This window comes from Sabethes cyaneus, chromosome 1, assembly GCF_943734655.1.
Source record: "Sabethes cyaneus chromosome 1, idSabCyanKW18_F2, whole genome shotgun sequence".
In the NCBI taxonomy this organism is placed as follows: Eukaryota; Metazoa; Arthropoda; class Insecta; order Diptera; family Culicidae; genus Sabethes; species Sabethes cyaneus.
Genome location: NC_071353.1, coordinates 68,320,495 through 68,392,583, shown reverse-complemented (window position 1 = coordinate 68,392,583; position 72,089 = coordinate 68,320,495). Strand labels below are relative to the sequence as shown.

The window sequence follows — 72,089 nt, the reverse complement described above, 5'->3', positions numbered from 1 at the left end:
ACATAATGATTTTGACTCTTGCCAAAAATCGTCAAAAATAACAAAAAATACTGGTTTTTGTTAAGAAATTTCACCAGGAGTAAGTGTAAAAAAGATCCCAAAGTCTTCTAGAAGTTGAAAAACGTGGAACAAACACGCCGTTACTCTGCAAAATGATGTTTTGCTTAAGCGGTGCATTCTGCACCACCTTACCCTATGTTGTGACTTCGTCATAATTGCCTATTCCCGTTCTATCCAACACAAATTATTAAAAATATCAGCTTTTTTTATGACACACAATGCAAGACTAGTTATTCCCTAATATTTTAGTTGGTTGACTATCATACGCGATCAATCAAAGTGAGCCGAGATCTATTTATATGCTTTTTTCATTAAAGAATTCCTACCAGGCAAATTTTCTACGTGTTTTCGCGCGGCGAAGAAGAAAATGTCGATTAATCGTTTCAATTTCCGTCATTCATAAATGAAAATAACTCACGCAACTCATTGTCGTTATTCTGCAGCCGAGAAAACATGCATGACCAGTAGAAATTTTTGCAGCATACCATTTATCTGCCGTCCTACACAAATACATTCGCGCTAATTTATTTATTTATTTATTTATTTAGCTTATTGTATTCATCCAACATAATGTCTTAATGAATAAAAATATATAAAAAATAGCACAGTACAATTATCACATTGCGAAGGAGTCAGATGCAGTTATTCTGCGTGAGAAGGTGCTGGTGCTTTCTCCAAACTCGAACAAGTCTTCAACAGAGGCAAAAGCGCGCAACATCGAAGACATGGGTTCATTGTACCCGAACGCAGTACGATGAAACCTTGGTTGAAGCAACGGTCCATTCCTCAGGGACCGCGATGGAACTCGGAAATCCAGTAACGACAGCAATCGTGGACAATCGACATCGTTGTTTAGAAGCTTGGCAACAAAAGTTACCTGTTGAATTTTCCGGCGTCTAGTTAAAGTGTCAATGTTGATCAGTTTACAGCGATCACGGTAAGGTGGGAGATTCATAGGGTCACGCCAAGGCAAGTTGTGTAGAGCAACGCGGATGAATCGTTTTTGGATTCTTTCAATTCTTAGATCCCATGTCAGTTGATGAGGGAGCTAAACTAGAGCTGCGTTTTCCAGAATAGGTCGTACTAGTGAACAATACAAAGCCTTGAGACTGTAAGGGTCGTTAAAATCTTTGGCTATTTTCGTTATAAATCCTAATTGTCTATTAGCTTTGGCGATGATAGCTGACCGATGATTGGTAAAGGTGAGTTTTTTGTCCATCAGAACTCCCAAGTCATTGATTTCTTCGACCCTGTTGAGCTTAACGCCTTCAATGTGATAGTCGAAAACTATTGGCTGTACGGTACGGTGAAATGTTATGACGGAACACTTTGGTACACTGACAGTTAGTTTATTGCGTTTGCACCAATCAACGAAAATATTTAGTAATCTTTGTAGATGATTGCAGTCTTCGAAACATCTCACCACAGTATACAGCTTTAGATCGTCAGCGTAAATAAGTTTACAGCCACCGTCGAGCAATAATGCAACATCGTTGAAATAAATAGTGAACAGCAGTGGTCCCAAGTTACTCCCCTGGGGTACCCCGCTTTGGTTACCAAATGGCGATGAAGTACATGCACCTATTTTTACACGTAGCGTTCTGTCGCTAAGGTATGAGTTGAGCCATTCAATCAAGCAATCGGAGGTTCCAAGACGACGTAGCTTGTGCAAAAGAATGCGATGATCTATTCTGTCAAAAGCTGCTTTGAGGTCAGTAAATTTCATAAACATTGTTGTGATTTTTAGTTCGGACGTTGAAAAATTTTGAAGGACGGATTTTAAAACGGTACGACAAATTTCAGAAATAAAGTCAGCTGCGTGTTTTTAATAAAATGCTTTAATAATCGCTTTTTAGTGATTTCAAAGTGCACGGATCGGAAGATAAGTGTTTTTGAGTCAAATCAGCACAAGGATTTTTGGAGTATTCATTAAATCCATCCAAGAAATGATGAAAATTAGAGTGGCTTTACTTACTACGACAGGAATTAAAAATAAACCCTATATAGGACATTTGTAGAACTAGTTATTATCTACAATTTTGCTGTATCTTTTGTAGTTAGTAACTAAGTGAACGTTCATTTATCAACTTTATCAAATTTTGTTCGGTTGAGACGGTACTATCAAATGAATCAAAATTGAGTCGAAGTGAGCGGACCATCGAGCGGACTGGTCTCGAAGAATCATGAACGTTAAAGCAACTTTCAGATGATAGCATTGTTTCCATTACAGGATCCACGGCTAATGATTTACAAGGTACTTTGAACCATTGGTTCAGTTGGGCATTAAAGCTGAGTATCGGATTCGCTCCAGAAAAATCAAAGTTGGTCGTTTTTTAGGAACTATGATCCAGCACAGCTTCAGCTCCTACTAGTGAGTAAAAGGATCGCTCAGTTACTGATGGTCTACAAATATCTCGGTATCTGGTTCGATTCTAAATGCACTTGGGCATGCCACTTTAGGTATCTGATCCAAAACTGCCAACAGAGGATAAATTTTCTTCGTACAGTTACAGGAACTTAATGGAGAGCTAACCCAGGAGACCTTATAAGGCTATACCAAACAATATTATTGTCTGTTCTTGAATAAGGGTAGTTTTGCTTCCGGTCCACCGCTAACACGCATAGAATAGGGCGGGGCATAAGTGCGATGTTTGAAGTTGTCATCAATTTTCGTGAGATATAAAGAAGGACAGCAACAAAATATATTTTATAGTGATGCAGTAACTCAATGTCTTCACGTTCAACTATAAATCATGAGTAATTCCATGCAAAATGACGAAAAATTAATATTGTTTTTAATTTGTTATTTTTGATTTAGCTGAAACTTTGCATAGATATTCTCCTTAAAAAAGATGTCATTTTACCGTATCAATGATTTTTTAAAGATCTCGACTGTTTATCAAAAGGGCCTAACCAAAAATGGTACTAATGAATTAAATATTTTATATAGGAAAAATGGTTGGTTTATTCGAAATGTTGTCATCAGCAAAGTTGTAGATAATGAAATTGTCCTTCTAAAAAATTATGTGCACTGTGCAAAAATTGCAAAAGCAATTTTTTTTGTTGACAAAAAAAGAAAATAAAACTAGAAAGTTAAATATCTCAAAAAACGCATTTTTCAAAAATTTTATTTTTTGATGTATTAAAGGTAGTAATATCTACTACTGTTTCTAAAAGCTTCATGATGGACAAATTAAAAGCGATTAAGTTACAATATTTTGAAAATTTCAAGTTTTTTTTATTTTCACCAAAAATAATTTTTACAGTGTACCGTGGACCCCCGTTCGTTTAACCATTTTTAATCTGAACACTTTTTAATTTGAACCCCGTTGGTTTGCACGACGTGCAAATTAAAAATGGTTCAAACGTCATTCTCAACATGACATCATTTGTTTATGTAGACAATGCACATAAACACGATTTGTTTGTACCTACCTAGCGTGTTTAATCGGTTTCACATTTCGTTTTCCTAACGATTAAGATAGAAATCCACCAAAACAATAACAAAGAGCAGGGCGGCCAGTTCACACAGGTTTCAGCATATTTCGGGTTACCAGTTGTTCAAATTAAAAAGTAACCCCGTTAGTTTGCATGAGGAATCGTTCAAACGAACGGGGGTCCACTGTATAACTTTTTATAAAGATGCGCATTGTAATACTGTATAACATTGCTGAAGATGTCGTATCAATTCCATAAGCCGTTTTTGTAATAAATCATGAAAAAGATGGTGGGTGGTATTGTACGCCCACCGCGATTTATCGTTTGTCCATTAACCAATAAATTTGATTTTTAGTAGATGACTAGCTGCTTATATAAGTTACTAATCATATGCCAAAATCCAAAGTTATTGGTTAATGGACAACTGAGAAATGGGGTGGGCGTACAGCACCGCTTATCGTCTATAGCAGTCACGGTGTAAGCATTATGTAGTCAAATCAGATCTCCTCATTAGATTCGCGGGCCGGAATGACTTCTGACATTAATAAATTTACCCTATAGTTCCAGTCCACCATCCACCAAATCAGTCCGCAGGCCGCTGGGACCATATTTAAGAGTCGCGTGCGGCCCGCGGCCCCAGTTTGGCCATCACTGGTCTATAGGCACAGTTTGAAAATTGGGCACATATTTCCACTCCCACTTTAAGTTAAACATAATGCCTTATAAGTGTTGGTTCTCACACTCAACCCAGCTAACTCATTTTTACTTCTCTCAGGGTCGGCAACCGACCTTCGAAGGATTTGCGCAACCCGACTGCTTACCGAGAACGAAGCCACCAAACAAAAGCGTCAATGAAGGTTTTATAGGGAAATTTGAAAGAAAAAAAATGGAAAATTCAAGTCAAATTCATGCAGTTTTATTTCTCCATTCCATCGATGCAGCTCCTGACGTCACACGTTGGAACCCATTGATGACCGACGAACGGAAGGAGAGGAGACGAACGTACCTGAAGAGATGACCGTGATGATTGATAGATAAGAGACTGTAGACTCACTGGAGGTATTGACCGGATTCTTACGACGCACCGTACAGTGCCAATTGTAGACGGAGTAGTTAACCGCAACGTCCACGTGCTCAATACTCCATAAGTTTGGTTGAGTGGTATGTGGTTTCCGGTTATTCCACTAAAATTGACACTACGAAGCACTGGACTTTGTTGCCGAACGACGCTGGTATTAAAGGGCACTCAGCTAACCATTATACCGGGATCTTCTCGGGGTTCACGAAAAAGAAACTCCGGGGTACTCGAGGGTTCCACAAGTTCGTGGAACCACAAGTCAGAGTTCAACAATAATGGCACTGAGTGGTAGAACCCATACTATCCGATGCCTTCGGGCTTTTGAGGATGCTAAGTGCACGAAAGATCTGTGAAATTCTGCGTATTCTGCAGGAATTGATAGCGATTGGATATTTCGAAACATGATCACTGAATGTCACATCGCGTATTTGCCCATCGTGTCGTCGACGTGTCCACAGATAATTTTAGGCGGTTTCTATTTCTTGAAATGTCGTCTAACAGAGTGTTGCCGGAAGCTTACCAACACTTACTGAGATATTACCAGAGGTATCAAGTTTTGAAAGTCTTACAACTGTACCATCAGTGACACCAATTCAATCAATAGACACGTTGACGGTCAACATCGAAACATTCCACCCAGGCATCGAAGGATTCCAGAAAACCGTGAAGTCAATCAAGCCACAAGCCTTGCGAAGAGGAGTGGATTTGAATACTGCTGTAATGCTCCGATTACAACTTGGTTTGATCCATGGAATCCGCCAGCTTGGATAAAAGATTGCGGTACACAACTTCCTAAGCGTTACTTCATATGATCCTCCCTTACCCTTATCTTCCGCTCTTTCCCCTTCACGACTGATCTCAATCTGTTAGATCCTATTGACTCTTTCACTACTTTCTTCTACCGTTCCCTTCGTCAATTGTATAATCCAGTGTTATAAAAACTTGCGGTTACAAAAAAGTGGCAGTTTCCCGACGTGCAGTGGGTAGTTTTGTACACCAACCGCGATTTCTCAGTGGAATTTTGGCGTCTGAAGTTTTTGGAGTGTCTTAGTAGAATACGAAACCTAAAATTAAAAAAGAAGAAAACTTATCCAATTTAATTCTACTATGTATATTTTATTCACGACACGTATTATTAGTAACTAATATAAGCTAGTCATTTACTGAAAATCAACTTTATTGGTTAATGTACAAACGATAAATCGCGGTGTGCGTACAGCACCACCCACCGCCTTTTCCATGATTTATTACTAAAACGGCTTATGGAATTGATACATCTTCAGCAATGTTATACAGTATTACAATGCGCATCTTTGTAAAAAGTTATACACTGTTAAAAATTATTTTTGGTGAAAATAAAAAAAAACTTGAAATTTTCAAAATATTGTAATTTGATCGCTTTTAATTTGCTCATCATGAAACTTTTAGAAACAGTAGTAGATATTACTACCTTTAATACAAAAAAAAATAAAATTTTTAAAAAATGAAGTTTTTTAGATATTTAACTTTCTGTTTTTCGTCAACAAAAACAAAATTTTACAGTGCACATATTTTTTTAGAAAGGCAATTTTATTATCTACAACTTTGTCGAAGACACCGTTTCGATTAAACCAACCATTTTTCCAATATAAAATTTTTAGTTCATTAGTACCATTTTTGGTTAGGCCCTTTTGATAAAGTAGTCGAGATCTTAAAAAAATAACTGATATTATAAATTGACATATTTTTTTAAGGAGAAAATCTATGCAAAGTTTCAGCTAAATCAAAAATAACAAATTAAAACAATTTTAATTTTTGGTAATTTTGCATGGAATTATTTATTTAGGGTAAGCGCACCAGTAGTGGAGCATTTAGTAATAAAATTTTGAATTTTTGGTTAAAATACAGTGATATCAGAACAAATATACATGCACACGCGCACGATATGATTGAAACATTCTTAATCTTACTACAAACTATGGTTGTAATCATTAAAAATTCGAATTTTGTTAAAAAGAGATTTTTTCTACCATTATCGGTTTGCCTACAGTGGTGGTATGATTCCTACCGAGGTCCCTAGATTGGAGGCATCGTGAGCCCATAATGGAGGCCACATATTAAACATTCAATTACTGCAATAAAAATTTAAACAAACTGGATCTGCTTGTTTGCATGAGATTACGTACTCACTTTATATGCTCGACAGATTTAAATTTCTTAAATTCATAAATGAGTAATATCAGAAAAAGATAAAATTCAAAACGTATTTTGGCAGCTATGCAAAATTAAATTTTATCAGAAAATCTTAACAAACCAACGGAATATTTCTACAAATTTAATTTTACCACTAAGAGAAGAGACGATTATTTCAAATAAACCTGTATAACCCAGGTGCAGATTATATAGGATTTATTTCTAATTCCCGTCGTAGTAAGTAAAGCCACTCTAATTTTCATCATGTTGGATGGATTTAATGAATACTCCAAAAGTTCTTGTGCTGATTTGACTAAAACACACTTACCTTCCGATCCGTGAACTTTAAAATCACTGAAAGGCGATTGTTGAAGCATATTATTCAAATTACGCAACTGACTTTATTTCTGGAATGCTACTTCTACCTAGATCTTGTTAGAGTATAGCTCTTCAAGTAAAAGCAGGTATTCGATTCTTTGGCTGTTTCAAGGGATAACGGAGGGCTACCCTCAATATACCATCTATCCCACTTCTTAAAAGATGGTCATAGTGCTTAAAATATGGCCATGGAATTCGGATTTTGTCGCTTCAATCCTCACAGAGGGTTATCAACTTCGCTAACATCTTATTAAATATTGCTTCAGTGACAGTTTGCAATTAACACGGCATATATACATATCTCCAAGTGAAGTTCTACATGACCTACCATATCCTTAGTTACAGAAATGCTTCAATTTGACGATTATCTGAAGAGGATATCGACAAACCGGTTGTCTACCGCTACAAATAAGCAATTACTGCCACCGGGAATAATACGAGCGAGTGCCAGTCCCCATTATATCGCATTTTGATCGCATTTTGATGCCAAAATCTACATGATCTTTCGCAACTCCGACGATTGTCTGAGACTTCAAGAACTGATTGACCGGTTTTCTGAATGGTGCACTTGCAACTGCATGGCTATAAGCATCCCAAAATGTACCGTCATCAGTTTCTCCCGGAAAAAACATACATTGGTATACGACTACCGCATCAATAATCAAGTCTTGCAACGTGGTGACAGGGTTACTGATCTCGGAGTTATTTTGGATGAGCAAATAACGTTTAGACAACATTACGAGATGATCATCAGTAAAGCAACTCGACAACTGGGAATGGTACTAAGGATTGGCAAAGAATTTCAAGAGCCTGGAACATTGCGCGCTTTATACTGCTCGCTGGTTCGTTCCATCTTAGAAACAAGCTGCGCTGTATGGGACCCCCACTATGACTACTGGTCCCAACGAATTGAAAGAGTTCAGAAACGCTTCGTCAGGAAAATTTGCCATATGCTGCCTAGGGTTGGGATACCGGGAGTACCGGAACCGGTAATACCGGTACTACCGACCGATTTTCCGGTACCGAAATACCGATACTGGCATGCGAAAATACCGGTATTTTCGGTTCCAGGCGCTGATGCTGAAATTCATATCCGTTGCAGCAGAAATAAAACTGATAATCATCCCTGATAACTTTGAAATATACAACCACGTTTTTTGTTTCGATAATAGTCACTCTTGACTTCTACAGGGTTGGGATTTGAACCCAGGTCCTCGGCGGAAATGCTAACCGCTACACCTAGATAGCCTTTTTTGAAGTTTACTGACCGACTACACAACAAAAGAATCAGCCCAGTAGTTTGGATTGTCAAGGAAATTCCATTCCATAATATTCATCATTATTAACCTTGATTATCACAAACAGAAACCATTCATTAGTAAAGAGACGAAGAGTGATAAAGATAGATTAAATTCAGTACTTCAAGGCAGTTCGAGCTTCAACGAATTCGATTACGCCATGATAACAAATAAATCGGTTTCCTTCAATTTGCCCTTGACAGGCAAACCTTTGGCTATGTTTTTGATGCCTTCAATACCTTTTACGTTAAGTTGGTAGATTCAAAGAGGGCCTGGCAATTATAATACTAAGATTCGTGTTGGCATGGAAAACAATGCATTGTCCTGTGCATCCTTCTCCTTCTCATCTAGCGGATTCTCCTCTATCCACGGTGGCTCATTGTGTAGCAAGAATTTGTCTCCATTGCACTCGGTCCTGGGTACCTGAGCTATTTGTCGCAAATTCGTTGAGCGTATCGACAAATTCTCAAATCGGTTTCAACCTAGTCGAGCCATTGGACCATTGGGTCTAGCGCGTTGGGCACCTCTATTCCTCATGCCAGGGAAATTCCGTAGCTTTCTGATATTCGCCAGGTATACGATGCAAAGCTCTCTAAGTAATGTCTGCAGTACTTGCTTGAGCCTACGCCACTTTCTGTTTTCCGCTTATAATAGTCCGGAATACCTTTCATTCAGATGAGGCAAGTGCTCTTATATCTTCCATAAGCAAAGGTACACTCTCAAATTTGTAATGGATTCTGTGCATCTTAAAGTCGAATCTCGAAGACGGAAAAAAGCAAAGCTTTGGGCTCAAACGTCTTTTTTAAAACTTGGCCCTTCTTTATCGACAGACTTCACAGCCGGTTGTTAGAGTACAGGACAATTACGGGGTTAGTGCAACGACTCTACTGCTACTCCTACTGTTGAAATAAATAAATGAGTATTTTCGGTTCTTGCTATAAATAAAGTTTATAAATCTTCAACACATATGGGTATCGGTACTGGAACCGGTACTACCGGTACTGATGCTCCCAATACCGAAATACCGGTTCTCAAAAATAGTGTCGGTACTCCCAACCCTATGCTGCCTTGGAGGAATCCCGAAAGTCTACCATCTTACGAAAACCTATGTACCGTGACCGCTCCTAATTCTGCGCATTTTTCTTTATATAAGTATTTTTTAACATTGTGCATAACTATGATCATTGCGTTATTTTTTTATAAATGTCTGTTGAATATTACGTCATTATTCACAAACGGGCCATAATATTTGAGAGCGAAATAATTTACGTCAAACTGATAGTATTTTATATGGCAGAAAACATCGTCGTTAGCACCAACGCTAAGATTGTGCTTCTAGAAAATTAACAAATTTATGGTCGAAAATCTTTGCAATCATAAATTACCCAGCATAATTAGAAAGAATAATTAATTTTAGTCTCGTTTTAGACAAAAAGAGTGATTGCATGCATTGCTTTCCTTAGAAAAAATGCGATGCAATAATGCGCAGATTTAGGCATAGATTTTTTATTCATGTTCCAAATTCTGCGCAGTAATGTATCCTACGAAGAAATCGCGAAAGAATACGCAACCTCATCCAAATGGCTGAGATATAGAGGCATGAAAATTCAAGTAGAATCTTTAACTTGCATTTATTGGAATCCTGTGCTGTGTCTCGGGGTCCGAACCTACGAGCGCCAATTCATGAAACCATGTCTTCTATTTTCTTTAATGCCCAACCTCATGGGGCTGTCAGAGCGTGGGGAAGTGGTTTCTATATGAAAACACAATTATTAGTAAAAAGTGTATAAAGTGTAATGTTCAGTATGCAGAAAACCCAAATCAATTCGTCTTTCACGTTATCGAGAATAAAATATTTAAAATGAGGCAATCAAAATGATAACAATATAGTGGACCCCCGTTCATTTGAACGATTCCTCATGCAAACTAACGGAGTTACTTTTTAATTTGAACAACTGGTAACCCGAAATATGCTGAAACCTGTGTGAACTGGCCGCCCTGCTCTTTGTTATTGTTTTGGTGGTTTGTTTTAGTTGGCAGTTGCAAGTGCGAATATTGCATTTTCCGATCGGATTTCTATCTTAATCGTTAGGAAAACGAAATGTGAAACCGATTAAACACGCTAGGTAGGTACAAACAAATCGTGTTTATGTGCATTGTCTGCATAAACAAATGATGTCATGTTGAGAATGACGTTTGAACCATTTTTAATTTGCACGTCGTGCAAACCAACGGGGTTCAAATTAAAAAGTGTTCAGATTAAAAATGGTTAAACGAACGGGGGTCCACGGTATTCCTTTGCCACCCGAACAGCACAAGAAGGCTGGATGATGGATCTGATTATGGTAATGGCTAATGCCGGATTTTTTGGTGTGCTTTCAGCGTATAAAGACATAAACAGCATGTCAGGAGTATTTATTTTCACTTTTTGGGTGCGCAGAATTAGGAGCAAACATGCGCAGTTTACAAAACAAAAAATATACTCAATTGTTGGTCGACTTATAATTCCCATATTTTTTACCAGATATTATAGACCGTAGCACTACACGTTGCTGCTATCCACGTTGTTAATTTAAATCTAGAATACTTAGAATAGCGGAAGAATCATAAAAATGTCTTAACTGCGCAGAATATGGTACGTTCACGGTAGTCTAATTGGCATTACCTCACTTGAACAACGGCGGAAAGATATCATCGCTACTACGGCACACACGATACTAGTGGGGATATACGATAGCCCTGTTGTACTTTCCTCGCTCCAACTGTATTGCCCTTTGCGCCCTCAACGACATCAACAGCTTTTACGTATAGGAACACACCGTACCAACTATGGCCTGCATGAGCCAATTCGACATTTGGCAGTAGAATACAATCTTAGTAGACTACTTTTTGACTTTTAATACTTGACCAATTGTAATTGTATGTGTATATATGGAATCTAGTGTGATATGTAATGTAATATGCTATTTGCTATTGTCATAAAATGTATTTAAGGTTAAGAAAAGATGCTGGGTTTTTATGCCTCTTTGAGGATGCGTGATTTAGGCATTCTCAAGGCGGCTTTTCCCAGCCAGCATTTCATTTAGACCAATAAGTCGGTTGAAATTATTCAATAAATATCAAATATCAAATATCAAATTTTCTCTATTATTCGGAAGTTCAAGTAGTTTTTTGATAGTGCTGAGCGATAATATTGCTCTTGAATAATATTCCGCACAAAATATTCGGAAATTAACGCCAACAATACAATACTGCAATGATGGCATGTAAAGAAGCGGCTGTGGCTTTTAATGAGCGTAGGTGATGGAACATCAGCGCTGGGTTGTCGACCGTGATGACATGGGTAGTTGGAGAGATGAGTAGCGTCCTTCCTAGCGAGTAGTTAGTAGTAGCATAGGATATGGGCAGACAGAATTTTAGAATCCTCGTGATATTATTAACCCGAAAATTGCAATCAACATATAAATAAAACTTCCCCTTTTTTTTCTTTTTTCTTGTCTGATCTCTGTCGTTGCTTCCCACGGTGACCGGTACGTTGTCGTGGGGAGCAATGAGGGATCAGCTATAGGTTGAAGACGTTGGAGCGGACGACGTGAAGTCAACGTAGGCCCTAAGTTATTACGTATATACGAACAAGTCTGACACATGCAGAGAAGCGAATAAACAAAAGGAAGGAGAAGATCAAGATAAGTACATTCATTGTTATTGCTTATACAACTGTAGTGGGTCTGCATAGAGTCAAGTTTTGTCATCTCTTCTTCCTACTCATTAATTCATCATCATCAACGCATTATGGCGCTAGCGTTGTCCGCCGGGACTCTTTTATCATTATCACAACCACCTTCTCTCAGCCTTGGACTGACTTGGCTCTAACTGCCCCACCTCGTGCTGCAAACGGAAACGGATATTTTTGTTGTTTTTTCATTGTAGAACATTTCAGAAAACACGATTCTAGTAATATTGATTTTACAAAATGCCAAAATTTCGCAAAAATGTATTTAAAAATAAGATATTTGTACTTATATTGGCCGTTTTCACGGAATTCATTTTTTTCATGTCTGTTTATAGAATTTCAACACGTATTTCTTGGATTTTCAGTGGTTGCCCAACCTATATAAAATGGCCCGACTATACAACATTTTTTGTCTCCACGTGAATGCCTATAACTTTATTCTTCTCCAAGCAATCAGTTCAAGATTTTCCAGAAATATACCTTATTTTTAGACCTTTCCAGCAATGTATTTAGATTTCCGAAATTTCTTTTGAAACGGAAGTTATGGGTGAATGCCAAAAGGTGGCCCAACCACGACGAGTTTCCCCTGCGCGTAACGTCTGTTCAAAATAATAATAAATCAACCTATTAATTAGGAAAGTAGGTTCGAAATTCATCGTTTTCAGTAAATATATTTTCTTATCCGAAAAATAAATACCTTCTGACACATTTTATTTTCAAGTCGTCCTATTTAGCCTTTTATAGTTATTCTTTATCAAATAAATAGGACAGGCACGATACACAAAATTGCAATATTTTTTAATCTATTTCAGCAATGTCTTTTCAGTGCCGAATAGAAAACCCGCAATATATTACTGCGATAGTGAAGAATAATGTACATAAGAGGATCAGAATAAAAAATATCCCAACTGGACTATTAGCAAAGCAAAGCTTATAGCGAATTCATAAATTAACCTGCCTCAGGTCGATTGGCACTCAGTTTTAATCGAAGTGCTGTCAAAGCGTTCATAAATTAGTCGAGATTGCATTTCGGTTAAACTGACAGCATTCAGTTTGAAGCGCAGGTTAAAACTGTCTAGCATTACGGTTTACGGGTCGATCTGTCAAACTGCCCGTATCGTTCATAAATTTCGGGTTCGAGTTAGCACGAACTTAGGTTAATTTATGAATTCGCTATTACATTCCGTTATCAAAACTTGACCTTCTGTTTTCATACAGACTTCGCAGCCAGCTGTTAGAGTACAGGACAATTGCAGGACCAGTTGCTACGCTCCTATTGACTCCAATAGCCTCTCCCAGCCGAGATTCGAAAATACGACGACGTCGTTGAAATTTAAATAGGATGCGGGTGTCTTGCTCAACGCCCCCTCACACGTATTAAAATGTTATTAACCCTCTCTGTCCCAGGGGTGTTTTGGTAGTTTACAGTATTTGATCATGATCATGAAAAAGCAATTAATGAGCAATTCATTAAACACAACTATACAGCTTATAAAACATTGTTTTTACTACGTTATGAAATCCAATCATCCATATTTAAATGCCTTAAAAATTTTATCGACCAATTTTAGTATCAGAAGTCATGGAGCACCTGTGCTACCATGGGACAGCGAGGGTTAATAAATATTTTTCAGTTTTTCTTTTGCAGGATCAATAATTGGAGAATATTTGGAGCTGGACTCATTTAAACTCTATTATAAATTAATTTAGCAAATCAAATTTTACCAATTGTTTTTCATGGTAAATTTTGTTATATTGTCTTTATAACATTTCCTTTACAATGACATTTTAGTTCATATAGAATTTGCAATACAATGTACAGGAAATAATGGTTTTCGGAAAATTTGTACATACGGAAAGTGTTTTAAAACTAATACATAATTGCATACCGGTGTTTCAAGATTTATGGTAACAGTTTTCGTTCAATAACTTTTTTAATATATAGTTCATGTATACTATTCGTAGCCGTTGCAATCAGTCCATTTTCATTCACATATGAATCTTTATAGCTATATGATATATCCTCATTTTTTAGGTTTGTCATTTTACCACCTACAGCATCAAGGATCGCATTACCCGCACAAATGTCCCATTTTTTTATTGCAGTCGAATGCAGATACGCTGTTGCATTATTATGAAGCACCTGCAAAACTTTGTATCCTGTAAATGCCGGAAGCAAAAATAGAAAATTCAACATATTAACGAATTTGAAACACTCTGTTATTGTTTTTCTGACCTGCACCGCCAGCGGAGATCACGTTCGAATTTTCTCCAAACACTTCTTTTGCAATGTTTTTTACATCGCCGCTATGAGAACGAGAGACTATAACAATAGGATGTTTTACATCGTCTTCCTTAAATGATAATTTAAACGTAAAATGCGTGAAATAGTTAGTATAGGGGTCATTCCATCTCAAACGTACACAAAAATCGGAAAAATTGGATCCGACCATCAGCGATTTCAACCAAAGTTGGCATAATTGTTCATTCCGACCCCACAACCAATTTCCCAATCCCCCTAGCAGTGGCGCTACTTCCTTTTTTACAAATTTTCAAAAAGTCATTTTTCTGATTTACATATCTCTGAAACAGGTTGATATGAAGACATGCCAATATACTTTTTCTATGGGTTTTTGGCCGCGCAATCGAATGATGTTATCAGTTTTTATCTAATTTGTCACCCCCCCTTTTTTTGTGCAATTTAAAACGAAAAATGCGAATATCAGCACCCCAATTTTATTTTCAAATAAATATGCTTAAAAAGTGTTCGCCAGAAAATTCTACATAACAATCACTTAACTAGAAAAAAAAATATTGGTAGTTTGGGAGATATGGCGTTTTAAATATCTGGGGCATGCGTGATTCTATCTGAATTGTTGGTGAAAGTATGTTTAAACACGTTTACCTGAAGCTTCCGGACATATTCATGACTAAATAATGTATTTTAATGGAAAAGATGCATTTTCAACATAGAATCAACATAATAAATTTTGATGTTCTGGATACTTTTGTATATATTTAAATAAAAGTAACAAATTCGAAATAATTTCGAAACTTGACACTGGCTTTTTTAACACTTCATTGCACTACGGGAACAACTAGCCTAAAAACGAACAAAATTCAGAAACGGCCTGCCAATTGATAAAATATAAGTGATCTTATGTAAAATTTTCCGGTGAATCTCATGGTGCCCATCCCTTTCCTAATTGTCATCAAAATAAAATAAAAAATATCAAGTTTTGCTAATTTACGTCTATTTTTAACAATATTTAAACTTATTGGACTCACCAGACAAGATTTTGAGAAAATATAAACCTTGGAATAATTGTCTTCGATTCTACGAACTTTTTTGTATAATATAATTGGGTTTTAAAGTTCTGTTAAAGTCTTGCCTGATAAAGTCCATTAAGTTAAAATATTGTTAAAAATAGGGGGAAATCAGCAAAACTTCATGCTTTCCGATGACAATTAGGGAAGAGGTGGGCACCATGATATTTGCCGGAAAATTTTACATAAGATCACTTATATTTTGTCAGTTGACAGGCAGTTTCTGAATTTTGTTCGTTCTTAGGCTAGTTTTTCCCATAGGGAAATTTCCCATTCTCACCGTTGCTTTTCAAGAGATGGCGTTTTTCTAGTGGTAGTAAAATCAAAATTTCTCAATTGATGAAGGGACGGTAGGGGAAAGAAATGAAAATTTTGGTGAAGGAGGGAAAGAGCGGAAAGGAAAGTATGCTATACGCATTAAGCGATGTTTTAGAATTTACAATGACACATGACAAAGACCAGACTTTTCCCAAAAACATGACCAACCAACATTCCACAGATGGTACGAACCACAATTCCCACGAACATAACTCATACCAAACCCACTCTAAATCCTTACAACAAACCCATATCAGATTCATAGAATAACCCGACACCTTACAACGAAACCAGAACCAAAACACCGTTAAAACAAGATTCCTTAGAAAACATCAAGTACAAATCTCATAAACAACCTACAAGACAAAGCTCAGCCTCAAACCACCCATATACAATCACACCTCATCAAAATACACGAAACAGACACGATATTTTTCCTCTATGCAAACAGCAAGCTCAAGTGCATCGTGCGATCTTGAACTACTTTACACACGTCATTCACCCAAGAGAACTCACGCTATATTCACCACCGACGCGCTATCACAAATTCTCTCTCTCGACACTCATTCAATTCTCCCTCTCTACACTCATTCAAACTCGTTCATTCTAACTCACGTTCTATCTCACGTATCCGACTTAACACGACATTCTCGACCAATCATATTGACTCGACTCAGACTTTGCATCATGGTTGAATAGATTAAGCCACACCTCCAACAATACCCTGTAAACTTACTAACACTAGGAAATAAGTTGATCAGATAAAACTAACCTGTTGGAGCAGTAATAAAGTCAGTTTTATGATGTTCAAGGAAAGCAACGGATTTGTTTCAACCAAGAAAAGAAAACCTTTTTAGCATAATAGGAAAAAAGGAGGGAGGGGGGATATTGGTAGCTACGCTTGACAAGTAGTCATTTTGACTGCTACCTTTTGTCCAATGCTGGAAGGTGCATGGGTCGAACCAAGCTATAATCTGAGATTATAACAGGATTCGTACCCACAACACCCGCCAGGGCATGTGGTTCGCTGGTATTTGTACCTTTGAACCACTGACGAACTGACAAGACACAGGGTTTTATGCTGTAGGGTTTTTACATTCGTATGGTTTTATACTGAAAACTGAATGCAACACCCGCGCGCCGCGGTGTGGCCATGTTGCGAAACATGCTTTTTTAAAAAATGAGTGGTTTTTGATTGCACGATGGAATTAACTCGAGTGTCTCGTCTGTTTGTCTGTGTTTGAACCATAGAGGCGCTGGACTTATTTATTTTTACCTACCCGAAAAACAATCACTAATCATATTTTATTTGTGGTACAGTTACTCTGTTCTACTTAATTTTCATGACTTCTGCCTAATTTTGATAAAAAAAAACAAGCATTGCCTATACCTCTCCATAGTCTTACTACCGGTCATCTGAGAACCCTGTAAAGCTAAAGCCCTAAAGATACATTTATAGGGCTTTATGAAAAGCCTGGCAGAGAGCCGACATTGAAATGTTTGCGACATTTCAATTCGAAAAAAAATAAATTTCGCAACATGAACGCAATAAATAAAGACAATGTTTACCAACTATTTATTGGTTCAGGTGTCAAAGGTTATATTGCGATTAGCGATAAACACAAAAGAAACTGAGATGCATGAGAGAGTAAGGTTGTTGTGTTCAGTAAATTTATTGTCGCGAAAAACCCAGCTGTGACGCAAATGTACAATATACGTTACGAAGTAATGACATTTGTTGTATTCAACAGGGAAACAATGATTTCAGGCATAGTCTCACGCATGGCGCATGATGAAACACTTGCGCCAACTTGTTATTTATTATCAGAAACTAGAGGCGGTGTCCTATTACGTCATTTTCAAGTTTCGAAATTATTTCGAAGTTTCGAATAATCTCAAGAGTGAAATACCACCTTAGTCGACATAACAATGCATTATATTGCATAAATAACTAGCACAATTAAATAATAAAACTATAAAAATTTGTACGAATTTGTTACTTTTATTTAAATACTAGCTGACCAGACAAACTTCGTATTGCCACAAATTAAACTGTGTTGTACATAAATCGTGAATCTCGGATGACCTTTGTCACAATCTGGAGTTTTGCAAGTTTCTGAGGAGTTCATGGGTGTTTTAATATACAAATTTTCCTCACAGTAAAGTAGAAAACAACTCCCCCCATCTCTAAGCCTGATAAAATAAAGCGGGTAGCATTTAAATATTTGCCATCATTACGAACCATTTCGCCGAATACCATTTTGCGGAACACCAATTCTCGGTTGACCATAACGCGGAATATAGAGTTTCGCAGAATACCATTTCGCGAAAAACCTTACGCGGGATGTACCATTTCACGGAAAATCTTTTCGTAGAAAGTACCATTTCGCAGGGCTGACCCAACTGAAGGAAATTAATAGAGTCAGTAGATCTAGGAAAATAAATAAACCTAGATAGAGGTGATCTCTACGGGGGGCTGCCCCCCGCAGTGGCCGGCACTTCCGACGGCAGGTCGCCGGCAACACTCGCGGCCTATGGCCGACTCGCGCCGAATTATCTAATGTTATTATTGATAGTTTTTGGTGGTCTTGTTATTGATTAATGTTTTATGAGTCTAAAATTTCTCGAGTTTGATTAGTTTTTGAGTTACGCAAAAATTTCTGTTTTATTTGTATGAGAGTCCTTATCCCCCTACGACAAGGGTGAGGGGTCTCAAACCATCATTAAAAAAATTCCTGCCTCCAAAACCCCCCACATGCCAAATTTGGTTCCATTTGCTTGATTACTTCTAGAGTTATGAGGAAATTTGTATTTCATTTGTATAGGAGCCCCCCCCCCCTCCTAAAGTGATTCCCTTGATTAGTTCTGGACTTATGAGGAAATTTATTTTTCTTTTGTATAGGAGCCCCCCTCCTAAAAAGGTAAGGGGTCCTAATTCATCATAGAAAAAATGCATGCCTCCAAAAACACCCACATGCCAAATATGGTTCCATTTGATTAATTAGTTCTCGAGTTATGAGGAAATTTGTATTTCTTTTGTATAGGAGCCCCCCCCCCCTCCTGAAGAGGGGAGAGGTTTCAATTTACCATAGAAAAAATTCTTGTTTCCAAAAACACCCACATGTCAAATTTTGTTCCATTTGCTTGATTGGTTCTCGAGTTATGAGGAAATTTGGATTTCAAGTGTATGGAAGCCCCCCCTATTAAAAGGCAGAGAGGTCATAATTCCCCTCCTAAAGAGGGGAGGGGTCTCAATTCACCATAGAAAAAATGCATGCCTCCAAAAACACCCACATGCCAAATATGGTTCCATTTGATTAATTAGTTCTCGAGTTATGAGGAAATTTGTATTTCATTTGTATAGGAACCCCCCCCCCCTCCTAAAGTGGGGAGAGGTTTCAATTCACCATCGAAAACATTCTTGTCTCCAAAAATACCCACATGTCAAATTTTGTTCTATTTGCTTGATTAGTTTTCGAGTTATGAGGAAATTTGTATTTCATTTGTATGGAAGTCCCCCCTCTTAAAAGGGAGAGAGATCATTATTCCCCTCCTAAAGAGGGGAGGGACCTCAATTCACTATAGATAAAAAATTGCCTACAAAAACACCCACATGCTAAATTTGGTTTCATTTGCTTGATTAGTTCTGGAGTTATGAGGAAATTTGTATTTCATTTGTATGGGAGCCCCCCGTCCTAAAGTGGGGAGGGGTCTTAATTCACCATAGAAAAAATTCTTGTCTCCAAAAACACCCATATGTAAAATTTTGTTCCATTTGCTTGACTAGTTCTCGCGTTATGCAGAAATTTGTGTTTCATTTGTATGGGAACCCCCCTTCTTAGTGGGGGGAGGGGCTCTAACCATCATAAGAACCTTCCCTGGCCTCAAAAACCCCTATATACACATTTTCACGCCGATCGGTTCAGTAGTTTTCAATTCTATAAGGAACATTCGGGCAGACAGACAGAAATCCATTTTTATAGGTATAGATTTGTATGGAAGCCCCCCCTCTTAGTGGGGGGAGGGATCTCTAACCATCATAAGAACCTTCCCTGGCACCAAAAACCCCTGCATGCAAATTTTCACGCCGATCGGTTTAGTAGTTTTCGATTCTATAAGGAACATAGAACAGACAGAAATCCATTTTTATAGGCATTTTATAGATTTGTATGGGAGCCCCCCCTCTTAGTGGTGGGAGGGGTCTTTTACCATCGAGAGAACCTTCCCTAGCCCCAAAAACCTCTACATGCAAATTTTCACGCCGATCGGTTCAGTAGTTTTCGATTCTATAAGGAACATACGGACAGACAGACAGAAAGACAGAAATCCTTTTTTATAGGTATAGGTACAGTACATATGCAAAAGTATCCAGAACATCAAAATTTATTATGTTGATTCTATGTTGAAAATGCATCTTTTCCATTAAAATACATTATTAAGTCATGAAAATGTCCGGAAGCTTCCGGTAGACGTGTTTAAACAGGGGGATTGATCAATCGGCGTAAAACTTCGGAAAATTGGTTGTGGGGTCGGAATGAACAATTATGCCAACTTTGGTTGAAATCGCTGATGGTCGAATCCAAACCTTGTGTACGTTTGAGATGGAATGACCCATAGTCAGTAATATTTAGTTAGTAAAACCACAGACAAACAGACAAGACACTCGCGATAATTCCATCGTCCAATCAAAAACCACTCATTTTTCAAAAAAGCATGTTTCGCAACATGGCCGCATCACGGCGCGCGTGTGTTGCTTTGAGTTTTCAGTATAAAACCATTCAAATGTACAAAACCCTACAGCATAAAATCCTGCAAATGCAAGCTACTCCGCAACATGCATAACAGAGGGTGCTAGTGTGCAAGCAAAATGTGCAGGACGATGGTTTTTAAAGGATTTTCTTCTATGTGTCCTGTCAGTTCGTCAGTGGTAAAACTATTTAAATTCCAACAATCGTCTAAAAAACCACGTTAACTCAAAAATCGCCTTAAAAATAAACCATGTTATTTCAAATTTCGTCATTACAAAAAACCAGTTAATTTAAAATTCGTAAAAATAAACCATGTAAAAAGACTTGAGTGTATTTATATTTTCTATACATACATCAACTATACATCCACGTACCTTTTTGATTAGATCTAAAGGTTCAGATATTGCCTTGCCCGACCAACCCCAAACAGTTTTCTTTGTGAAAGGATTGTGAATTACTCCAATTGTTGGAATGCCCTTTATTGCTACGCAAACCATTGTCGTGACGAAGTGGTATAAATTTTCTGTAAAAAAAGACAAAAATAATTAGTAATTTACAAAAACAGGTGCATAATTATCGATCAGGAAATGTAAGGATGATATCAGGGCCACAGAGCTATACCGCTTATACCATTCGGATCTTCTGTTTAAAATTGTTGGCAATTTTCGGTGCATATATATTCACTAATTGAGCCCGAACCTTACGATCCGGAAAATATAAATATCTATTAAGAAAACTGCGGATACATTCCATTGACCAGTGTTTGCGAAGATAACTAATCTTTGTATTAGTTCTTTGAGCTTTTTATTAAATTTATTTGCATCACGGCATGCTCATAGCCTGAAACTGAAACAAATAGTTTTTATGCTTTATTAAACTGAATAAAAACTTTATCTCCACTGTGCTGATAGAAATGGGTGAGCAAAACGGCTCTTTCGTGTGAGTGGCTCTGAACCGTCCTTTTTCTGCCGCGAACCGATTCAAATGAGCGGCACGTTGCTACCACGACGAGCAATCGAGTCGAGCAGTCGAATCAAGCCGTTGAGTCAAGCAGTTGAGTCGAGCAATTAAATCGTGCAGTCTAGCAGGCGGTTGATTCAAGCTGTTCAATAAATCAGTACAGCCGAGCTGTCAACTCGAGCAGTTAAATCGAGTAGTCTAGTCGAGCAGTCGGATCGAGTAGTAAGTCGAGCAGCTCTCGAAGGTGACCAAATCGATCATCTTCGCATACTTCGGGAGTTCAATCTGACACCCTTAGTAACTTGGAAGCCAGGCCCAATATGGACGTTCCATATGAGGTGATTGAAACAGATCGCTTAATGTGGAATAATGGAAGGCCCGATCTTCCATCTGGAACTATCTGCTTTTTTACAGATGGTTCAAAAATGGGGGCCTGCACAGGCTCCGGAGTCTACGGACCCGGCATCAGGGAAACTATCTCATTAGGAAAGTGGCCCAACGTTTTTCAGGCAGAAGTATACTACCGCTGGAAGCATATCTGTCCCATGTTACAAAACACGAAAATGAGAAAATCGCACTCAAAGTTGAAAAACTGATTTTTCTAAAATTATTTAGTTTTGATGTTATTATGATAATGTTGATAGATAATGTTGAAAAACTTCACTCAATTTTGTATACAGCTTGAAAACATTTTATATAAAAAGGTATATGCAGTGAGAAAAATATGCGTCCATTTTTCCAGTGGGACAACTTGTTTTCAATTTTTTTCGAGTTTTTCTAGTATAAACACCATGTTTTCGATTCATATTATAAAAATACATATATAATTATAACGTTTGACAACAAAATGTCGAAAATGACCAAATGTAACATGGGACAGTTATGCTTCCACCGGCAGTATATGCAATATACATCTGTGCAACAATATGCTTGAAACGAAAGTACAGGCATGCGAAAATCGGTATCTTCACGGACAGCCAAGCAGCACTATTGGCACTCAAGTCCGCCAAATGCGTGTCCAAATTAGTTTGGGAGTGCAGCACAGCATTGAGGGAGCACTCCCGCCAAAACAAAGTTTTATTACTTTAGGTGCCCGGTCACTGCGGAATCGAGGGCAATGAATTTACTGACAACCTAGCAAGACAAGGATCAGCTCAGCAATTTATTGATCCTGAACCGTTTCTGGGCACCTCCACATCCGCCGTGAAAGGCGAACTGATGACATGGGAAAAGCTAGAAATAGCATCCCGTTGGAATCAAACACAGGGTTGTAGACAAGCCAAACAGTTTATCTACCCAAACCCTGCAGTAGCTAAAAAACTACTCCATTTAACTCGTAGTGAACTACGCACAATCACGGAACTCCTAACAGGACACAGCCCCGCTCTTTATCATTTAAAGAATATCGTCAATGTATCATCCGACACCTGCCGCTTTTGTAACTCTGAACCTGAAAGTTCAGCGCATCTGCTCTGCTATTGCGGAGCTCTTGCATTATCAAAGCACAACCTCTTAGGAAGTTTCCTTCTTACCCCATATCAGGTAAGGAGCCTAAATCCCAAAACGGTCATTGGCTTTATAAACCATGTAGTACCGAATTGGGGCACAGGATTACAACTATCCCGTTCAACTCCATCAATGGGTATGAGCGATCCGTAAACTGTGTACAGCAATCGGGGCCTGCCACAAAAGACGATCATTAAGACTGTCGCAGTGACCTTTTAACCCAATGCCCTTCTGGCATACAAAAAAAAAGTCAAGCAGCTGAATCGAATAGTCGAATCGAGCAGTTTAACCGGTTGGTGAAGGAGGGGGAAGAGCGGAAAGGTGAGGAGGGGGTTAACCAGTAGTCGTTTTAACTCCTACCTTTCGTCCAATGCTGGAAGGTGCATGAGTCGAACCAAGCTATAATCTGAGGACAAAAGGTAGGAGTCAAAAAAACTACTTGTTAAGCGTAGCTACCAATATCCCCCCCCCCCTCACCTTTCCGCTCTTCCCCCTCCTTCACCAAAAAATTTTCATTTCTTTCCCCTATAGTCCCTTCATCAATTATAGAACCATCGTTTCAAAAAAATTTCAAGTTACATGCTGCCAGATATAATTGAGCATTGTCAATGCATTGTTAGCTTTAAAATAGCATTCTTAACGCTGATTTGAAATTTAGTTGATGCACTATGAAAAGCTGACTAGATGCTCTACGCGAGCTTTATTGCCGTTACCAGCATCAAAAAAGATTTTGAACACTGCTCACACTTGCAGGAAATCTTAAAGAATCTGACTAAAGAAATGACATCGGAGCTCAGTCACTCGCGGCCTCCTGTCATCATTAAACCTGATTTGCTCAACGATGATTGTTGTGCGTGACTCTATTCAATGTTGCTTGAAAAAGTTCTAACAATATTTTTTTCGAGCTCAACATTTGGGCGATTTTATAAACTGTACGCTACAAACTTGATTGCCTGGTGTTTTCGTTAGGCAGCACGGATCGATTTCATGATGATACGATGATATTTGTTGCCGTTTGCTAGCAGTCAATATTTTCTCCCGCGTTGATCGACTGATACTCCGCAAGTTTTCGAGCAAAAGATTCAGAAGGTTTCATCGAGACTCATGCGCACTTGGTTTCGACGAACCGAAAATGAGCTCCAATGTCATTTCTTTAGTCAGATTCTTTAGGAAATCTCCTTGCTGATAGAATAAACACAGACTAACAGACGTAACACTTCGAACAAATTTTCTAACAAATCCTCGTTCAACGACATGCCTAAAACTTGGAATACACACTAGCATCGCCTGGTGCAGTCTTCGCGCCTGTTTTTAACCTGAAATCGGCTATAACTTATTAACTCATAAAGATAAAGCAACAAGGGTTTCGGCAAAAATATTCCTCTCTAATGTATAAAAAAAATTGTGGAACATCATATTGAGCTCTCTGTTGAGATAAATGAGTTATAAGAGGAAATATGATTTTACGGGTCGTCCATAAGCAAAGGTCCACTGCTAACAATACGTAAGAGTTAGAAATTTGGAATGTTTAGAAAAGTTAAGTTAATTTAATGTTTTGAAACTAAACAATGGAAAACAAGCTTATTTAAAAAATTATTACTTGAATTATTGTTACGGTATCATCTGAACATTGGACGACCCTTTCAAAAGATGCATCATGTCTTCATTCAAAAAGTTGCCGAAGACTTCATTGAGCTAGAATATCCCGTTAAGGCGCAATCATTTTTGTCCGTCTAAAATCGCTTTCTGGACTATAGTGCACTGGCATTTACTTCGATGTTCTGCGAATTGTGAAACCTGAATCTTCAATGTCATTCGATTCGACTTGACTAACGCCAAACGAAACGCGCAAAGTGAGTGCAAACTAAATTTGTTATATCGCTTCTATGCAAATCTATGCAAATGTCTATGCAAATGAACGGAATTTTATAAAAAAACGGACTTATTGAAAGGGAAAGGCGCTGGATGAAATTGAAGCAGCCATCAAGAGTATGAAATCCAATAGGGATAGACTGTATTTCAGCCGAAATGCTTACAGCTGACCCATCTTTGTCAGACCAGATGATGCATCAGCTTTTCAGTAATATATGGGAAACCGCAACTTTTCCGGTGGACTGGATGCAAGGCATATTAGTCAAAGTCCCTAAAAAGGAGACCTAACTGAATGCGGTAACTGGCGTGACATTGCGTTGCTCTGTATTACTCTCAAAGTGCTGTGTAAGACAGTGGTGCCCGGGCATAGGCATTATGCTGGCCAGTGGCCACATCTGATCGCCCCATGTTTGCCGCGGGCTGCAATGACATCTGGCCATTCCTTCGCATAACAAAATGTAACATATGCGGTAGCGAAAACCATTTTTTAGGAATCATAACAATATTTAAACCAGAAAGCATTCATATCCACAACATCACGAGGCATTACTACTACTAAACTAAGTGATCCCTGTCATTTACTCATAAGTCCGTCATTCCCCCTCGAACGACCGCAGTTTGACCTTCACTACTGTAAGGTAATCCCTAACCGGATCCAGGAGAAGATCGACGCTCCAGCAAGCTGGATTTCGTGCTGCTCGATCATGTGTAGACCATATTACAACGCTCCGCATTATATTGGAAAAGACCAACGAATTCCAGGGCTCTCTTCTGCTGGTGTTCGTTAATTTCGAAAAGGCGTTCGCCCGACGAAAATATCTTGGGCGCACTTATGCGTATAGGAGTTCCAAATAAGCTAGTCCATCTCATCGAGGCGTACTGGTGCAAGGTTTTGCACAACGGCGTCATGTCGTTGTCCGACCCTATAAGGGTTACTGCTAGTGTGAAAGAGGGCTGCATTTTACCTGCACCTCGACCTTGCCGACGACATTGTTATGCTCGCACAACGCCGAAACGATATGCAGAGCAAGTTAGGTGACCTCTCCGGAGCTTCCAGGCAGCAGGTCTCACAGTCAATTTAGCCCAAACTATGTCTATGGTAGTAAACACTGATAGTCCAAACAACTTCACAGCAGCGGGACAAGTTGAGGCCTGGAAGGCCTGAAGTGCCTTTGCAGGGCTGTGAAACATTTGGTGCTCAAACAAGATCACTCTACATACGAAAACCCGAATTTTCGATTCAAACGTTAAATCCGTACTGCTGTATGCCTGCGAAACGTAGTACGTCTCAGCGGAGGTAACGCAAAAACTGCAGGTATTTATTAATCGATGGCTGGTGGCCTGACTAGATATCAAATGAGGAGCTCCATCGTCTATGTCATCAACGGCCGATAGCAACAGAAATTCGTGAACGTAGATGAAAGTGGATCGGTGCAGAGAAGCACTCGACTGGAATCCGCAAGGACAGCGTTGAAGAAGCGGACCCAGAGGTTCATGGCAACGCAGCTTAGCCAACTACATCCGGGCTGTAGACGAGAACCTGTTTTAGCGACAGGTAAAAGCCATGGCGGGTAACCGTCAGCAGTAGAGATCTCTGATTTTATCTCTTTGTTCTGCCGGAACGGCAGACATGGACACATAAGTAAGTTGAAAGGCAAACCCAATGGATTATGCGAGCACACTGAATTGCCAAAGCAGTCAACGTAGATATACACCCCAATCCAAGACAATACACCCCATACAACAACCGATAAGGCCCCACAAGAATTGCTTATTGGAAGGCCAGTAAAAGAACTTTTACTAAATAAATGATACAGTTGTGATGAATGAGGAAGGAGTTCGATATCGGCGCTCATGAAATGTTAATTTAAACAATTTATTCACTACATATAATGAAGTGATGATTTTACATTATTAAAATGGTTGTAATAGCTAGAATTCCGTCAATATTTTAAAAACATCTGTCCGGAATTAGGCACTGTCTTGAACATGGTGCCACGGTAGTTTTCGGGAAATTGTTGTACAATCGGAAACATTCATTGGTCTCATCCACCAACATTCAGTATTAAATGTGGTATATTCAAGTAACCAAATTAAATTTTATTTGTTCTCAAGATATATATTTTTGTTCATTAAAGAGTTTATTTTGTGTTACACTAGAGAGGTATACTCGCTTCTATTCTTAAGATGTGTATTTAAAAATTTTATAAAATTATAATTTTATCGTTTTTAAAAAGAACTCTCTCTGGCAAGTTAGCTCAAAAATAATAGCATACCAACTTAAAAAGTTTATAAACACAATTATCTGAAATAATTTCGAAATTGTCATTACGCTTTTTTAATCTACCTGTGTATTCCTGCGTGGCATCTAATGGATCTATCCAAACGGTAACATCGTTAATATCTACTATATCATCGGGCACATTCGAATTTTCGTGTATCACCGTTGGATCCAGGTCAAATAATTTCGTATCTGGACATTCTTGTTTTGTTTCATCTTCTTCGGAAACAACTTTCAACTTTGGAAAGATCCTATGTAAACCATCGGCCATAACACAATGAGAACGAAAGTCTGCGTCTGTCACCGGATCGTTTGCGCCTTCTTTTGTTTTGCCTTTACTATGTACCTTATAATTTACATTTTTTGATACTTCGACTATTTCTAACCCTCCTCGCTGTGCCGCTTGAATAGATCCGATCAAAAGTTTCCGTAGATTGACTTCATCGGGATTTTTACTTAAAGCATAATTATTTCGAGATTTACCAGACGATGAAAAATAAACTAACACAACTAGAACAATTGCAATCAGAAGAAATCCAAACTTGTTTATACGAATAGAACCACCCAAATTCATCCTGTTTACAATTTTTTATCTACTTCGTCTTATATTCCAAAAACATTTTCGCTCACAAAGTAAAAAACATCAAGATTTATACGACACGATATGCATATGCTACAAAGTACCATTATTTTTATTATTATATTTTTTATTATTTCATATACGTCACTTTGAAATCATACCGTCAATTGACAGATACTGACACCCTTAAAGTAGAGTGACTATATACAGAGTGGCGACAAGTCATCCCAAATGTATGCAATGCGGTATTTCCAAGGTTTTTCTTTCTCTTTCCTGCATACGCGTTAGATAGGTCGTCTGCTCGATTGGAATGACACTGACAGATAATTATCATTCCAATTTTGACATTGTCGCCACTCTGTATATATAGTCACTCTACTGTAGGGGTGTAGCGGAATAGACCAAATCATCATACCGTCAATTGACAGATACTGGCGCCCTTGTTTACATTTTAGAAAACTTTCCTTTCCGTTTATAGCGACTGTAGCGTGTTTTTTAACATTTTACAGGCATAATGGCTTTTAGATTTAGTCCTAATGCTGTTTAAACTCGGTTTAAACAACAAACTTGCTGTTTAAACAGTTGAATCTTTTTTGTATTCTGCGGTCTGTTTGTAAACAAGGGCGCCAGTATCTGCCAGATGACGTCACCTTGATTTGGTCTATAGACCAAATCATCATACCGTCAATTGACAGATAGTGGCGCCCTTGTTTACATTTTGGAAAACTTTCTTTTCCGTTTATAGGGAATGTAGCGTGTATTTTAACATTTTACAGGCATAATGGCTTTTAAATTTAGTCCCAATGCTGTTTAAACTCGACTTAAACAACAAACCTGCCGTTTAAACATTTGAAACTTTTTTGGATTCTACGGTCTGTTTGTAAACAAGGGCGCCAGTATCTGCCAGATGACGTCACCTTGATTTGGTCTATAGACCAAATCATCATACCGTCAATTGACAGATACTGGCGCCCTTGTTTACATTTTGGAAAACTTTCCTTTCCGTTTATAGCGAATGTAGCGTGTGTTTTAATATTTTACAGGCATAATGGCTTTTAAATTTAGTCCTAATGCTGTTTAAACTCGGTTTAAATAACAAACTTGCCGTTTAAACGGCTGAAACTTTTTTGGACTCTGCGGTCTGTTTGTAAACAAGGGCGCCAGTATCTGCCAGATGACGTCACCTTGATTTGGTCTATAGGAGTTTCTTAAAGAGCGCAAGAGATTGAAACATTTTGACAGACACGGGCATTGCTATGAGGGTGCAAGAGATCGTTTAATGCCGTCAACGCGAATATGGGCTTGCCAGCGTTGCTGATAGGCGAATAAACGCAAAACTAATGAAGCCCATGCGACTCCTACATTTGACTGTCCGAACTAGGAAAATGATGATCAGTTACAATTTTTCGCTGGACGGATGTACAAATCAAAACATTTTTTATTTAAATCTCAGTAAAATGAATATTGCGAACATTAAATTTTCTGCAGCGGGTTAGAAATCTTATTTACTAGCTAGCGCACTGGTGGTTGCAAATGAAATGTGTGCTTAGGACAAGTAAATTGAGATCCGGATTTAGTTTAGGTGTGTGTGGTTATGTTTATAGGTGCGGGACCGAAAAATTTAGATCCAGATATATTCATGAAAGTGTTATACTTAATTGTTTAAGGTAATTTTAATGGTTTTAAGCAAAATTATAACAATGTTTCATCCAAGGCATGCTGAATCAATGTCCTTATTGTTTAGTATTTATTATGTAATAAAATTTTAATAGTTTTAAATAAAATGCAGGCAAATGAAAATTATAGTAAGTATATATGTTATTTTCTAACCCAACCGTAACATTTGATTGACTCCAAAGCGCGTATTTAAAAAAAAAATCAAATTCGCTTCTGATGATTTTAGTTTTCTATGTGTTTTGACAACTTGAAATAAAAATATCATCATTTTTACCGCGGCGCCAACTACTTGTCGAATGAAACTTTTGTTCACCTATATTGTTCAGGGTTTTGCGTGAGAAAAAAAGAAAGGGAAGTATTTTTGCTTTTGTCAACACTCACGCGATGACAGTTCGGCACGATATTTCCTGTAAGTGCGAGCAGCCTACGAAACCTCTTTCAACGCTGGGAAGGCCAAATTGGCCAAATTATGACATATTGAATCATTACTCAAGGGGTCCGCAACAACAAAGTGATTACCATGGTGATTACAATGCTACAAAGGGTTTCCAAAAGTTACAATTACTACATGGGGCGTCCACCAAGGGGTGAAGTGGCTGTCAAATTCATGCATTTTCGACAAGGGGTTTCCAGTAAGGCGTATAAGTGCGTAGTTATCAGAGATTACTTTTGTAATCATTTTCGAATTAATTAGGTAATCAATGGTAATCAGTAGAGTAATCAATGATAATCTTAAGTAATCATTGGTAATCATGATTAATTTATAGTAATCACAAGAGTTTGATTACTGGTAATCAGAGGCAATCAGTAAAGTTAGAGTGACTATATACAGAGTGGCGCCAAGTCATCCCAAATGTATGCAATGCGGGTTTTCCAAGGTTTTTCTTTCTCTTTCCTGCATACGCGTTGGATAAGTCGTCTGCTCGATTGGAATGACACTGACAGATAATTATCATTCCAATTTTGACATTGTCGCCACTCTGTATATAGTCACTCTAAGTAAAGTAATCAAAAGTAACTTTTTTCAAAGGTGCGTAATAATCATTGCTGTTGGAAACCCCTTGATTTTCGATGTCCCACGCATGGGTACTAGAGTGACTATATACAGAGTGGCGACAATGTCAAAATTGGAATGATAATTATCTGTCAGTGTCATTCCAATCGAAAATTTGAATTGTTTGTACTGCTTCCAACCTGGAGGACCAACTTCCAGTGAGGGGCTCCAAACTTCAGCAGCATACTCTAGGATAGAACACACAATAGGCGTTTTTGACAAGCTATCGCCCGCTTAGAGGCGCTGCATAAAAAAAAGTGATGAAAAGTAAAATCGCTGTCAAACTCCATACATTTTTAAAAAAAACTGAAATAAAATGCAGTTTTTGATTAACCCTTTCAATTGTCAGGATTTTAGATAGCGAAATATTGGAAGAAATTTGTTTATCTACGTTAAGGTAAGTGAAAATATTCGAATTAATTAACTTTATGGCAGAAAAATGTTAATGTTTGATTTTGTACCGCATGAAACAAAAGTACATAGAGTCAGCTGTAAAGTTTACATATCCTGGATAGAGAATCACCAATTATTTTCAGTCTTCAGCGTTTTCCAATGTGTTTTCAAATGCTAACGGATTTATTTTCTTGATTAGCATCATCTGCGCCAAGAACCAAACATATAACCTATCAGTTCGTAAACATAAATACACTTGCGAAGCTCTAATAATCTCCTGAAACAGAAACAATATATATCAAATGAAAGGTAATGCTTTTTCTTACCTTTATTATCCATTTTCATCATTCCCACTGTTGTTAATTCAATAAAATATTACATTTAAAGTCGAGTTCCACATAGGTGCCAGCAAGTATTTTGGGAATTGCACTTTTTTTGTAGTTCCAATAATCACAACCAGGTAGCGAACGGTAGCTCTTAGTTTTGCTCGAATTCGCCTATTGCTTGGATTTACTCTTGAATTTTGCTTAACTTGTTCTGTTAATGACAAAATCGATCCAGCAATCATGAAAGAGCATTTCATTTTGAATTGCGCAGCGGATAACCACAGAGAACAGATTAACAGGCTCGAAGGAAGTAATCGATTTTTTGTGTGTAAAATCTGTCGGTAGCGCCCTCCAGAAATAGTTTGCCAAACGCATCAAAAAATATCCATGTACCTTTATCAATATTTCTTTGTGCTGGAGCTACGTAGCAGCGATGGCAGCGACATCAAGATTTAGTTTGCCACTTACTGCTCGAGGGGTGCTCTATTGAAGGATTACTTGTACATTACATAAAAACCTTTTACACACTTTTTGTCAATTACCTGGTAGTCTGTTCTCTGTGGGATAACTTTCAATGAAACACGCAATATTAAATACTTTACAGCAGACAACTCGTACACAAGAGTGACAATCTTGTAATAAATACCGCTTTTTATCTTGTAAACAAATCAATCAAACAACCCACCAATAGAGTGACTATATACAGAGTGGCGACAATGTCAAAATTGGAATGATAATTATCTGTCAGTGTCATTTCAATCGAGCAGACGACCTATCCAACGCGTATGCAGGAAAGAGAAAGAAAAACCTTGGAAAAACCGCATTGCATACATTTGGGATGACTTGTCGCCACTCTGTATATAGTCACTCTACCCACCAAGAATTCAAACAGTTTTACCGAAAACATGAAACGATGCTGAAATAATCAACACGCAATTTTCAAATCGTTGTCCAGACAGCTTTTTGCGTTCACATTTAACGTAACAAAAATTAACATTTCCTTTGGAAATTGAAGGTGCGTCAATTTTGAACGGCACGTAAAAACGATCGTCGCGACATTTTTGACACTGGCGGGTGTTATGGGAAACTGTTAATAACTGTCACTTTGTTACGGGGTAGCTTATTTCATTCACAAATTTTGTAATAAAATGTTTTTTTCTGCAGGGTCATGGTCTACGCAAATGGTAAAGTGTTTTGGATAAACGCATCGCCATAACGCATCGCGTAACAAGAATGCAACTCTGGATCAGCTGCTATTGACTCCGGTCTCTCTTAGCATGCTGATCAGAACGAATTGTTGCAATGCCATAGCCGGGAGGAGTAAATCGGCTCGAAAAATTCTACACCGTCTTGATGCCATACTCGAACTATACGTGTTAGCATATCAGGTCGTGATGATGTCAGCTCGTACGATTTCGGTTCATGAAACACCAGCGCAACCATGGGCGACTGAGTTTATCTTCCTCGTTTTTCAGGTAAGTTGCTGTTTTGTGATGAAGCAGATTTTGTTATTATTATTCTTTGTATTGTAGGTAATCTTCCTCATCTGTCGGAGAGATTCCGGAAAACATTCAAAACAATACTACCAGTATGATGGTTTCTTTGTTTTATATTTGAACAATTCACAAGAAGAAAAGTTTATCTGGAAATAACAATAGTATTGTGCTTTGCAGCTGTACCTGGATTAATCCAGATTATTTTCTGTAATGCCAATGTTTATGACAAAACAAAACAGCAACATTGCAGTTGTCACTCTTTCTCTTTCTCACTCACAACATTCGCATTGTCGCACTTTTTGTGCCAGTCGCACTTTTAGACTGCGGTGTCCAGTAAGGTGCAAAATGCGGGATAATATAATTTTACAATAGATTTCATAAGAAAGCTTTTCTTTCGATTTCGTTTCTTTCGATTTCATTTTTCTTTTCTTTCATGCAGTTGCAACACAGAGAACAGATTAACAGGCTCGAAGGAAGTAATCGATTTTTTGTGTGTAAAATCTGTCGGTGGCGCCCTCTAGAAATAGTTTGCCAAACGCATCAAAAAATATCCAAGTATTGCAGATTGCAGTGAAGCATCAAAATGCACAGCAACTGCTGAATAACACCCAAAGATCTTGCAATCAGTGTTGCGATCAAAATTAAGCCACTGCAATATTTTGTAGTAGTTATAACACAGAAAACAGATTAACAGGCTCGAAGGAAGTAATCGATTTTTTGTGTGTAAAATCTGTCGGTAGCGCCCTCCAGAAATAGTTTGCCAAACGCATCAAAAAATATCCATGTACCTTTATCAATATTTCTTTGTGCTGGAGCTACGTAGCAGCGATGGCAGCGACATCAAGATTTAGTTTGCCACTTACTGCTCGAGGGGTGCTCTATTGAAGGATTACTTGTACATTACATAAAAACCTTTTACACACTTTTTGTCAATTACCTGGTAGTCTGTTCTCTGTGTTAATACCTACTTAATTTAATTTGCTTTGTCATTATAAATAAGTTAATTAATTTGCAGCTGTGCTCTTTAAAATGTCTGCCACCGATTCGGAAAGTGCCACTCAAAGTGGAAATGAAAATCTCTGTGAAAACGATGATAACCATTTCGAGGATATGGAGTACCTTGACAACGATGTATTTTCAGATAACGATAACGTAAGAATGGAACATGAAGCGGATGGTGAGGTATTTGATTTTTACATCGAGGCTCACGAGCGAGAATTTAAAGGTCAGAAGACGGACAAGCCTATAGACATGCTTCACGTTCAGGCAAACAATAAGGACCAATTTGAACGACAGGTATGGTGCGCATACAGCTCGGTTTTAAGGTGAGAAATTTTATACCAGCGTGCCGAAGAAGGATGCAAAGAGCAGGTGGAATGGAGTCCCGTGACGACACCGTGTTGGGAGGATAGAGATCGCTTCTTCCGGCTTCAATACAAGCGAAATTCAATACGGCTTTCGGATCTAACTGATGACTTTTTAGCGAGTTTGAAAGGACTTACGGTTAAAATGTCTGTACTTGTTTACTCTGATTCACTGATCAGTGCAAAGGATTTTGATCGGGCAAAAGAAATATTATCACTAGGAAAACGTGTTGGTGGGATGAAAGATAGATCAGGAGCAGATGCCAACCAAAGCTTGATGAGGCTAGTGTCAACGTTGAAAAAAGAAAACAAGGACCGATTTCTGAAACCTTTGGATGCCAGTTTCACTTTGTGGGCAAATTACATACAATGCTCGGCTGCTCATCTTAGAGATGATCTAATTACTGCATCGCCACCCGATCATCTGAAGCACTTGTTTATTGAAGTCGAAGAAAGCAGCGCACATGCTGTATTGTTAGATTCAATTGAGGATGCCACGATCGCTGAGACTGTTCAGGAAAACTTCGAAACAATGATTGCAGATATTGAGTCGACTTTCGAAAAGTTGGAATCCCTAGGGGCGTCTCACTAGAATTATATTAAATATATTCACTGCAAATACTGCAATCACTGCAAATATCGCTTTGCATCCATTTGCAGTGAATGCAAATTTTGTAACACCATCTGTCAAAAACTTCTCTGATATGTTGTTGTTCTTCGCGTTTGTGTTGTGTTTCTGTCCCGTTCGTAGCTGGTTTATTCCGCCAGAGAACTATTTTATTTTTGCTTGTGCGCTGATTTTTTTTGCTAGTGGTAAAAATTGTTTTTATGCAAGTAATCATGTATATTTAATAGAAGGATGCGGTATAGAGCATTCTTCAATGAAAGTGCATTGACAACCTGCAGTTTAATAACCTTATCGGAGGCTCGCCGTTGCACTTTTACCTAACCATGGTAAGATAAACCAGCTTTCGTATAGAATACCGGCAATGGAGGAGTTTGTTGGTCGCGTTCCGGACCACGTCACTACTAGCAGTTACTACGAGCAGGAACCACTTCGGAAGACCGTTCTCGAAACCTAAGTGAATACGGTAAGGCGGTAAGTGTAATTCTATGAAATGTCAGCTTAACGTAGTCATTGCCATTGCTGTTTGTCGTTTTAGCATTCAAAGCGAAACATCGATACTGGATCACTGAGGGAGGGTGTATGGTGTCACTTGGAAATGCTCCGCAGTGATTACGAGGACGTAAAAAATACCGGAAGAGCTGAATCATGGTGCGTGCCATCATCGGTGGCATCGTTGTTGACCAGTTAGACAGAAGCTCAGCAGTCGCAATCCTTTCGGCGCAGCAACCGCAATAGCATATACATTATTAAGGGAACACGAAGATCCCTCAAAATCTTTCAGTAATGTTGTTAAACATCACCTTTTCTCGATGGGATTTTTAGAGAAAATAGCTAACAAAAATCAAAGTTTCAAATTTATTCTATTGTCAGATTTTTTATTTTTATATTTATTTTTTATTTGAATGTCAATATATTTCATTATTATAGTTAGGATTTTTTTTCTTACAGTTGCTCATTTTGAGACAAATCATAAAAATATTAATCAACGGCTTAGTTCTAAGTCTCATCTAACCAGGTTAGATAGAACTTCATTATCTTTCGCATTATGACCGGTTACATTATCAGAATAAAAGTCAACAGGATAGCAACGTAGCTCCGGTATATCGCAAGCCAGCGAGGGAATCTTCAAGAAGTTACGAGTTGAGCAATCAGGTGCTTGCCACTATCGGTTGAATGCTTATCATCGATGGAAACAAAATTGTTTCCGGTACTCGGGTCCAACGTACTGAGCTCCTGTTTCGACATCCACTTCGGTGGAATCTTCGTTCCGAAATCATCCACGCAATTGTCGGTAAACGGGGCGCAATTCTCATAATCAACTCTAATATTGTCAATTGCAAGGAAAATTGTACCATCCAAAGTGCGATACGCTCATAAAAGTGCTATTTTACATTAAATCGCTTCGGTATCTTCGGCGCACTTTTTCGTTATCTTCCAAGAAATAAGTGCGCCGAAGAGGCCGAAACGATTTAAGCTAAAATAACACTTTTATGAGCGATTGCGCACTTATTGATTGGACAATTTTCCTTGCAATTGACAATACGATCGTTCATCACATCGTCTTTGTAAGCACGAACCAAAGTTTCCGACCACTGTTTTTATCGCTATAACCTCGGGTCAGTAAATTACACGCCAGAATATGCATTGTTGGATTGTTGCGCTCTTTGAACGAATTTTGACTGCCATGCTTCAGCGCAGCAATCAAAGCACTAGTAATCGTTTCGTGTCCAGAAATGTGTTTGGTCTTATTTTGGATACAGTAGCGACCACGACAGTACCGAATTCGACTTTGATTTAGGAGAAAAAAAAGTAGCTTAATCGCGCCGCAACTGTACCCAACCACACTGTCACTATCTTGCTGATCGACAGAAAACCGATGAAACTAGATCCACAGAATCACAATCCAAAGCCATCCAGTACTTGAGCTAAAACTGTCACCGTCAGACGAAAGTTTGCCGGTTCCGGCCGGCAGCGCAGACGACAAACTAACACCGGCCGCGGATAGCTGGTTTTTTTCTCCGCGACACTCGCGATTTCATCGCTCTTTTGCTCCGAAACGCTACCATCCTACGTCGGTTTTGCCTTTGCCATCGTCATCTCGGGAACTGCTGGTGGCTTTGAACCAGAGAGCGAACAGTTCGCCTTGCTGATTTGTTTTTTAGTTGACCATCCGCTAGAACTTGGTCTATCTCGGTTAATCTTCGGCAGCTGCTATTGTTATCTGTAAAAATGATTTACTTCTATAAGTGACTTTGTTAAAATATGTGAACAATGCTTAATTTAAATATCAATAATTCTATTCAAACGCCCACAAAACACTATTTATGACAATTTGTGAAATTAGACGCCTCCAAGAATTCGTTGTGCATTTGATGCAGAATGAAAGCATTCCAGTTTTGAATTAAACTTGCCATTATTGCCAGGACGGTACGTAACAAGTGCAGAAAGTTGCTAGTCTGGCAAGCTTGATTTCAAGTTCCAACATCATAGCACGTGGCGCAAAAAGCAAAGCTCACAGGCCAGAATGAACTCCTTCGTGCAACAATGCGACCAAATTCCTTTCCTCGACGGATAAATAAAATAAAGAGTCAAGTACAGTCAAATCTCGTTTTACGTCCACTATTGGGGGGACGTAAATCAAATCGGTCGTAAAAAAAGTGGACGTTAATTCAAATTTCGGACGTAAAACGAGAGGACGTTAATTCAAATTTTGGACGTAAAACGAGAGGACGTTAATTCAAGTTTTGGACGTAAAAAAAGTGGACGAATTGACATAATTGGTTCCAACATGGAATAACTCGTGATCCTGACCGTATAGCACGTTGGTGTCTTCGACAAAGTTGTTTAGCAGATCAAGGGCTTTTCGTCGGATTGTATGGATTATAGAATTGTCTCACTACGTGGCGCTAGTGTATATGTAGTACTCTTATGCAGGCCATATCTTGCGCTGCTGACTATCTAGAATGTTGCGGTCTTCGGGAAGTTTACGCAAATGACTGACACCTTCAAGATGGTATGGAAAATTATGCAGAATTCGCTCATTACGTGGCGCTAGCGTATATGTAGCATTCTTATACAAGCTGTATCTTACGCTGCTGACTATCTAGAATGTTGCGGTCTTCGGGAAGTTTACGCAAATGACTGTCACGTTCAAGATAGTATGGAAAATAGCGCAGAATTGACTCACTACGTGGCGCTAGCGTATATGTAGCATTCTTATACAAGCTCTATCTGGCGCTGCTGGCTATCTAGAAAGTTACGGTCTTCGGGAAGGTTACTCAAATGACTGCCGCCTTCAAGATGGTATGGAAAATAGCGCTGAATTGACTCACTACGTGGCGCTAGCGTATATGTAGCATTCTTATACAAGCTCTATCTGGCGTTGCTGACTATTTAGAAAGTTACGGTCTTCGGGAAGGTTACTCAAATGACTGCCGCCTTCAAGATGGTATGGAAAATAGCGCAGAATTGACTTACTACGTAGCGCTAGCGTATATGTAGCATTCTTATACAAGCTCTATCTGGCGCTGCTGGCTATCTAGAAAGTTACGGTCTTCGGGAAGGTTACTCAAATGACTGCCGCCTTCAAGATGGTATGGAAAATAATGCAGAATTCGCTCATTACGTGGCGCTAGCGTATATGTAGCATTCTTATACAAGCTGTACCTTGCTCTGCTGGCTATCTAGAAAGTTACGGTCTTCGGAAAGGTTACTCAAATGACTGCCGCCTTCAAGATGGTATGGAAAATAGCGCAGAATTGACTCACTACGTGGCGCTAGCATATATGTAGCATTCTTATACAAGCGGTGTGTTGCGCTGCTGGCTATCTAGAAAGTTACGGTCTTCGGGAAGTTTCGAAAAAATTTCTGTTTTATTTGTATGAGAGTCCTTATCCTCGTACCACAGGGGTAAGGGGTCTCAAAGCATCGTAAAATAAATTCATGTCTCCAAAAACACCCACAAGCCAAATTTGGTTCCATTTGCTTGATAAGTTCTCGAGTTATGAGGAAACTTATATTTCATTTGTATGGGATCCCCCTTCTTAAAGAAGGCAAAGGCCTAAATTCACTATAGAAAAAAATCTTGCCTCCAAAACCCCTTACATGCCAAATTTGGTTCCTTTTGCTTGATTAGTTCTAGAGTTATGAGTAAATTTGAATTTCATTTGTATGGGAGCCCCCCCTCCCACTAGCGCCACGTAGTGAGTCAATTCTGCGTTATTTTCCATACCATCTTGAAGGCGGCAGTCATTTCCCGAAGACGTTAATTCAAATTTCGGACGTAAAACGAGAAGACGTTAATTCAAGTTTTGGACGTAAAAAAAGTGGACGTTAATTCAAATTTTGGACGTAAAACGAGAGGACGTTAATTCAAAATTTGGACGTAAAAAAAGTGACGTAAAACGAAATCACGTAAAATGAACGGACGTAAAACGAGATTCTAGTGTACTCCATTGTCAAAAAGTTTCAGGGTAATCCTCGATCAGGTTTGGTATCAAAGCCAATTAAAATTTTATCCATAACGACGAGGAACAGTAGCGATGAAGGTTTGTAACCCTGTCTTACTCCTGTAGCAACCCTTTTAGGGCTCACAGAAGGATCCAATCCACCGGAAATGTTGAAGTTTCCCAGATATTGCTGAAGAGTTGATGCAACATTTGCGATGGCGATACTGGGCAAGATTTCAGCATCTCGGCTAAAATACAGACTATTCCTGGTGATTTACAAGACTTCATATATACAATTTCTATTAATGACGGCACCTCCGGGTTGACACGGTCGATGCGACGTACTGTGGGCATCACGCGCTGCTGATTTTTCTAGTCTGCAGATTTTGAGACTCGGAAGAGTTGTTTAAATGCTTAGATGAACAGTTAGGCTTGTCTCGGTCGGTCGGACGGTCGATCAGTAATTAGCCAGCTCTGCCCGTGGCGACATCCTCGCATTGGTGCTAAGTCAACTAAGGTAGCAAAAATTTTCTACAATAAGTGGATATGTCTGCTGGTAGTGACCCTCTTCAACTAGTTAGTTGACCCTGGCTCTTTTGTCGCGTTTACAGAACTTCTGAACAGCTCTTTCCAGCTTGGAGTATCATTGATGGGTTGCTGTCTCAGTCGCCCTGGTTCGTGCACACTCAATCTTGGTTTTCGCCGTGTTTGGAATCAGGATACGATCGTTTTTATTGTTTATTCGCTCTGAGCCTCGTAAGCCCCTTGGACCTCGATTAGTTCCAGTATTTGGAGCTACAAGCTGCTAGCTTTTCTTACCCGTTAAGCCAACTGGCAAGACAAGTTGTTGGGCAAGGGTCTGTGAAGTAATCTGTGGCCACATTCCGCAACTCTTAATTTTACAAAATTGAAAAGCAAGCTCTCAATTCGAGTTACAGAATGACTTAAATTTTAAATAAGTACGAAATTTCTCTTTAAAGTAGTTAATCGTACTAGATTGAGTTAACTTATGGAAACGGGTGGTTTCAATCCTCAGAAGGTATTTTTAGCTCGGGTGGCACGTTCTTCATATTTATTTTGGACATTTGTGCCTCGCCGCTTTGGCTTCTCATCATCATTTCCCTGATGGGAAGGGAAAAGGATCAGGAAGAATGGGAGGGTTTGGACGGGGGAAAGAAATCTTCACAAAAACATTTAAATAAAAGAAAACCTATACTCCCGTATAGAGATGCCAATACTGGGCGGTATTTCTAAAACCGGTTTTTCGGTATTGATGAAAACCGCTAAAAGTTAATAATCGAAAACTACATTTAAAAATTTTATGATTTGAAGCAGATCTTTCCATAATCAATGGTACTCAATTTCTTTCGGCATAACTAATTGACTAGTTCATTAAAAAAATTTAGTTTTAAAACGCCAAGAGAATTTATCATGTTGTCTCTTAAACGAGAACAAATGTTAATGAATAAATTCTAATGAAAAAATTTGCGGAGGCAAAGAATTTTCATTCAGTGTCCTCGGATAAAGGAAGTACCTTACAGAATTTTATTAGCAAAACATCCTTGATGTCTTGAAGAATATTACAAAGTCATTTGTTTTTAAATTAATTATAAAACGAATAAATTTAAATATATGAACTTTCTCTGAAATTCTACCAATACAGTAAATCGAACAGCAGTTGTGCGATACCTGAGAGGTGTTCCGAGAGCAGCTCTAGAGTCGTAGAGTTTGCAATTTTTCCGTTACAGCAATTCGACAGCAGCTTGGACTGGTTCTGGCAATGCAACGATTTCTTCATTCTTCATGAACTATTCATCGCATAACTAGTACAGCGTATATTTACTTTTTAGATCGAAGAGATGATTGGAGCACGTAGAATTGGCTCAGTCCTGTCAACAGGCTATTCTAACTAATCAGAAAGTTATTTCTATTCCAGTTTGTATTAGCACCCGAACGAATCCTTCTTCGGTGGTGTGTTCTGACATTTCTCTAGAATACTCCGTCAATTTTCACTAGAGATTTTCTGAACAGCTTCACTGTATATCGCACATTTTTTTTTGTTGCGCAATATTCTTAATAAAATGGTGCATTCAAGTAGGAAATCCAGGAAATCGGACCTGCTCTGCCCTTCGCAAAACGCTATGATCAAGGAGCATACGCCGCTGTACGAAGCTGACAATGTACAAAACCCTCATTTAACCGGTAGTTCTTTACAAACTTGAAGCTGTGACGTCACTCACAATGGAAATACGCGCTCTTGTCGTGTTTGACCGGAAGGTGCTGCGGACAGGGATGCCACATATAATTCTGTGTTTTTTGTTGGAAAAATCTGATAATCTGTATGGCGAGGAAAAATATCTGTACAAAAATCTGTCCAATGCAAAACAATGAGAGTGACAGAGATAGAGAAACATTTTGCTGACTATTTCCGTCTCTTTCACTCTCATGTAAAAGCTCAAAAATCTGTATAATCTGTGTAATTTGGCGAAAATCTGTATTCTATGCATACAGATTCTGTACAGGCGATTTATTTCAAATATCTGTTAAACACAGAATAATCTGTGCATGTGGCAACCCTGGCTGCGGATGATATTTGGCGGAGCACAAACTGAAAGCGGAGAGAGGGAACGTTTTATGAATCACGAACTACATACACTTGTTGGAGAGATTGCAATCGTAAGGGTAGACGGGGCAAGACCGCCCGCCTAAGCAAAACCACCTGTATAAAAAAAGTTGTAGCTCAATTTCTAATCTATCTGCTTTAAATGAACAATTGATCTATTACCTACATGTAAAAAATAAAAACATAAATATTTGTAATGATTTTCTATTTTTTATTGCGATTTGGAAACACTTCCAAAAAATAGAGTATTTTTTCCATGCGGGGTGAAACATGCCCACTAACGGGGTAAAACCGCCATAGCGTATAACTTTAACAATATTCAACCGATTTGAATGAAACTGGTGGCATTGGATTCGTGAATTTATCTAATTTAAACAAATTGAACCAGTTTGCTATCAAACAATACATAGTTCCCCGAGATTCGCAAATTCGAAAGAGTGTCCGGCAACCACTCGTATTGGAAGAATATCAGTAATATAGGTACCAACAGTCTTGAAATTGATACCGTATAGTTTCTTTAGACAACAAGATGGATCGGGTTAGGCATCCTGGAGTCAATCTTTAAGGACTAGAGAGGATCTAAGATAAAATATAACAATATGGGTATTAAAGTTCCTACAATTTATCGGGTGGGTCATTTTTTGACATTTCAAATTGTTCTGATTGATAAAGCAGATGCATATTATTTTTCCATTGCTAAGATAATTTGCTATATTTTCATAAAAAATATGTTTATTCCATGATATTTGTTCCAAGAGGGAGGAATTATTGAAAAAAGCTATAACTGAGAAAACAAGAAAATGTCCATAGAGCCCGCGGGAAAATTGGCGATTTAGATTTTTCCAAACAGTCTACCAGCTACAAACTAAGCACATTTATATTGCTTTATGTAAATCTGAGATTCTTTGGTCCAAACTATGCAATTATTTTAAAAATCTCCTTAGCGCACTAGCATTCTGTACAACGGTCTTGCGCCGTTCGTTGTGGGCGGTTTTACCCCCAAATGACCGAGTTACACATTTCACTATTTATTTCAACAAAACTGCATGAACAGTTACCTAATTTAGGTACTGTCGGATGAAGACAGGATCAGAGATGCGATATGGGTTGGATTTACTAAAAGTTTTAACGTTTTGAATAAAATAGACCCTAGGTTCTGCGGGAACAAAGTTATAAAAAACGAAACAATTATAACGAAAAATCTGTTTTTATTTATTTCTCCGATAGTTTATACGATATTGCTGTACAAGGTATTGTAAAATATTGCGAACGCATTCAGTAATATGACTGTCATCAACATTTAACACTAATTTGAGCAAGGCCCTGTAAAAACATGGTGGGCGGTATTACCCCGGCGGGCGTTGTTACCCCGTTTACCCTTATATCTGGCCAAAGTCAGTAGGCTGCGGTGAATTGGGCAAGTCGTAAGGATGCCAAATGACAGTGCGACAAAACCGGGTCTTTTCAACAACCCCACAAGTACTCGGTGGGATCGACGTGCTAGATTGCTCAACCAGATCAAAAGCGACTTGTAACTGCTGGGAAATTAGCGATGAGTGACCCATGGAGTGAACTGAGTTGAATGGAGACAACTGCTTAAAAAGCACGAGGCACTCCGGCTCTATGCTGACAACAGTGAGGTATTTCAGAGGTTTCCCTTTGAAAAAAATTACGTGATTGAATTATTATTTGTAGAACTAAAAAAAGCAAAGCAAAGCCTAGCTGCTACATTCCGATTTCGAAACTTGACGTTCTGTTTTTATACGACAAAATTCGCAGCCAGCTTTTAGAGTGCAGGGCAATTGCAGGGCCAGTTGCTGCGATCCTATTGACTCTAACAGCCTCTCTCAGTCGAGATTCGAACATACGACGACTGGCTTATTAGGCCAGCACCATACCTCGAGGTCGACTGGGAGAACTATCAACAATACACTTTCAAAGTTTTACCAGCGATTTAAGCTTCTTGAGTTGTTATTTAATCATGCAAGAAAATACCGGTTTTTGATCGTGGAAAAACCGGTAATTCGGTATTGGAAAAGTGCCTGGCAATACCGGTAAAACCGGTAAAGCATCTCAACTCCCGAAGGGATACTGGTCGTCTTCGAAAAGAGCATAAAGCTTTTAACTAAGTTAGGAAACTTAGCGCCCCCGAGGGGATGACCTAGCAAAGCGTTTAATCCGTCATGCGGAATTGCAAGAGTTAAGCCATTCCACCCAAAATCTTAATCCATGCCCCTTATAAGTAGGCATGAATGAGTTTGGGGGAATGGCATACAGAGCCCTGCGCAGGCCTCTGAAAAGTGCATCTTTCAAAGATGCCGTAAAATGACGGCTTACCATCCTAACTTGGAACCGCAGGTCTGCAAAAGACAGACCCGAACGAGAAAAAGTATCTTGTCCGATTTTGCTTCTTTCGCCGATTTTTCTCATAATGTTTGCCTTTAGCTAACGTCGCCGACGCATTTTCATGAGAAAAATTTGCTAGAGAAGACTCACCGCTGGTTTCAATCCTAGTCAGTGTAGCAAATATAAATTTTTATGTTTACTCTTTCACATTTAGTAAAAGGGAATAGATAACCCGACAAACTTTCCAGCATAATATTCAACACAAAAAACTTGTATTTTTCCATTCTTGATGCTAATTTTGAGTTATATTCGAAAACCAGGAATTTTTCAAAAATCAACCAGGAAAACCGGGAAAAAACCAGGAATTTGAAATCACAGATTGAGTTGCCACCCTGATACACTTTGGCCAGTCGCTCAACCAGCTAGTCCCAGTTGCAAGGGGAGGCAGTAAAATCGACACAACCGTATCTACGAGCCGAAGCTGCTTTAATGGGGAAACAACTGCCAGCCTAGAACAATTAGACGGTGAAAATTTCAATAGTTGCGGCTCCACTGTCTGCCACTAAAAATGAAATAAAAGCCTTGCACATCACAAACTCCCGGAATGCGTCGTCAATTCATGTTCGACAGACAGCGAATTTGGATCTCGCAGGGTAATTTTTCGTACGATCACCGCCTAGATATCGGGTGTGACTCCGCAAAATTGCACACCCATTCTGTCCTGCCGGGACAATCACCGCCTCACTGTACGTAGCCAAATCAATATCAATCAACTCGCTCTGATGTTAACCGATCAAAATCCGACCCGGTTGATTTTCAATCATACACAGCAAGTCCACCATTCTCTCCGACCGATATAGTTGATACTTGATAGTATTCTGGCGTTGAGACGGTTGAGACACTTGATCCGTACAATGTCATCACATGGTTTACTAAGAAGGATATGGTGGATCATGTAGAACGTCACTTGGAGATACGTATACATGCCGTGTTAAGTGCAAACTGTTACTGAAGCAAGACTTAATAAGATGCTACCGAAGTTGATAACCCTCTGTGAGGATGGTATTGAAGCGACAAAATCCGAATTCCATGGCCATATATTAAGCGAAAAAGGACTATGGATTGGAAACTCGGGACGTGGAACTGCCGATCTCTCAACTTCCATCGGAGCACTCGAGTGCTCTCCGACGTATTGAAGAGCCGCAAGTTCGACGTCGTAGCGCTGCAGGAGATGTGCAGGAAGAGTTCAACGGTACGTACGTTTAGAGATGGACATACCATCTACCAGAGCTGCGGCAACACACGAACTGGGTATAGCTTTCATAGTGATGGGCGAGATGCGGACATGGGTGATTGGCTGGTGGCCAATCAATCCTCGAATGTGCAGGTTGAGAATCAAAGGCCGATTCTTCAATATAAGCATCATCAACGTGCACAGCCCTTACCTCAGAAGTAGGGGAATGCCGTCGTGGTTGGGTCATCTTTTGGTCCAAAAATCTCATTTCAAAAGAAACTTTGGTAATTTAACAAAGGTCTAAGACCTTTGTTAAATTTCCAAAGTTTCTTTTGAAATGAGAAAATTTAATCACCTGGTGAATATGAATAGCGAGAGCATTTCTAGTGAAACAACCTTCAATAAGAAATGATATGTTGCCGGACAAGAAAAGCAACTGCGTCCACAGAATCGGCCTCTTAGCGGAGCACGTCGAACGCGTGGTTCCAGCGAGTTCACTGGCATCTACGGTCCCGTAAAAGGGACGTGAGCGTGACAAGAATTGCTGGAAGACTAACCTGACCGATGTATAAGGACAATGGACCATTTGAATGTTACCATTCAACAAATTGATAAAAATATGAAAGTGACAATGAATGAATGAATTTTACGGCAATTTTACGTATTGGGAGAAACGATTAGCAGCTGCTATAGGGATCACGGAGAGCAACTAACACAGTAACGGTGAACGAATTGGCCCGACTGGAACGGGAAACGCAGAATTTATTCTTGAAGCATTTCTTTATGTACAGCATGTTATGTTATAACTATATGTTCAAATACAATGTTTCATATCTCCGAGAATGTTTAACACATTCCAATCTCTGATAAATGGCTTAATACGTTAAAGTTATCTAATAGACCGTCTTATTTATAAACTGACTATACTTTGTGCACATCCTTCTATATACAACTGACACTTATCTCCTCGTCAGACATATCGTCTTTCGGTGGTTTATAGTCCTCAACTTGATCTTCCCGTATCATTCGGCTCAACAATTTAATTCAACGTTCATATTATCGTTCATATTCAATCGTTAAAACCTCGATCGCTGGTTTTCGAAGAAAACAAAATAGAACCTCTTTGATTTTCCGGTCTTTAGATCACAAACCAGATACAAAACTAAGATTAGCTGGGTGTGCGGCATATATGGTGCCGGAGTGAATAGATCCTGTGAAGCCTGCGTATGACATTCGCACCGATGTTTGGTATCTAGGCATCACACTGGTTGAGCTGGCACTGCCGTATTTCCATACGTGCCGATGTCGCAGGCTGGTTCCGTAATGTTGCTAAAGATTTGATATTCAGTTAACTGCTCCGCAACTGGTTACCTCCGTGCTAATCACGCCGGAAAGTTTTTTGGATATACCTCCGTAAGCGCGCAGTTTTCTACCGTATTGCGGTGTTACGTTTGTTAAGTTAAAAACAAGTGAGTAAATAAAATACGTATATTTTAAAACAAGTCAAAGTGACTCTCATTCAAAATAACTCAATAACAGCACTTATTTACGCAAAACCAGAACTTTCTAATGTCAACGTTACTTTCAATATTCAAATCAAAACTGACGAAAACCCACTAAGTAATGTTTCAACTGCTTGTACGAAATTGATAATATGAAGCTACAACAGTTAAATATGACATGAACATCTGCAGTTTGGTATTGGTACTTCGCGTTGTCGGAAGTTTATCAAAAACAATCTCTTTTTTATTATAATTATGGTGATCGACACACTCTTGCATGGTCCATACAATCAATTATCTGCATGTCATTCAGCAATGCAACTTAAAAATAAAGAGAAAAAAATAACTCAACCGAATTGATTGGATGAGTTTCCTAAGACAGTCGACTAGATAGAACTTTATCAACAAATCTCGTCATAAAGATGCCAAATGTTGCACTGGGATGGTGTATGAATGTTGAAGAAATGTAGGTATTCCAAAATTTAGCACGCAAATCCCCGAGCAATCTTGGTCGTCTTTAATAATAGATTAAAGAATCAGTCAAACAATGTACTACGCACGTCTTGATATTCATACGACTCACGTGTTATTCTAGGTCGCCGTGGAAGCATTATGTCTATGTGCACTGGAGTTGCCTGAACTGGTATGCTGTGACGGTCCCTGATTTTGTTGTGTACGACTTGAGAATTGCATTTGGTTTACCGATTCTGTGTTTCGATAGCTTCCAGCCTGGTTTATCAATTACCAGCTGCCAGACAAGACCCAGGTAACCAATAAGCATTTCCAATGCAATTTAAAAGCAAGCCAATAAGCATTTAAGTTGCCTTAAATGCTATTTTGGCAAAATATGCGGCTACTTTACTGCTAGCCCTCTAATAGTGCTGACAATGCTTATTTCTAGCTAGTTACCAACAAGAAGAATTTAAATAGAATTGTGGATGCCAATTTACAACAGTTATGCAGTCAAAAAGCTGATAAACAACAACCTGCAGTATAAAACGCCAGGGATGCTAATAAATGGCTAATTTACTGCTTATTTTAATGCTTATTGGTTACCTGGGCGATTTCTGATGTTGATTCTGAGCGATGTCTTGACAATTACCAGACTACTGTTTTACCTGACTCACTGCTAATATACATGTTATTGAAATAAAACATAACCGTACGTTTTATTCGTTTATAACGCATATGCAGCTAATATCGATAATGACTTTTTATAAGTTGTGCTTTCGTTATTGCATTTAACTTGTATTGTCAATTGCAAGAAAAATTGTACCATCCAAAGTGCGATATCGCTCATAAAAGTGCTATTTTAGCTTAAATCGTTTCGGTCTCTTCGGCGCACTTTTTCGTTATCTTTCAAGCAATAAGTGCACCGCAGAGACCGAAACGATTTAAGTTAAAATAGCACTTTTATGAGCGATATCGCACTTTGGATGGTACAATTTTCCTTGCAATTGACAATAAAAAGTTGCATAAATAACAATTCAGTTTCACAATACAATTATTGCGTACCACTGGCACTTGAAATATAACGTTTAAGTACGTTATTTTTAGTGAGCAAAATCTATACCTATAAAAATGGATTTCTGTCTGCCTGTCCGTATGTTCCTTATAGAATCGAAAACTACTGAACCGATCGGCGTGCAAATTAGCATTCAGGGGTTTTTGGGGCCAGGTAAGGTTCTTATGATGGTTAGAGATCCGTCACCCCACTAAGAGGGGGGGGGGCTCCGTAGCCGCAAGGTTACCGAGTCTGCTTTGACAAGCGAGTGGTCGTGGGTTCGAATCTTAGTAGAATCAAGTAATTTGATGTCAAGTGACTTTAGCATGGGTTTATTTTCAGGCCCCTCCACTTACCCTTCCTTCGTGCTGAATTCTATATTTACCATCTGAAGCCTCTTGATAGTGCGAATGTCCCTCCTATAGTTAAGTGTACTGGTCAGTGGTACGGGTGAGTCCTCGCCAGGGACGGCTATAATATGGGATAGTGCTGGCAGCGAGTAATAAGTGGGTAAAGTAGATCAAACTTTGAAGGAAGGGTAAACCCCAATACACGCAAGTACGCACACAATTTAAAATAAGCATATCGTTCACTCAATAGCGATTATAGCAAAATGAAACGCAGTGCAGGTCATACAGCAAACACCTTACAATAGATCAACTATACTGGTCGCAGTAATGAGTCCACACATGGAAAAAAGAAGGGGGACTCCCATACAAATCTATACCTATAAAAATGGATTTCTGTCTGTTATTTCACCATGGCAGTGATTTCCGCTATATGTATACGTTCATGCTTCATCACATTTGACATCACTAGTGTGCATCTTTCATCTATGTAAAGATACAGACCAGCCCTGGGACCTGGTTGCAGTTAAGCAATCCTCAAGGTTATGCCCGTGCGCAGGGGTTCGCTCAATGTACATAAATAAAACTAAAATCAAACTGTTTCAAGCGACGGCAATTTGGAGTCAGGTACGATGCTGCCAATGCTGCCTAAATTGCCCAGCATGGGGCTGTTATGTTAGGCCGTATAAATAAAACTGTTTGATTTGCTTTTCCGTGTAAATCTTATGGCAGAGTTTCCTCTAATTCTTTTATACGTACCCTTTAAAGGACGGAATTTTTCGGAAAACTGTTACTATGAAACAAGTAGGTACTTTTCCTAGAACTTATTTAACAATTGGAATATGAAGTGTAATTATTCAGCTAACATTACCCAACTTTTCTATTTTTAGGAGGCGCACCCAATTTTAGACAGTATTTTTACCAACAGCTTTCACCTAGTAGTTGTGTGAGCTAGTGGTTAACGGGTTATAGGGAATTATATCCAATTTAAATTATATCCAAATCCATTTACGATTCCCTGCTTTCTACTCAATATTTAACAGAAGAATACAAGAAAAATGACTGAAGTCCTTGGAGCAATTCATCAAAAAAAAAACCCGAATTAATCCACCTAGCGGCGTGACCTAGCCTTTCTACTACAATAATCATTATTTAATTTCTCAGAAACATCTGAACAGAACAGAAAAATAATGTTAACACAAAAGATAATTTTTGCAGACTTGAATGAATATATATAGAAAATTAGAAAATTAGAAACCCTCTAACGGGTCTACAGGCGGCCTTTTCTTGTACAATTGTGAGTAACAGCAAGTGAAGAAAATGACAATTGAAATCTGAAATCAAAGAAAGAAAAAACTTTTCGATTGAATCCCACTATTTAATATTTATTTGCAACAGATACGTAGTTCGCCTAAGACGTGCAGGCTTCATCAGTGCCTTATTTCAAAGCGTATACGTATCTGTCGCGAATGAATATTAAATAGTGGAATTTAGTCGGTAAAAGTTTTTTCTTTTCTTTAATTTCAGAGTTCGTATTACACTAAGAGGCTTCAAAAACTTCAGACAATTGACATGTTTCTCACTTTTCTTGAATTTCAATGCAAATTAGAAAATTGCAAATTGTCATCACATACACACGTACATACATACATACATACATACATACATACATACAGGGATGGTTCGATCACTTTGACTAAATTTTGATTCATTTGACAGTACCGTCTCAGCCGAGCCAAATATGACAATGTTATGTATGGGACATTTGTAGAACTAGTTCTAATCTACAATTTTTCTGAACAAAGTTTTACTGTATCGTTTGTTGCTACGGTGCTACAACGCTAGTAACTCATCAGTGACTAAATGAACGTTCATTTAGTCACTAATAAGATACTAGCATTGTAGCGCCGTAACCACAAAAGATACAGCAAAATTTTGTTCAGCAAAATTAAAGACAATAACCTGTTCTACACATGTCCCATACATAACTTTGTCATATTTGGCCCCGTTAAGACGGTACTGTCAAATGAATCAAAATTTAGTCAAAGTGATCGAACCATCCCTGCATACATACATACATACATACATACATACATACATACATACATACATACATACATACATACATACATACATACATACATACATACATACATACATACATACATACATTGAATACAATCAACATTTGATTGATATGTTTTTATTTCACGCGTTTTAACGGTTTAATATACGGTGCTCAAGTGTTAAAGTTTGAATAACTTTTGAATGAACCGTCCGATTTTAAATAACTCGGTTTCGTTTGATAGATCTCAGCAGTAATTTTCAAATTAAAATAAAATGCGTGATGTTTTACATTGAATTGATGTTTATATGTTTCAAAAATATGTTTTAAATACTATTTTTTCACATTTCTTTATGTAACTTTCAAACTACAAGGCCAATCGTCATGAAATTTGGAAGTTAAGGGTTTGCAAGACTCCTCTTTCATATGCAATCAATTTTGTTCAAATTGGTTAAGGGACCTGTGAGATAATGAAGTTCCATATTTTTCGTATTTTTATACATAACTTTTGAACTAAAAGTGCGATCAAAATGAAATTCAATAGCAACCTTTAGGACACCTAGACCTTTCATTTGACACTAAGAACATTAAAATCGGTCCAGCCATCTCCGAGAAAAGTGAGTGAGATTGAAAGCGTTACATACCCACACACACACATACACACGCACACACACACATACATACACACACACAGAAAATGCTCAGTTTTCGAAACTGAGTCGAATGGTATATGACATTCGGCCTGCAGGACCTTCTTTCCATTTCCGGTTTTCCAAGTGATTTCTATACCTTTATACTATATATTTATATAGTAGAAAGGCAAAAAGTACAAGAAAAATGTTCAAAAGGAGTGACGCTGATTGAGACCGGTTTCGAAACCAGTCGATAATTTCGCTTTATGTTGGTCATTGTAGATTTTTTTTAAACATTAAGACTAGCATATATAAGATTGGATGTTGTTTTTTTTAAATGAACAATAAAAAGTATACTTACAGAATTTTTCAAAATATGACAGCGCCCGATCCTCGAACCCGTTGGACCGTTGATGGCCTGCTGTCCGACATAGACTATCATCTGAGAAATATTAACATTAGAGCCCTTCGAATCCAACTGGGCCATAATGAGGGAACTGTCGGTCGGATGTAGCTCGCGGAAGCAAGCAGCTGTCAGCTCTCGAATGCTGGAAAGTTCTTTCAGTATCACTGCTTCTATTGTTTTTTCCGCCGTGCAACCTGGCTGACATTAGAGTATTCCCTTCTTTGTTTCGGCAATGTACTCGTCACACCGTCTGTAGTCATTTTCAGCAAGGCCTGCTTTTCACCCAGCAGTTTTCGGTTAGAGGTAACACCCCCGACTCCAAACGAAAAACCATGATTCATCATAAAATAGGAAGCCAATCGCCACATCGACCGGATGGCCGTCTTCGCCGAAATCTCTCACAATCACGTAAAACATACAGCTTTTTGTATCAGATCCCATTGTACCTTTATCCATTGCGCCACACATCAGCTCGGAGTCACGGATGAAAACCCACGAATCCTTGATGCACATATCTTTGCCACTGGTATAATAGCGACCTTTCTTCGAGAGATTGGCATTTACAATGCACTGCCTGTTCGGTTTCAGTATCAAATTGAAAATTTGCTTGCCTATCCATATTTTTCTCGGCTTGACTATGGCCGGTTTTGGCAGGTCAATCTTCATATTAGTATAAGGACTGGACAGCATGCAGGCAGCCAATTGCATAATCTGTTCTCGAGTAAGGAATTGATCTTTCTGCGTTAGCAGAAAAGCACCAGTGATGAAATCCTGCGTAGCAGCAAATAGCAACTCTCCGTTTCGGGGTGTCACCAGATTGGATTTCTTCTGCAAGAGTTAATATGTAATGAAGTCAATGAGACACCGTGCCATCCCGCCACGATTACTGTACGCAAGGTACTTCTTAAATACGTTTCCTTTTTGCTGCACGTAATTTGCTCCGGAATATTTTTCTGTGCCATTTTTGACGCATTGCCATAATAAGTTGACGCATTTTCAGTCACAGAAATATAAAAATTAATCAGAATATATCAAATGAATAAAGTTAAAAAATCTTACCGTAATGTTAGCGCTATTGACTCTTACTGGAAACGTTAAAATTTTAGCAACACGGCTCCGGTACTCCTACTTGACGGATCATAAGGTTGGGATTGCGAAAATTACAGTACGAGTAGAGCAATCAACACGCTTGACGTACAAATTACCACGGAACCGATCCTGTTTTCCCTTCAGACGCTGTACAATTCCACGGGTTGGTTTTTTGGGTCGTAAAAAAAATTCAGCTCTGTTCGACTTCAATGTTCAATGACATTTCTTGCTGTCACACGCTGCGCTGACACTGACGGTTGCCGCCAATAAAAAAATCTTGCAGCAAAAAAATCTCGCTTGCATTTTTGCAGTGAATGCAAATGATGTAAAAAGCTAATGCAAAATTGCGAAGTGAGTCACCCCTAGTGGAATCCACTGTTACTGAATTGCGTAACCAAATACAACAATTCAAAGCTTGTAGACGAAACAATAAGTCTTTGATTTCTGCTTTCAAGCATTCTCTTAAAGTAAGCGAAGGAGAAGAGTCAAGGCTGTACGCTGAGAAAATTGTTGATTGTCCTGATGTTGACCAAATATGATTTTTTTTCCTGCTAACTATTGAAATGCTCAATAGCTTTTTTTGTTTTAATAAATAAAACTCGGTTGAATCTCGTGTTTAATATTTATTAGGCTGGTTCAAGTTTAGCTTCGAAACGCCCTCCTGGATAATAACCACATATCTTGAACAATTTAGTGGCATTGAAAGTGGCGAACTTCATCGCAATTCCCAGAACAAATACTTTAAGATCGTCATGATTAATGCTGAAGTAATAGCGTTTGAACATTTGCTTGATAAGACCAAATAAAATTTCAATAGGGTTCATGTGTGGGCAGTATCCGGGAAGAAATACGAACATTATTCCTAGTGAACGGAAATATCGCACCATATTCGGGTCAACGTGAATCCTTGCTCCGTCGAGAATCCATATAGAATTTCTACCTGGATATTGATTCACCCGGCCACTCAACGCGAATTCTCTGCATGCTTCAAAGAAAATTTTCCTGGAGAAAGTTCCATCAGTTGAAAATGTTTCCAAAATACCTCCAACTCCCATAAAACAGAGCAAGGAAATTCGAGTTTGGCGAACATGGTTACCACGAGCAATGATTCTTTTTCCAATCGGGCCATAGCCCGTGCTTCGACTCATATCACGGTTGTCAAACGATATCTCATCCAGGAAGAGAATATTGAATATGTCCCACTCCAAGGATTGAAGTTCCGAACAGTAAAATTCGATATCAGTGTTTTTTATCTGCATTGCATGTTTCTCCAGCACCTTTCGGGAAAATCCAATTTTCTGTAATAGACGGCAAATTGTAGATTTACTAATCCCCATTGAAAAATGCTGCTGAAATCGAGACTGTGCTTCATCCAGGTAGAATGTTGGATCAGTAGTAGTATATAATTGGTGCAACCATTCTTTTTCCTTTTCTCCGAACTTTCTAGACCTGACGTACGGAGAGCGGCTGAAGCTGCCTTTCTCTTCGAATTCATGGATCCAATTGTAGATCGTTGAAGGATGTTTCCCATATAGTGCCGCTAATTCTCCGACTGGCCTGTTTATAACGTAATATCCATACATAGCGTGATATTTTGTATTTTCTGATGCGTGTCGTCCGTGGATCTGACTACCCAGATAACACAAAATCGTAATAGAAAGTTCACATTAAATCGTTTTCATGTCAATTTCACATTGGAATTGTATAATGATTAGAGCATGTCAAATCGAAGTGAACAATAAGTTGTTTTGCAGTCGTGCGTGTCTTCAAATACAATTCATGACTGTGAATTATAAAGCAGGATAGACATTTGCAATATTTGATTATACCTTAATCTTATATTCAGGAGTATTTAGTTGCGTGTTATAAAAACTGCGCAACATAGAATTACAAATAGTTGTCAAAATTTTCGCACGTATATCGCCTCCACTTTGGTACATATATGTTCTTATATGGCGTGAAATATAACTTTTTCGTTCAGATATGATTTCGTATACATCAGTTGCAATCGAGACATACAAACCAAATGGTTTACTGGGTAGTTACAAAGTTAATCTTTCTTTCTACCATGGTCCTGAAAAAGGAAGATAACAAGCCAATCTTTTAAAAAACTTACTCTAGAAAGAAATGTGCCAGCGCATACAAATTTTTGCTAAAATGTGTGGATTAACCCCTTCGTCCGACTATCAGCCCCTTTAAGCGGACTATCAGTACACAACCAGCAATATTAAATAATTAGTTACGTTAGTTAGTTAAATAATTAGTTAGTTGATGATTTTGTAGTTATGTTTGCTCACTTCTGTTTTTCATAAACAACAAAGTGTATTGGCTGATGTATTGGTAAACAGTAATTTGACAGGTCACATTTATTTGACGTTAACTATTGACAGCTCTCTGCTAAGATTTTACTTGCATTTTGTCTGCAAGTTACTTGCAATTCGCATTTTTGATGCAATTTGCAATACCTTTATCAAAATTTCTTTGTGCTGGAGTTACATAGCAGCGATGGCAGCGACATCAAGATTTAGTTTGCCACTTATTGCTCGAGGGGTGCTCTATAGGCGAATTCGAGCAAAACTAAGAGCTACCGTTCGCTACCTGGTTGTGATTATTGGAACTACAAAAAAAGTGCAATTCCCAAAATGCTTGCTGGCACCTATATGGAACTCGACTTTAAATGTAATATTTTATTGAATTAACAACAGTGGGAATGATGAAAATGGATAATAAAGGTAAGAAAAAGCATTACCTTTCATTTGATATATATTGTTTCTGTTTCAGGAGATTATTAGAGCTTCGCAAGTGTATTTATGTTTACGAACTGATAGGTTATATGTTTGGTTCTTGGCGCAGATGATGCTAATCAAGAAAATAAATCCGTTAGCATTTGAAAACACATTGGAAAACGCTGAAGACTGAAAATAATTGGTGATTCTCTATCCAGGATATGTAAACTTTACAGCTGACTCTATGTACTTTTGTTTCATGCGGTACAAAATCAAACATTAACATTTTTCTGCCATAAAGTTAATTAATTCGAATATTTTCACTTACCTTAACGTAGATAAACAAATTTCTTCCAATATTTCGCTATCTAAAATCCTGACAATTGAAAGGGTTAATCAAAAACTGCATTTTATTTCAGTTTTTTTCAAAAATGTATGGAGTTTGACAGCGATTTTACTTTTCATCACTTTTTTTTATGCAGCGCCTCTAAGCGGGCGATAGCTTGTCAAAAACGCCTATTGTGTGTTCTATCCTAGAGTATGCTGCTGAAGTTTGGAGCCCCTCACTGGAAGTTGGTCCTCCAGGTTGGAAGCAGTACAAACAATTCAAATTTTCGATTGGAATGACACTGACAGATAATTATCATTCCAATTTTGACATTGCCGCCACTCTGTATATAGTCACTCTAGTACCCATGCGTGGGACATCGAAAATCAAGGGGTTTCCAACAGCAATGATTATTACGCACCTTTGAAAAAAGTTACTTTTGATTACTTTACTTAGAGTGACTATATACAGAGTGGCGACAATGTCAAAATTGGAATGATAATTATCTGTCAGTGTCATTCCAATCGAGCAGACGACTTATCCAACGCGTATGCAGGAAAGAGAAAGAAAAACCTTGGAAAACCCGCATTGCATACATTTGGGATGACTTGGCGCCACTCTGTATATAGTCACTCTAACTTTACTGATTGCCTCTGATTACCAGTAATCAAACTCTTGTGATTACTATAAATTAATCATGATTACCAATGATTACTTAAGATTATCATTGATTACTCTACTGATTACCATTGATTACCTAATTAATTCGAAAATGATTACAAAAGTAATCTCTGATAACTACGCACTTATACGCCTTACTGGAAACCCCTTGTCGAAAATGCATGAATTTGACAGCCACTTCACCCCTTGGTGGACGCCCCATGTAGTAATTGTAACTTTTGGAAACCCTTTGTAGCATTGTAATCACCATGGTAATCACTTTGTTGTTGCGGACCCCTTGAGTAATGATTCAATATGTCATAATTTGGCCAATTTGGCCTTCCCAGCGTTGAAAGAGGTTTCGTAGGCTGCTCGCACTTACAGGAAATATCGTGCCGAACTGTCATCGCGTGAGTGTTGACAAAAGCAAAAATACTTCCCTTTCTTTTTTTCTCACGCAAAACCCTGAACAATATAGGTGAACAAAAGTTTCATTCGACAAGTAGTTGGCGCCGCGGTAAAAATGATGATATTTTTATTTCAAGTTGTCAAAACACATAGAAAACTAAAATCATCAGAAGCGAATTTGATTTTTTTTTTAAATACGCGCTTTGGAGTCAATCAAATGTTACGGTTGGGTTAGAAAATAACATATATACTTACTATAATTTTCATTTGCCTGCATTTTATTTAAAACTATTAAAATTTTATTACATAATAAATACTAAACAATAAGGACATTGATTCAGCATGCCTTGGATGAAACATTGTTATAATTTTGCTTAAAACCATTAAAATTACCTTAAACAATTAAGTATAACACTTTCATGAATATATCTGGATCTAAATTTTTCGGTCCCGCACCTATAAACATAACCACACACACCTAAACTAAATCCGGATCTCAATTTACTTGTCCTAAGTACACATTTCATTTGCAACCACCAGTGCGCTAGCTAGTAAATAAGATTTCTAACCCGCTGCAGAAAATTTAATGTTCGCAATATTCATTTTACTGAGATTTAAATAAAAAATGTTTTGATTTGTACATCCGTCCAGCGAAAAATTGTAACTGATCATCATTTTCCTAGTTCGGACAGTCAAATGTAGGAGTCGCATGGGCTTCATTAGTTTTGCGTTTATTCGCCTATCAGCAACGCTGGCAAGCCCATATTCGCGTTGACGGCATTAAACGATCTCTTGCACCCTCATAGCAATGCCCGTGTCTGTCAAAATGTTTCAATCTCTTGCGCTCTTTAAGAAACTCCTATAGACCAAATCAAGGTGACGTCATCTGGCAGATACTGGCGCCCTTGTTTACAAACAGACCGCAGAGTCCAAAAAAGTTTCAGCCGTTTAAACGGCAAGTTTGTTATTTAAACCGAGTTTAAACAGCATTAGGACTAAATTTAAAAGCCATTATGCCTGTAAAATATTAAAACACACGCTACATTCGCTATAAACGGAAAGGAAAGTTTTCCAAAATGTAAACAAGGGCGCCAGTATCTGTCAATTGACGGTATGATGATTTGGTCTATAGACCAAATCAAGGTGACGTCATCTGGCAGATACTGGCGCCCTTGTTTACAAACAGACCGTAGAATCCAAAAAAGTTTCAAATGTTTAAACGGCAGGTTTGTTGTTTAAGTCGAGTTTAAACAGCATTGGGACTAAATTTAAAAGCCATTATGCCTGTAAAATGTTAAAATACACGCTACATTCCCTATAAACGGAAAAGAAAGTTTTCCAAAATGTAAACAAGGGCGCCACTATCTGTCAATTGACGGTACACGCTCAACCTCGGCTACTCAAAATTGAGTAAAAAACTACTCAGTTTCGGAAAAACCGTGGGTACGCAAAAATGAGTAAAGGTGCTGTCACTCAAAAATGAGTAGGCATACATTTTCTCCAAAATGAGTAGTTTTTGCTCAGTTTTATTTACTTGGATAAATGGGTGGAAACTACTCATTTTTGAGTAACCGGGCATTTTGTCAAAACAGAGTAGTTTCTACTCAGTTTAATTAACTAGAATAATGGGTGGAAACTACTCATTTTATTGAAGGAAATGGTTAGAAAATACTCATTTCGAATATGTTATTTCAATTAAAATATCTAATTTAGTATGATGTATTATTATGAATATTTATTTGTAATTAACCTTCGTAATGCATCGGAAAAAGTTTCACATTATTTGAACTTAAGTTTTGAGTTTGCCCTCATTCTACACTGAGAAAACTTTTCGTATAGTTTCTATGTGCCCCACACATAGATTTTTGCAATGTGCCCAATTAATGAACTTTATATGCCAAACAGTTATAATTTATGGGTACGCGAAACTTTTGCACATACTATTCATATGCGTATATTTTTTATGTGTATAATTGCACATACTATTCATATCCGTATAATTTGTATGTGTATTTCTAGGCGGATTGTGCTTATATATGACACATGATAATTATCTGGAATTTCATATGGAAATTTACCATTAGTTATGTGCAGAATATTTTGAGTGTACCGTTTTCAATCCGAATTTCGTTTTCTTTATCTCGTTTCAAAGATATGACCCAAAACTGGCACCTAAAGTAAGTTGAGGAATATTTTGTTGACTAATGGCCACTTCAGCGTCGGTTTCGGAACATCCGGTAACTGTTTCGGGTGACATTTTTGACGTAGGACTACGTCTTTGTTTACATATACTGGGTAGCAATTTGTGAAAACGAAAATAGAAGTGTAACGTTTTAATGAATCTTTCAAATGATATTGTCAATTGCAAGGAAAATTGTCCAATCAATCAGTGCGCAATCGCTCATAAAAGTGCTATTTTAGCTTAAATCGTTTCAGTCTCTTAGGCGCACTTATTTCTTGGAAGATAACGAAAAAGTGCGCCGAAGATACCGAAGCGATTTAATGTAAAATAGCACTTTTATGAGCGTATCGCACTTTGGATGGTACAATTTTCCTTGCAATTGACAATAATAACTACTAAACTACTGAATGAAACCGAACCGGGATTTCTGTCTATCTGTCTGTCTGTTCGTATGTTGCTTATATACTCGGAAACTACTAAGCCGTTCGGCGTGAAAATTTGCATTTAGGGGTTCTTGGGGCCAAGAAAGGTTCTTATGATAATTAGAGAACCGTATCTCTCCTAATACGGGGTGCTCTCATACAAATGAAACACAAATTTTTGCATAACTAGAGAACTTATCAAGCAAATGGATCCAACTATGACATGTGCGGGGTTTTGGAGGCAAGAAATTTTTCTATGGTGAATTGAGACCCCTCATCTTTTTAAGAGGGGGCTCCCATACTAATAAAATACAAATTTCCTCTTAACACAGACATAACTCTTATAAGAAAAATCAACAAAAATTATCGTACCTAACATTTAGCCTGAACACTAGCACCATCTATGATCGACATTCCCAAATATCAAATAGCAACATGGGTATCCATCGAAGTAGCAAGTATTTTTTATGGGGAATTCCACTTCTTTCGTCAAAAAGCACCAATTTGACCAAAACGGAGACATTCCCAATTAACCTAAATTTGAAATGACGGTTTAATCGGTACGAAGAATGGAAAACGAGTGTTATGTCTGTTTGTCTGTGCTCTTAACTTGAGGACTAATCAAGCAAATGGAAACAAATTTGTCCTGTGGGGGGTTTAGGAGGCAATACTTTTTGACGTAGGACTACGTCTTTGTTTACTATACTGGTAGCACTGGTAGTCAGATGCTATACATTAGTTGAATAAGCTACTTGTAAACAAAAATCAGCGGGGTTATGTACAAGACACGACCGCATATATAGGTGACGCAGGACTACGTAAGTCTCGTTATAATGATAGTAGCATGTATTCATGCTTGTAATCATTCGATTCTTCATGTATACATGCTATATGCAACATATATACATGCTACATGCGTTGTATGTAACATTTATCAAAGTAGTAACATTGCATACGTTCAATTCTCAAAAGATTGTGCATTTGAAAACAATTTAACAAAATCAAGAACACAAACTATTGCTTTCCTGCTACCTTACTGAAATTAAAGATTGTTTTTATTACCCATGGTTCCCACGTTGAAGGGATTTTACCAATTCAATCCTATTTTATCAACAGCTTTTCACTGCACTTCTAATGAAACGGTAAGCATGCGTATTCACAGAGTCGTATTATAACCGAACACTACAGCTGTAGCACATTTTTCCAACACAGATATCAAATTCGCCGAGGTTTAATCGTCTCGCAGTAAAGAATTTGCGTTCTGTTGTGACAATGAACTTGTGTCATTTTTTCTGGCACACTTCCCTAACACAGACATCAAATTGGACTAGGTTTAATCGCGTTCGCAAGAAATCTGTTGGCACGAGGGGCTTTGTCACTCTTTTTGGCGTACTTCCCAAGCAAGGACATCAAAATGGTCTAGGTTTAACCGCGGTATTAAGAAATCTTGTTGAAATGGGGAAACTTGTTCACTTGTTTTGGCTTACTTCCCAAGCACAGATATCAAATTGGTATAGGTTTAGTTCATCACAAAGAATCTTCCAACCAATCACGAAGCGAGAATTCTGGTAAAGTATAGGTTCATTATTTTCAATTTTTCAATAGTTCAACATCAAGAATCCATACTTTTTTTCATTTGGGCCAATTCTTAGAAGGTTTTCCGATCGATTGGTGTAAGAATATTGAAAATCGATCGGAAAACCGCTGAGCTATTAGCGCTCAAAACCTTTCATTTTTCGTGACGCTCGTATTTTTCGATTTTTTGGAATGACACCCTATCTCATAACTTGCCGTAAGACGTAGTCCTACGTCAAAATGTTTCTCGTGACGTGATTTTGTGGCTGCCGTGCGGGAATGGGATAAGCAATTGCAACAAAATATGTTGGAATGATAGCGTAAACCGAAGATATCAGATGGCTCTGCAACATGTAGGCTGACTGCCTTTTCCCTGAGAGGGCCAGGCTAAAATACTCAGCAGGTTGCTATAGGCATTTCCTTGCAGCATGAAGGATTTCGTCACTTCACAACTTAACTTATCAATTTAATAATTTTTGCAACAAGTATGAGTATGAGTTGCTATTAAAAAATGTGATGTGATTTCATTATTTTTTCGTGCATGAAAATCTTACGTAAGAAATGATTAAACTCCCTCCCCCCATCATGCCTGGAAACAAGCAGTTGTTTTACGATTCATTAATAAATTAATAAATTAAATAACTTATGTAGCCTAAAATCATCCTAAACTCGGGAACCGTATATTATACGACTCCAAAATGTTCCTATTGTACATCAGTCTCATTTCATCATTTGTTCTGGGATCGACGCTGAAGTCGCCATTAGTCAACATCAACAAAATATTCCCCAACTTACTTTAGGCGCCAGTTTTGGGTCATATATTTTAAACGAGGCAAAGAAAACAAAATTCGGATTGAAAATGGATGAATGAGAGCCTGCTCAAAACTTGGGTCGTTTTCACCCCAATGAATAATGCTCATGAACATGAGGACCACCTACCGGTAGTGTCGTATAAACATGGAGAAACGCTGGCAATGGCTATAGATTGGATAAATTCCAAGATTTGTGAGAAGGAGAAGCTACCAGAGGACTGGATGGAAGGAATGGTTTGTTCCATCTACAAAAAGGGCGATCGGTTCGACTGCTGCTGACCCTAGAAATGAGCGCAAATTCCGCCAATGATCAATTCCAAACAATTTCGGGGCAAAATTTGTGGCATTAACCAAGGTCAGGCTGCAATAGGCCAAGGATACAACATCTTATTCTGCTCCCTGAAAATAGAAAGACGTACCAACTACTAAAGATGTGTAAGAATAAAAAAACAAAAGTAGTAAAGTAGTTGCTTAATAAACCAATACATACATAAAGAAATGATGAGTGCATTCATTTCAAAGCTTGGTTAATAAATAATGCATATAAATTATTATTGATATTCGTGTGCAATAATTGATGTACACTCAACCCCCGTTAATATGAAAAACAGCTCGTTCAGATTGGGCGAGTTCATTTTTAATCTGAATATTTGGTAACTCTATTCATTTTCACACACGCGCAAGACGCGCACCCTATGAACTTGTTGTTTTGATTTGACGAAAACAAACGTTTTGAAAACATCTCAAACATGCGTGAATTCTAAAGGTTCGGTTTGTATAATACGAAATTGGCTTGGCAGTTTCGACTAAAATGGTCTATTTTGAGTGCTGGAGAGAGATAAGTTGCATATGAGCTATGTTGCCAAAGCTCCTGAGCAAGAGGAAAAGCATTAAGATTTTTTGTTTTTTTTTTAATTTACCGGTCCATTTTAGCGTCAATTGTGTGTGACGCTTGATCGGTTTTTAATGTGAACGCATTCATACCACCGGGGTACAGATTAAAAATGTTCAGATTAAAGAAGGTCATACCAACGGGGGTACACGGTATTCGAAATTGATGCAAGATTACAGAGGTGGGCACTGCTAATCAGCTAACCGCGAACTAGCTAGCGCATAGTGCGTTCGTCAGGTTTCAAATGGGTTAGTAGTTTTGTTAGCTTGGTATAATAGGTTTTTATAATCTTATGAACGCATAAGGTAAATGGTAAAAGATGGTAAATGGTTGGATAAAGCGCAAAACATCCCATAGTTGTGCTTAGCCTCCTATCCCTACGTCCACGTGATACCAGCCGAAATACGAGCTACCTCAGCGGAGATCCGGTAACCAACCCCGGTAGAAACAGAGGTCGTATACCAACAGGGAAGGAGGCACAGTGTTGTCTCGACACTTTAAGATGGCAACCCCATCACGAGACTTGGTAGCGTAGGCCTTAGTACCGTCTAGTAGTGTCTAAATCTAAAAAACTAAGAGTCAAGAAAATTGTACTCAGAACATTCGGCATAGACAAAGGCGACGAAATAAGGACATGCAATGGAATCTTGGTACTGCAACTGCAACTGGAACTGCAGATCGCTAAATTTCGTTCGGTGGCGACAGAGTGCTACTCGATCAGTTAGAACCCCGAAATTTTAGCATCGTGGCACTGCAGGACTGTCGCAAAGGCGAAAAGGTATGCAGGGTCCGTGGCGGCAACGTGCAATTTTACCAGAGCGTCGGAGCGACCAACGAGCTGGGAACGGGCTTCGTAGTGATGGGCAAAATGGAGGATCATAAACATGTATTGTCCACACGAAGGTAGACCCGACGACGAGAAGGAAGCGCTCTATGCGCACCTCTAGGCAACGTACGAGAGCTGCTCACCACGGGACATCAAGATCGTCATCGGGGATATGAACGCCCAGGTCGGCAAGGAAGCAATGTTTAGACACAGAGAATAGACATTCAAGCAAAAGATCCCCACTAGGATAAAACTTATGTCAAATTAGTTGAGAAACTATAGAGATTTTGTCGCTAAAGACGCATAAAATTCTACAATAAACTCACAACAACTAGCTTCTGGCGCTATTGTCACGCTTATATATACTAGCGCCTGAGGAGCCAAAGGTTATCAGTGTGCAAATCAAAAGAGTCATTTAGTTGGGAAACTATAGTCTCTGTGCTATAGTGGTGGTGACGCTAGCACACGCTATGTCCGAAGGTACTTATTATTTAATTTACATACACTTCAGATTTCTCTTCACAGGATTCACAATCCCCCTTGCAGTGACATGCAGTGAAAAATGAGTATTTTCGAAAATCTGAGAAAAATGGAGAAGCGTCACCTTCATTGAATTAATTGTTTTGACTAATACTAACATCCTGTGAAGAGAAATCTGTGGTGCATGCCGGTTAAATAATAAGTACCTTCGGACATAGCGTGTAGCATATTAGGTGTTTTAACTTGAAATTTTGTCCGAGAATTCCCGAAAAATTTGAAAGAGTCTAAAATTACTCGAGTTCGATTAGTTGTTGAGTTACGCAAAAATTTCTGTTTTATTTGTATGAGAGTCCTTATCTCCCTACCACAGGGGTAAGGGGTCTCAAACTATCATAAAAAAATCCTGCCTCCAAAACCCCCCAAATGCCAAATTTGGTTCCATTTGCTTGATTAGTTCTTGAGTTATGAGGAAATTTGTATTTCATTTATATAGGAGCCCCACCCCTCCTCAAGTTGGGAGGGGTCCCAATTCACCATAGGAAAAATTCTTGCCTCCAAAAACCTTCACATGCCAAATTTCGTTCCATTTGCTTGATTAGCTCTCGAGTTATGAGCAAATTTGTATTTCATTTGTATGGAAGCCCCGCCTCTTAAAGGGGAGAGAGGTCATAATTCCCCTTCTAAAGAGAGGAGGGGTCTCAATTCACCATAGAAAATATTCTTGTCTCCAAAAACACCCACATGTCAAATTTTGTTCCATTTGCTTGATTAGTTCTCGAGTTATGCAGAAATTTGTGTTTCATTTGTCTGGGAGCAGATACCCCTCTTAATGGTGGGAGGGATCTCTAACCATCATAAGAATCTTCCCCGGCCCCAAAAACCCCTATATGCAAATTTTCACGTCGATCGATTCAGTAGTTTTCGATTCTATAAGGAACATACGGCCAGACAGACAGAAATCCATTTTTATAGGTATAGATTTGTATGGGAGCCCCCCCCCCTCTTAGTGGGGTAAGAGATCTCTAACCATCATAAGAACCTTCCCTGGCACCAAAAACCTTTACATGCAAATTTTCACTCTGATCGGTTCAGTAGTTTCCGATTCTATAAGGAACATACGGGCAGACAGAAACCCATTTTTATAGGTATAGATTACCAACAAATGCATATTTAATTTTTATCGTAGAAGCCACTCAAAAATCAAAGCGCAGCCTTCACGGTTTAATTGGCTTTGTAAGCGAATATCGTTTGCCAGACACCCAAATAAGTAAAACTGTTTTTAGTAATCATTATAAAATAGATACGATAATAAGAAAACCGCTTAAATAAACAAGAGATAATTTGACAAAACAGATCTTAAAACATTTAAATCAATCAAAAACTGAATTGCTTTCCATCTGGTTCCTCTCTGACGTTACTGTTCTGGGGCAAATTAAGCAGTGTCGTTTGGCCGACTGGCATATAGGCAACACCTCGCGATATCCTCTGCAGCCTCAATTCTTCGCATTTCTACGAAACCGTCATCGCCAATTTAGCCAAAAAAATTCGCTGCTTCAGCATTCCCCTCCGCCGATACGACAGCGGCTTTCTTCTTCTGTTCGGCCTTCTCGATTATGAAACGATCTTGTTAGCTTCCCGTTAGGCAACTTGTTACATTTATATCGCTTGGGTAAATTCATTGCCGAAAGTCAAATGAGTAACGGAAATGTGAATTGGCCAGGCTGAAGCCGACTTGCGTGTGTCGAGACGCACAATTAATTGGCTACGAGTAGCGCAGGATTAAGTACAATGGAGAGGAATTCTTGATGCGGCAAGAGCCACCGCGGCTCTCGGCTGGTAAAGAAAGAAGAAAGTTCTGGAAGCCTCCGATAAATTAAATATTTTCAAAATAATAACAAAAATAAGCATGAGATGGAAAAAATGATAAAATTGACCATTGGCGGTCGCGATGCGAGTAAATATAATTGATATAAATAGATAGTTGCATTATTTCCAAAAAATCCTATACTTATTTAACTAAAGTTTATTTAGTGGAAGCTAATTGGAAGCGTTAACCCATTTAAAACCTAGTGAACACACTATTCGTTAGCTAATTCGCGGTTAGCTGATTAGCGGTGCACACCTCTGCAAAATTAAATTAGTAAAACATAAAAAGTCAAATTTAAAACTATACAATTTACGATTCTGCGTTTAGCACGCAGAACATCGTAGTTATGTGAAATAATTAAGTTCAAGACAATCTCACCGGCACTTACAATATGTTCTCTTGTCCGTTTCATCAGCAGCAGCACATCTATGAATTTGCTGCAGTCCAAAGCAGGTCAAGGTCATCTCCAACAGTAATTAAACAGTCAGCTCTAACCGCTCCAACTCGCGATTTGCACCGAACATCCACCAGCAGTATTTAAAAAGTTTGATGACTCGTGCATCTTGCGTTCACTTTTGTTCACAAAAATAAACCAGTAACTACTTTAAAAAACTTAAAAAAAAACAAACGAGAGCGAACAAGCGTTAAATCAACAACAAATTTTCGCGAAAAAATCTGATTGCGGCAACACTCAATTTTGAGTAGTTTTTGCACAGTGACAATATGCAGTTCTACTCATTTTTTGACAGCCCCATACAACGATTAAAAAATGAGTAGTTTCAACTCAGTCACTGAGTAGCCCTGGCTAAGCGTGTATGATGATTTGGTCTATTCCGCTACACCCCTACAGTAGAGTGACTATATATACAGAGTGGCGACAATGTCAAAATTGGAATGATAATTACCCCATAAAAAATCCCTCCTACTTTTCCCCCTATTTAGTAGGTTCGCGTAGGGTGCCCCATAAAAAATCCCTCCTACTTTTCCCCCTATTTAGTAGGTTCGCGTAGGGTGAATCGCCCTATTTAGCTTCCTACGGATCGGCCGATTTTTGCAACATTTACCAGCCTACGCTTATTGGTTTTACAGGGGAATATACCGATTCTCAGGTATACAAAATCGATCGACTAGTGTATTAGGAAGTAGTGCGCTGTATAGCGCGTCTCATTTGCTATACAGCGCACTACATCAGACATTAGGTTTAATGTGCGGTAAGGAAGAAAAATCGTTTGTCGTTTTTTCGGAAGTCCAATTTAGTGCTGATGGATACACAATATTATGCACCTATTAATCCACCTATTTCGTCTGTGTTGATCAATTTTATATCCCGATTCACACTCACACTCTCGTTGTTCTTTTATCTTTTATTTAAAAAATTATTACAGAAGTCTCTGCTCTCTCAGTCCCTGCTTTCTTGCCACTGCGATTCCGTTCAAGCCGTATCTCCTCGTGTAATGGCTTTAGCAGGTAGATTTTTCTTTATCCTGAAACTCAGATCTTTATTATTGCTTCACTGTTAAAATTTGTAATTGTAATACCTTATGGCTCCTCCCCAAGCAGCACTTGCAACATCTTCCATGTGGCTATTAAGTCTTGTTTAAATTGCAAAAAACTTCACCGGTTACAGTATTGAAACACGCAACAAATAAGCAACTTCATGTTATTAATATGTTGGATTCAGGTTATCCAATACTTATACTGGCTGTCACAAATATATTAGTCAATATCTAGCAACATGAAACTTCATCGCAACATCGTGTTATTATAATGCCATTGCTAAACAATAATGTCACATGATGTTGCATCATGTTGATTACGGCATATTGTTAAATAAAATGTAACCAAACAAATACAACCAATGTAACATCATATTCCGCCATATTTTTATGAAAAAATATTTTTCAACGAAGGAATGTTTTTATTTTAACAATAATTACACGAACATTCATCAGGAATCCGTGGCATTTACTAAAATATTATTTGATTACAGTATCTAGTTCGATTTTACACCGCATTTTTCCATCGTAAACGAATTCTTAATCTGGCTGGGTTAATTCTTTAAACTTGAAAATAAATAAATTAATAACTTTCACGAGGCGCATCAAATAATACAAAGCAAAATTATATTTTGCACGATAAATTTTGAATGGCATGGAGATTAGCTCATAATAGGCCCAAAAAACTAAAGTCGCATTATATTAATGTAAATAATTTTCGTCTTGGAGCCCAGAGAGGAAATCCCGGTTCCCGCTAAACATAATTCGTGATGAAGTTGCTCATAATTGTTTGGTTTTTGTGCGAGGAAAAAAGAGAAGAAAGTATTTTTGTTTTTGTTTTCACGCAAGTTTTGACAACGCGGCATAGGATTTCGTGGGAGTGCGAACAGGCTTAAAATCTCTTTTAGTATCGTAGTCGCAAGTTTTGATAACGCGACATAGGATTTCGTGTGAGTGCGAACAGGCATAAAATCTCTTTTAGTATCGTAGTCGCGAATACCTGCTTGTATTTAGATAACGCGCATTGGTTTTTGTGCGAGAAAAAAAGAGAAGGAAGTATTTTTGTTTATATTTTCACGCAAGTTTTGACAACGCGGCATAGGATTTCGTGGGAGTGCGAACAGGCTTAAAATCTCTTTTAGTATCGTAGTCGCGAATGGATAGATAACGCGCATTGATGTTCCATAAAACATCTGTGTAACAATTGGTTGCATATAGGCTCCACCTCTTGCGCTTTTTCAATCACATAACAGTTCGATAAAGGTAACTGATGCGAACTTTTACCATATTTGAATGTTTCAATTATAGTTGCGTAACCCTTCATGCAACAAATGGTGCTGCTTGGGTCGGCCGCTTCAGTAGCAACAAAACTTTTACCAGTTCGGGCGCCATATGAAGAACGCCCACAGGATAATTTTCAATATCCAAATGAAAGCCATCGACTTGATTGGTTTTCACTGAAATCAATGAACTATGTTATATATAATTCTAGAATTTATTGCACATCCGAAACATACTTCCCAAAATTTCCGCTGCATCTCTGCTCACAAGAACCTCCTTTTCTAAGTAGACTGTAAGCGCAACTAGGAAAATTACCCGCTGGGTAAGAAAGTGCCAGTGATCGTTGTATCGGTAATACTGCCCTGCCGGAATCAGAGCAGCTAAACCTGGGTTAGACCCAGGTTCGGCAGCTGCTTCCTTGATAAGTTTGCAATCTGTGTTTTATCCTTTGCTATGCAATGGCCTCCGATGGCACCGTCACTGTCAACTGCAAATAAAGCACAATTCAAACCGCTCGTACCTACGAAAACACTTTGTTAAAATTGTTGACTAAATAATTACACTCGAACATTGTAAAATTACCAACTATTGATGCAAACTCCACAAACATCATCCCGTAGCGCCATTTTCTCGATACTCAGATTTGTCAACAGGTATATACAGGTATTTCTATACAGGCTCAATCGATTTTTCGACCGATTTAATAGAGACCCTACGATAACAGATTAAATTCGCCAATAAATCGGGTTACGGGTTGGGTGACGAAAACCGATCCCGTTTGATGATTGATCGGTGCACTTAATTGACAAACTAATCCTTGCAATCTAAACCGACTCTTTCACCGATTTAATCGATACCCTATGAAAACAGATTAAATTCATCAATAAATTGGGTGGCGGGTCGGGCGACGAAAACCGACCCCGTTTGATGATTGATCGATGCACTTAATTGACAAACTAATCCTTGCAAACTAAACCGACTCTTTGACCGATTTAATTGATACCCTACGAAAACAGATTAAATTCGCCAATAAGTCGGGTGACGAAATGAACCTACCTACGAAACCCAACGATGTAGGTTGATTAGTAGGTTGATGTCTTAGGCACCCTATTTTGTCGGTAGACGCGTAAAATGCCATCTGTCAAACTTTTTATGGGGTGAATCGCCCTATTTAGCTTCCTACGGATCGGCCGATTTTTGCAACATTTACCAGCCTACGCTTATTGGAGTTTTACAGGGGAATATACCGATTCTCAGGTATACAAAATCGATCGACTAGAACCGACTAAGTTGGTTGTTTAGTAGGGTGATGAATTAGAGCCGACCTACGGAACCATACGAAATCGGCTGGTTAATCGGGAGATAAAATTTATCCATACAGACGAAATACGTGGATTGATTAGTGCATGCAATTGGGCTCCCTACTAATACCGACCAAATCGGGGGAGGAATTGGAAGACGAAATAAGTAAATCAAACTAAATAGGCGAATGAATCGAGGCAGAAAGTTATGCAACCTACGGATCTAGACGAAATAGGTGGATTAATAGATGTATTCAATTGGGCTCCATACTAAAATCGATCAAATCGGAGGAGGAATCGGATGACGAAGTAAGTAAATCAAACTAAATAGGCGGATGAATTGAGGCACAATGTTATGCAACCTACGCAACCCGACGAAATAGGTGGAATAATAGGTGTATGCAATTGAGGTCCCTACCAAATCGGAGGAGGAATCGGATGACGAAATAAGTAAATCAAACTTGATAGGCGGATTAATCGATGCAAAAAAATTTGCAACCTACGGAATTAAACGAAATAGGTTGATTAATCGAGATATAAAATTGATCAACACAGACGAAATAGGCGGATTAATAGGTGCATAATATTGTGCATCCAGCACTAAATTGGACTTCCAAAAAAACGGCAAACGATTTTTCTTTCATACCGTACATTAATCCTAGTGTATTAGGAAGTAGTGCGCTGTATAGCGCGTCTCATTTGCTATACAGCGCACTACATCAGACATTAGGTTTAATGTGCGGTAAGGAAGAAAAATCGTTTGTCGTTTTTTCGGAAGTCCAATTTAGTGCTGATGGATACACAATATTATGCACCTATTAATCCACCTATTTCGTCTGTGTTGATCAATTTTATATCCCGATTCACACTCACACTCTCGTTGTTCTTTTATCTTTTATTTAAAAAATTATTACAGAAGTCTCTGCTCTCTCAGTCCCTGCTTTCTTGCCACTGCGATTCCGTTCAAGCCGTATCTCCTCGTGTAATGGCTTTAGCAGGTAGATTTTTCTTTATCCTGAAACTCAGATCTTTATTATTGCTTCACTGTTAAAATTTGTAATTGTAATACCTTATGGCTCCTCGGCCGCTTCAGTAGCAACAAAACTTTTACCAGTTCGGGCGCCATATGAAGAACGCCCACAGGATAATTTTCAATATCCAAATGAAAGCCATCGACTTGATTGGTTTTCACTGAAATCAATGAACTATGTTATATATAATTCTAGAATTTATTGCACATCCGAAACATACTTCCCAAAATTTCCGCTGCATCTCTGCTCACAAGAACCTCCTTTTCTAAGTAGACTGTAAGCGCAACTAGGAAAATTACCCGCTGGGTAAGAAAGTGCCAGTGATCGTTGTATCGGTAATACTGCCCTGCCGGAATCAGAGCAGCTAAACCTGGGTTAGACCCAGGTTCGGCAGCTGCTTCCTTGATAAGTTTGCAATCTGTGTTTTATCCTTTGCTATGCAATGGCCTCCGATGGCACCGTCACTGTCAACTGCAAATAAAGCACAATTCAAACCGCTCGTACCTACGAAAACACTTTGTTAAAATTGTTGACTAAATAATTACACTCGAACATTGTAAAATTACCAACTATTGATGCAAACTCCACAAACATCATCCCGTAGCGCCATTTTCTCGATACTCAGATTTGTCAACAGGTATATACAGGTATTTCTATACAGGCTCAATCGATTTTTCGACCGATTTAATAGAGACCCTACGATAACAGATTAAATTCGCCAATAAATCGGGTTACGGGTTGGGTGACGAAAACCGATCCCGTTTGATGATTGATCGGTGCACTTAATTGACAAACTAATCCTTGCAATCTAAACCGACTCTTTCACCGATTTAATCGATACCCTATGAAAACAGATTAAATTCATCAATAAATTGGGTGGCGGGTCGGGCGACGAAAACCGACCCCGTTTGATGATTGA

General features: G+C 38.5%; 1 protein-coding gene and 1 pseudogene across 1 annotated transcript; both read right to left on the bottom strand.

Annotated features, from left to right (window-relative positions):
• Positions 1-13,900: 13,900 nt before the first annotated feature.
• Positions 13,901-27,848, bottom strand: LOC128741095 (putative inositol monophosphatase 3). The gene is made up of 4 exons (XM_053836674.1): positions 27,236-27,848; positions 20,925-21,073; positions 14,394-14,511; positions 13,901-14,317 (listed from the first exon to the last, which is right to left on the bottom strand). Exons 1-4 carry the CDS (start codon positions 27,741-27,743, stop codon positions 14,061-14,063), a joined length of 1,032 nt encoding a protein of 343 aa, XP_053692649.1. The 5' UTR covers positions 27,744-27,848; the 3' UTR covers positions 13,901-14,060.
• Positions 27,849-35,812: 7,964 nt separating this feature from the next.
• Positions 35,813-52,502, bottom strand: LOC128745788 (DNA-directed RNA polymerase III subunit RPC1-like; annotated as a pseudogene).
• Positions 52,503-72,089: the final 19,587 nt, after the last annotated feature.

What these genes read in the sequence shown, in the direction of transcription:
- LOC128741095 (XM_053836674.1), bottom strand. Translation starts at nt 27,743, where the DNA reads ATGAATTTGGGTGGTTCTATTCGTATAAACAAGTTTGGATTTCTTCTG. An exon ending in TGCCACGCAGGAATACACAG is followed by an intron (nt 21,074 to 27,235) that starts GTAGATTAAAAA and finishes CTTTTTTTACAG; the next exon opens with AAAATTTATACCACTTCGTC. An exon ending in CTTTAGATCTAATCAAAAAG is followed by an intron (nt 14,512 to 20,924) that starts GTACGTGGATGT and finishes TTATCATTTAAG; the next exon opens with GAAGACGATGTAAAACATCC.